This window comes from Pteronotus mesoamericanus, unplaced genomic scaffold (genome assembly GCF_021234165.1).
Source record: "Pteronotus mesoamericanus isolate MK-2021 breed Mesoamerican mustached bat unplaced genomic scaffold, CSHL_Meso_final contig_53, whole genome shotgun sequence".
NCBI lineage: Eukaryota > Metazoa > Chordata > Mammalia > Chiroptera > Mormoopidae > Pteronotus > Pteronotus mesoamericanus.
The window spans coordinates 6,586,914-6,656,752 of NW_026555195.1; the positions used below are offsets into that span (position 1 = coordinate 6,586,914).

A 69,839-nucleotide genomic window follows, 5' to 3' on the forward strand; every position below is an offset into this window, starting at 1 on the left:
CATGACTAGAGCAGAGACTGCGTCCACGAGCGTCTCCCACACCACCGGGCCCTGCACCTGCTTCAAACGCCTCACTCTCAGCTCCCGGCTGGTCAGAAGAAGGGGCTGGCTCCCCAGGGGTGACTGCTGAGGCTGCAGAGTCTGCGCCTCTTGCAGCCTACATGAGGTCTTGGATTCTCAGAGAGGTATTCTTCAGGGCACACAAAGTTTCCCACCCAAATACAAGTGAGCTCCCCTTCCCCAGAACCCCCAGTTCTGGGGCAAAGTCTTCTGCTGTATCGTTCGGGTCTCTACATCCCAGACCAGGTGGCGGAAGGAGTTTCCGCCTGGCTCCGTCCTCCCGGTTACGCCCAAAGATCTTTTCTCATTCTTCACCCTCCACTTAGTGTGAATGGCCCCAGATTGGACCATTCCATCCCCAATGCCACTTCATTTTCCAAATAAAATGCTAACTGAACAAAAGCATGTATGATATATTTATACTAGCTATCACATTCACACTGGTTCCAAGAAGCTGCAGCAAGAACAAGCAGGGTATTCAAGACTGAGTCCAGCATCGGCCACACAAAGCCATCTCAGGACACCTCCCTCTCACCGCACCCGCTCCGGGAGTGCTGGAGTCAGGATGGACACTGTAAGCCCCTAAGTCATCTTGACTCCCTCGTTTCCAATGCTGCTGAGCTGAATCCCTTCAGAGGAACTGGGGACCAACCCATAGCAACCCAGGGATGAATCAGCTCTCCATCCTCACTATATTAAGCACCTCTGCCAAAGCTTTGAAGCCATAGTGTCCCCTCCCAGTGACAAGAAATACTGTGGCTCCTGGTTTAAGGAGCTATTAGATCCAGTAGCTCCCCCACCACCTTCGGATCCCTTGGTTTTAAAATTTTCACACATATATATTTCCATCAGAAATACCCAAGCGACTCTAAACAGAGTGTCTCAAAGGAAGAGGCATAAAGGAAGGATGGGGATGGAGGGGCGTCAAGGCAAGAGCTAGTATCCCAGACCACCTGGGAAGGTGGCCCTGCTCCAAACATCTCTAAGCACAGGTACAAAAATAAAGCAAACTATGACTTCATATAGATATATAGATATATAGATAAGCTAGCTAGATAGACTTTATATAAGTTTTCTCTCTAAGTATATATGTGTGCTGGGGCGCCAGCCCCCGCCCCACTGGCCCGCCGTAGGCTCCGCCCTCCCATCCCCACTCCCCAGGTGTCTCACGTGCCTGACGCCTCCCACTCACGACTATTGCATCTGATCTTTGTGCCCACCCGCCCCCTTACAGAAGTTCCCGTCTCCTTAAAATAGAACAATTATATATATTTATATAATTTTATATACAATCTCCATAAAAAATACACTGAAGGTGGTACATTAACTTCACCATCCTACCAAAACAGAAGTTGCCTACCAGAGAAAGAGTCAACCAAAAAGAGGCCTGATGCTCCTCAGGTGAATTAGTGTCTCCTTACAAATCCCTCACACACACACACACACACACACACACACACACACAAACACGCACACGCACCCACCACACACCACAGCACACACACACCCCCACACATCACACCAAACACATACAACACACACCAGCACACACAAGACATACACCACATACTCTCTTACTGCCTGAGCCCAGGAAAGGAGCACAGCATAGAAGCTGGCTGGGGTCTAGAGACCAGACTGAGAACCTTGGAACTGCAGGGGGACAGGCGAGACTATCCTACGTCTCAGACCCAGCCAGGACTCTGTCTACTCACAACAGTCCTCTGATTGTTCACAGTAGGCAACAGAAATATGCATGCGTTGCTAGAGTGACTGACAATTTCCCATCCAAGGATTGAACACGTCCATGAGGAGGTCTTCTATCCTGCACTGGAAACAAGGTTCCATAGGTGCCCTGACCCAAAGGAAGCAAAGGGCCCTAAGCCCTCATGACCAATATGAGGAATTGGCATTTGCCCCTTCCATCCACATCCATGAAGACACCACACATGGCTAAAAAGCATGCTTGCGGTATTAGTAAGGCTGAAGATGCAAGTCCCCACCCCTCGCCCAACCTTTCTCCCCTCCCAGATTCCCTTCCCCACCCAACCATCTCCCCAGTGTAAACCATGCACAAGTTCAAGATCCCTGGAGCCGGCAATAGGCGGGGTAAGGAAGCAAAGGGAACCTAATTGGTGTGCACAGGCGGTGGAGGAAAAGAGCTTGCCCTAGATCCTAAACTAAACCCGGGAAACCCAGTGCCCGGGAGAGGTGGAGCCCATTTCTTGAAGGCCCAGAGAGCCATTTTTGTCACCATCTAGTGGGACAGGAAAGGCAGAGAGCTAAGGGACCAGGGACAGGAACTGAGAGTTTGTGCCACTCGAATTCCCCAATCTAGCGCTCCTGGCCAGTGGCACAAAGCCGCCAACTATGTCATCAGCTCTCTTCAGAAACCCTAAGACCACCACAGACCACCACAGAAGGGCAGATCCACATGATTTCAACTGCAGGTTGCTGTTCTACCAGTCAAGATACTCTGCTCTTCCTTCCCTAAGGCATGGCCCGCCATTAATTATATTTGCACTAATTCTTATTTTTTCCCTACCCAGAAACACTTGGGGTATGGAGGTGTCTTTAGATCAGACTCATCTACTAGGAATCATTCTATCAGCTTAAAATAAGGTCATGAAAACATTTCTACCCTCTCAACAACCCAATACACAAAACATCTGGTGAGGATTTTTATTTATTTTTTATTTTTTTGCTCATGAAAGACTTATTTGAAAGTACAGACAGGGAAGCCTGGAACTAAAACACCAGACCAGTGTGGGCTCACTACCAGTCAGAGGGAGAGGGGTACTAGACACCCCTAAGCAAGCAGCAAGTTGCCAGGAGTGCTTAAGTCCAATCTGGGTTTGATTCTTGGTTTATTGACTTCTTCTAAAGAAGAGATTTTGAATTCTGCCTTTTGGTCCAAAAGGAGGCAGAGGTGGAGAGATCAGCGGGGAGAGAGGCATGGCCGGGCTGATCTCAGGGTTACCTTCTTTCCCCAGCCAGGTCAACCAAACTGGTGACCTTGACCTATCCAAGAAAGGGAAACTGGGGGAAACCTCTAGCTATAAAGCCGCCGTGGAGCTTCACGGTCTGAAGGGGATCTCTGCTCAGGAAGGATGATAAATGCAAAAGCCAAGCCCCAATCCCTCTCTGCATCACCAGCAACAGTTTCCCAAGACCAGTTTTAGGTCAGGGGAGAGGAGGAAAACACCACGTGCCACCTCTGCTTATGAGAACACACACACGACACTCACAGAATGAGTCTTCCTTCTCCCTGGCCAGAGACGGCGGTGGCAGCCTGGGGCTCTCAGGACAAGTGTCCTACCGGGGGGCCTGAGGAGCCCCCAATAACAAAGAGATAAAGTTGAAAGACATCACAAAAAATACGTCCTTGTTTACTATGGGCACTTAGTGTTATAGGCTAATTCTAGAAGAAGCAAGGAGATCCAGCTAAGAAGCAAGGCATTTTCCAAGATCCAGCCTGGGCCTAGGAGCCAAGACCCCAACCCCGCAGTCTTTGCAGTAACAGTATCTCCCTCCCACAGCCGCCCCCAAGCGCCCTTCCCCGCCGCCCCCGCTCAGCCCGCCCCCGCCCCCAGGCAATCGTTCCTCTCCCTCTTCCTGGGATGACCTCCAGCTTGCATGCTGCACCCTTAGGGGCGGTGCAGTTACCATGCACCCCCAAGAGAGAAGTATGTCCCCTGGCTTCAGTCTCCCCCTCTGACCCCAGGATCCCCACTTTCTACTCCATGACTCACCAAACTTTCTATTCCTCTTCCAGCCTCACAGACACCTGGCAAAGGAACCTGACCTTCCCTCTCTGCCCCAGCTCTCCAGCTGCCCTTCCCGAAATACCCGCCCCATCAATTACCTGACTCGCGCCCCATCTGGACATTAGCACAACCCATGGGCCCCCTCCCCACAGCAACCAGCGCAGCCCCGTGGGTCCCCCAAGCCCCAGCCTGCTGAGCCTGCCTCCCTTTAGTCTGGAGACAGAGGAAGGCAAGGCTGGGCCTGGTGAGAATGCGCTCTCTTCCTGGGGGAGCCGCTCATCTACGCCTTCCACTCCTTCCTGCTGCTCCCCAGCAATCCCCGCGGTGCCCCCAAAGGTCCTTTACATGCACGAGAAGCAAGCCCAAGATTAACCATGAGTTCTTCTTTTCTTATGTTTCTCTGCCTAATAATAAAATGTACTTTATGTACAATTCTTCCCCAACCCACCCCAAGCCCCTACAAGGCTTTTTCTAACTAAATTGGAAGAAACAGTCCCAGTCCCCCACACCTCAGCCCCGGATTCTAATCCTGGGGAGCGGCAAGGTCACCCTGATACTCTGTGAAGCCTGTTTCTTCTACTGTTTTGGAAAAACAAAACAAAACCTAGTCAGAAAAGTTCCCATCTTAACCCTTCCCAGTTTCCTCTGCGTGAAAAGGGCACAGGAAAACAACAGAAATCAGTCAGTCCAACCCCAAATATTTTAGATCCCAAATCAAAAATAAAGACAGCGAGCATTTGAAAATATTGAAATATTATTCATTTCTCACCCCAATCCACCCCTGCTTAAGACTCCCCACAACCCCAGGAGCATGATCGGGGACACAGGCCGCTCTTCAAAGGGGCGCGCACACCCTGCCAGCCCTGTGCGGGGAAGCAGCCTTCCTGCTGAGAAAGGAGAGTCTCCGAAGGCCCCTCACAGCCCCCCTCTCTCAAGGGAAGCTGCTGGGGAGACAGAGTGGGGCCACGGTGGCAGTTCCCCAGCACAGGCTGGGCGGGGGCCGCAAACGCCCACCCACACGCTCAGCCCCACACCCGCCATGAAACCCACTCCCTGTTGAGGCACGGGACTCCTCTTCTCCATATTGCTCATTTTCTCCACCCCCCCCCGCCCCCACAATCGCAGCCTCAGATCCCCCTAAGTGCTCAAGCGCCTTCTAGAAGCATTGACCCTTCTCCTGGTCTACGAAATCACCTAAGGCTGAAGGAGCCAAAGTTCCCACTTAAGATGCAGGATGGAGCAGCAGACAAAAGATGGAAACACAGGAATAGATTTTCATTGGAGTTACTTCTACAGCAAGGCTACCAGGTCATAAAAGGGGAAGTTTGGAAGACGTCTGATCTCCCACACAGTGGAGCGTGAAAGTCCTAGGAAGCGTAATCGTGCTCATGGCAAGTGTTCGGCAGCAGAGCACAAAGGACATTTGGTCCCTAGAAATGGCTACACCCCCATCGTGCCCACGTTCACAGCCACACCCTCACGCGAGCACACGCCCAGCACTGAAGCAGGCGCCGGTGACACCTTAACTCTCCATCATGTGGAAAGAGGGGGCTGTATTCTGCTAGTTTCCCCTCACAGTTCTTAAAGAAAGAACTCAAATAGCTCCCAGGGGTGTAGGAAGGCTGCTGGCCTCCAAAGACACTGTCACAAGAAGGAAGCCCTCTTGGGAGGAGAAATGAGTCCGAGGCCAGGCAGAGAGGTTGGCCAGTGTCCTTCCCCAGCCTTGGGCACGCCCAGCCCAGCTGCCACCCAGTGGCCAGCAAGAAGCACTGCTCCAGCCATTTGGTCTGATGTGCTTGAGGTAAGGGGCGTGGCCAGAGGAAGAAAAGAAGGAAGGAGTCAGCGTCTTTGTCAGCACTGGCGGCAGCTCGCTGCGGGGTCCCCCCGGGAACGCACAGCCGAATCAGAGGCACCTTGGCCCAGAAGCTCTGGGCCCTGTATGACGTCCTTAAAAAGTAAAGCCTTCCACCTCGTCTCCTCCTTTCACAGCCTGCAGGGCGTAGAATTCCAAGCACAGGGCTTAGAGAGTTTGACCTAATTCATCCTGAAGACCCACGTCCCTGACGCCCCACATTCACATTTCGGCTGGGATCCGGCCCAGGGTGAGAAATGGCACGTCGTGAGAGTACAGACAGAGGCCACCAGCCGGCCCAGGGAGGCCCCCGCGCCCCAGGCGAGGTATTCAGTGAGTCACGGATCGGGGCTCGGCGGCGGAGGCTGTGCCGCCCCGGGAAAGAAGACAGTCACCCCACCTCGGCCCTCGCGTTTCACGGGAGCGTCTGCCCGGCGGGAAAGTGGACTTGGATGCCCAGAGGAGGGCGTTCGCCGGAGGGTCTGGCGCCTCCGTGAGGGCGCAGGCCCAGCCCCAGAGAGAGGAGGCGGTTGGCAAGATGAGGGCCAGAAGCTGCCCCTTTCCCCGGGTTTCGCCGCAACTCTGGCGCATTCGGAAAGGAGCTGTGGCTGTGTGACCTGTGCGGCAGAACCCCACCGGTGGCCCTGGCCCCCGCGCCCTAGACGAGAGGGAGGAAGCCCCAGGGTCTGTGTGACAGAGGAGAACTCATACCCAGAAGGGAGCTCCCAGCAAGGAGCGGCTTCCACCTGCCCTGGGTCACTGGGCAGAGCCCCTCGCAAAGGGGCCATGAGACTCGCAGATGCCCCCAGTGCTGCCCCTTGGCCAGTGTCTCAGCAGGTGACTGAGGAGAGGTAGATGTCCCCAAACCCACCAAGACAGCAGCACCGAGAAGGAAATACTTCAAGGAACCTGACAGCCCCCCTCAATCTCCTGGCCCAGCGAGGAGGGCAGGCTCCTGCCGAGAAGGGAAGAGAGGCCAGGTGCACCCCATCCGCCCTCAGGGCCTTCTGCCTGCGCTGGGGCAGCACCGTCGTCTTATTGGAAGAGAGATGCATCTTTAGTCATTTTAAGATGACCTCACAGAAGCTTCTGGGTGCTAATGCTTGGAACTAGGACAAGATTTTGGCAGAGAAAGGCTCAGAGCCCAGGCCGCTGCCTACCACCCTTTCCCCCTTCGTTCCCATGCCTCCGCCAGTTCCACTTAAAGAGAACCAGAAGAAGAGAGGGGGTCCAGAGCACCCCCGGAACCCGACCTCTGAGGCAGCCTGGCTTCGTCTGACCCCGTTCCGTGGGAGGCGGGGTCGGCAGGGTGGAGGAGGCACAGGGCAGGGAAGAGTCTGCAGGCAGCACGTGGAGATCATGGAAAGGAGGCGCCAGCAGGCTCCCCACAAGTGGCAATTAATCAATCTGAGAAATTAGCTCCCACAAAAGGAAAGGAAGAACCCAGTCAGCAGCCTCGGAGCAGCGCTCCAGGGGTGCCGAGCCAGAGGCGGCGCATAAATAGGGCAGCGGCAGCGGCAGCTTGGCGCTCGGCGCAGGCGGCCCTGGGACAGAGGGCCTGTGGCCCCAAGGCTCCGGCACCGGCCGGACCACAGGGACGATGGGCGAGCTGAACTTGCGCCTCAGGGCCTGCTTCTCGGCCCTGCTGCTAAGTGGCCTCTACTTCTGGGCCCTACTGTGGAGGAAGACGCCAGCCTGGCCCTTCGCCCACCACCCTTCCTTTACCCAGGAACCAAGAAATAGAGGCTTGTGTTTAGTTCTGTGGTAACGCACCGCCGAACCCCCAAAGCAAGCAGCTGGGAAGCATGACAAGCCCCCACTTCTGCTCTGGATGGGAGAAGGTAGTGAGTCAAATGGTGAATTCAGCTGAGAAGGCATGAATCCTGTTTCAGGAAGAATAACCCCTGAAACAGGCCTCCGGGCACAGGGCCAGCTCTCTGCCGGCCCTCCTCACAAAGCCCACGGGCCGGCTGCCCTCTTCCTCCTCGCTGACCACAGAAATAAACAGCACTTTGCTTCAATGTACATATATATACACATAGAGACACCCACAAACTACATACCTATGCATCTGTACCTATATCTATATATATGTAGAGTTTGGAAGGTGGGATGGAAGTCCAGTCCTCACCCAGCACTTAAAAGAACTGAAGCAGAAGCAGAGAGCACAAAGCCATCGCTTTCCTCTTCACGTCCACAGACCTTTGACGGGGTGAGAAAATCAATCTAGTGAATAGGAGAGCAATGCGGAGGGGACAGACACCTCCCAGTGCCCAGTTCACCTCCTGATCGCCACCCACAGCCGAAAGCTCTGCCCTGGGCCCATGTCCTGAAGAGGAGGCCGGCCGGCCAGGCTTGGAGGAGGCTCCGGCGCTGCCTGCGGTGTGGACGGGCGGAGCAAAGGTCTCAGCAGCCCCGGAACGACTGGCCCGGCCAGGCCAGGCCTCCGCGGAGGGGCAGCCGAGGCCCCGGCGCCCGTCCCCACACGTCCCTCCCTGGCCCGCAGCCCAGCATTCTCGCCCGGGGGACACGCAGAGTCGCATCATCACAGCAGAGTGGCATGGCCGGGGTCGTCGTGGTCTACGCTGTTGAGGATCGCCTTCTGGTCCTCCGGCAGCTGGCGATGGCACAAGTCTGAGAGGCGGGCAAAGGGGTCCGGGCGAGAATGTCTCTTCTTCTTTCGGAGGCAGACGGCTTCGTCGGGCCACAGAACCTGAGAGTGTGGAAGCTGCTGAGCCTGGGAGGCAGGACCGTCTAGGGAGGCGGAGCACGCGCCCAAGAGAGATGAAAAGAGAAGAAAGTGGGTGATGAGGAAGACCACAGCCTCACACACTCCCCTGTTCGTCGGCCAGGGCACTTGTTCTGGGCTTCTGGTCTCCCCCAGAGCGGCCACCTGCGTATGCGGGAGACCAGAGAGCAAAAGAGCCGCAGAAACGCCGCCTTCCTTACCCCCAGGGCCACCGGCACCCTGCGTCCGCTCCCCTGGTCCTCACAGGAGCCAGAAAGGCGGGGTGGATCTGGCCAATCAATAGGTAGATTTTATCTTTTATTTAATATTAAATGTATTTAACATTTTAAATAATATGTTTTCTTTTTATTAAAGAAATATGGCTTTTCTAGTGCCTCCTAACTACTCGGTGCTGGGCTTGGGACTTCACACATTTTTTTCACCCTCCACCCTTCCCTTCAAGCAATGGGGGATTTTACACAAAACCTCAGTCACGTGCAACAGAGCCAGGCCGGGCCCTTGCTCGATGTCCAGGGGCATTCCTCTGCCTCATAGCCCTTCTGGGGATAGAGACAATGTCCTTGCCTTCTAGAAAATTCCACTTTAATGCAGGGGTGAGGAGGATGGGACAAACTCTAAAAACTTCAAAAGTACAGAAATAAAATTTCAGGTATCGCCAAGTGCTACCAAAAATGATAAACTAGGATCATGAGATAACAAGTGACTGAGACCCGGCTACTCTCTGAAGGAGAGACACTGAGTCTTGAGTTACGAGCCTCCGAAGGCCTGAGGGCAAAGCGCTCCCAACAGGAGACACATCAAGTGCAGAAGCCGGGAGCGCGGAGCAAGGGCGACACACTCCAGAGAAGGCACTGCCCCGAACGCAGAGTGGGCAGAGCGACTGAGTCAGGAAAGACAGACGGGCATCCTAAGAAGTTCAAAATCTGTTCTGGTTTTGGGAACTTCAGTGGGAAGCTTCTGGAAGGCTCTCACCAGAAGCATGCATGTCTGTGTGTGTGTATGTGTGCATGTGTGTGCCCACACCCATGACCAAAGGAGAAAGTATGTTACTACATTTCCTAAAGATCACTTTGGTTGCTGTGTGCACAGCACACTGTAGAAGGAGCCAGGACGGAGCCAGGAGGATCCGTTAGGGAGCTCTGGCAACAGTCAAGGCGGGCAGTGAGCGTGAGTCAGGATTTACTTCGAGTGGGTGAGACAGGGGAAAAGCGGAGTCAGAGTCAGGACACATTTTCCAAGCTGAGCCAACAGGCCTTACCAGATGGACTGGGCGTGAGACGCCAGCACAAGAGAAGAGTCAAGGTGGAGGGGCCTGAGCAACTGGGCTGGAAGTGGTGCTATTTATGAAACTGGGAAAGAACTAAAAAGCAGATTTGGAAAGGATAATCAATAACTCTATTTTGGGCTTTATAAGGCCTTATAAAACATCCAAATGCATGGTTAGCAACTGGAAATATGAGACTAGAGTCTGTGGAAGAGATTTGGGCTAACGTCCCGTGTGGGAGTTGTTAACATAGAAGGGCGCAGGACCACTACAAGAGACCAAGAGAGAATACGGGAATCTGATGCGCCTTTTTTGCAAAAAAAAAAAAAAAGAGAGAGAGATAGATGAGAGATAGATAGATAGATAGATAAGAAAAGTCTTAGGCTGAAATGAGCTTACATAATTTGAAAACTCACATTTGGGCTCCAATTTCCCACCCAAACTCCAAAATTTTCATTTTCTTTTTCTCTGCCTCGGAATCCCATCTATGAACTAATAGGATCCTAGCACCACCCAAAGGCTGAGAACTGAGTGCTCACCCTCTCCCCAAGATTCACGGAACCCCTGCATATTATTTTTCCATAGCCCAGTCTCTAAAGAAATTCACTGTACAGTAGTTACTAAAGATCGGCAAAAAAGAAAAACTGCTCAGCAGTCTTCTCTGACAGCCTGCCTCGTTCCTAAAGCCATTGGTGCAATGCGAGTGTGGGGGAAATATGAAGGAATTTTCTACAGCTGAAAAAGGGCTGAATTGTTTTTACACCGCCTTAGAAGCTGCCTATTACTGATGGATAAACATTAGACATAATGCAGTAGAGGTATCCTCTTCACAAAATGAGATTTCACTCTCTCACAGAGAAAAATCTGGTCTACCCGCAGAAGCTAGGTCTACACCACAAAGTCCCCGAAGCACTGAGTACAACCCCATAATTCCCATGTGCAGCTAGAAGGCCTGAAATGATAGGGAGGAAATATATAAGGAAATCAGAGTGTTTCCAAGGTGTATTGTAAAATGGAAAAAACCAAGATACTATTTATGTTGTTTAAAAACACACTAAAACAATACAGTATCTTTTCTAAAGGCGTATCAACAGAAAGGTTCTTGAAGCCACTGAGAGGAGTGGTTCCCAGGTGGGAGGACACAGAACTGGAAGGACACTCAGAGATTTTAACCCTATCTTTCTTATTTTTTCCATGAAAATTGTATTTGTGTACTAATTGAAAATCAGTGTTATAGAAAAACAAAGAACAAGATAACCGATGGATTAAATTCTAATAAAAACCCAAGACTTGGATCCTAAACCAAACAATCCCATAATAATGGCGGGCAAGGTGGAAAGAGAGGAGCAAGACGCTTCCCGCCATTTACCAGATCGTTTCTTTGACTTCGAAGAGCCCTTGGATGACTTTTTGGGCTTCTTTATCCGTTGGTATTTCAGAGCCTCCAGCCTCTCAGGTGCAGCAGCATTCCCGGGTGCAGGTGGATGTGTTCTGGAAAGGGACAATTAGAGAGGCACGGGTCAGCTCCCAGAACAGGGAGCTTTTGAAGCAGGGCTGGAAGAAAGCCAAAGAGCTGGCCCGTAGAAGGACAGAGTACAGATCTGTGGAGTCCCAGGTGTCCACGAGGGTTCCTTGGCAGCTGTCTCTCTACTGTTCCTGGAAGGGAGAAAACCCAGTAGAAAGCTCCAGCAGCGGGAGGCCTACCTCAGATGGAAACGAATCTTTGAGCGCCAGGAGACCTAGGAAAGGGAGAGAGAGACTTTAACAGGAAGCCCCAACAAGAGGAACTCAAGCAGGGAGGAGGAAGGTCAGAGAAGGAAGCGGCTTCAATGTCTGAAGTTCTTAGAAACCATCACAATCAAGACCTTTAAGTGAAAAGGGCAGATTAAAGCAGGACATGAGCAACCCCAAGCCCAGCCCACTGCTCCGCCAGCATAGGCAAGGCCAGGGCCAAGCAAGGAACCTGGCTTCACAGGGCTCCTTCCTCTCCACCTACAGGATTCAGGCAGAATCCAGCAGCTAAGAGCAACAAATACTTGTCATCTACCAACACTGCAGCAGGTCTGGTTCCCTGACCCTCTGTGGATGGGGCTCAGGTCCCTTCAGTCATGGAAGACAATCAAAGAGAGTAGAAGCAGATTATGATGGTTAGAGTGTCCAAATCTGGCAGCCCTGCAAAGCCCATGTTATCTGGAGCAAACATCCAATGAATCCCTCTATTCCAAGATTCAACAAAGGAACCGAGGTTGTTGGGAGAGGAGACTGTGTATACGGGTCTCCCTTTCTCCCCCAGGCAAGTGGGTAGTGTCATTAGCCTGATGGATCAAATGCATGGTTAGAACAAAGTCAACAATTTAAGTGAAGCCTGTGCAGCCCAGGTGACAAAGGGGACCAGAGTGCTGAAAGGAAGGACTGCCTGTGACAATCTTTGCTTGATGGAGAGAATTTTTCAAGAGTCATGAAAGAAGAAAACCTTTTTCTGTTACCCATAGCATTCCTTCTCCAAGTAAGCCAAGCTTGGAGCCTGAGAAATAAAGGGGGAAGAGAGAGACAGGCCACCCTCGCTCTCCCGCCCCTGGCATTCACACTCAGGGAGGCCGAAACATTCTAGGGCCATGGCGCATCCCGCTCTGCCCCGATCCCCGCGGCTGCTGCTTCCAGCTCCATCACAACTGGTTTGGGGTAAATCCTGATTAAAAGGAGTAGGACAGATACCCTGTGAGGGGAAAAGAAGTCTCCAATGGTGAGCAAGCCATTCAAGGTATTTTAAAAAATGATAGAGAGATGGGAAGATCGTAGCTGCATCGCCCCAACATTGGATAACTTTGCAGGAATAAAGAAGATGAAACTTACAGGCTAATTGTAGATAAGCCTCTGGTCTCTGGGGTTTCCTGCATTAATAGGCCATGAAGCAACCTTCATCTTCTTTGATGGATGCCATCATTCTATAGCCCTTCAGTAAATAAAGTATGGAGAAGCTCCTCCCAAGCTCAGGTCCGAGACGACTTCTTGATTGTCCACAGCCCCCTGACAGCATGGAGCTAGGAAGCCCCAGCCCAAATGCGCATGAAGGCACACACAGTCCAACTCACCATTAGAAGCCAGGTCTTCCACCCCCAAACACCCACGCTGCCAGTTCCCCATTCCTTCCTCTTTCACAAGCTCCACAGCCTACCCAGAGCGATCCTACACAGCAGCAGCAGCAGCTGGAAGGGAATTTGGAAGGCAGGCAAAGGACGGAGACGGCTAGGGCATGAGGGGCATGACTTTCCAGTGCTGGCGGGATGTCCTCACCCCATCTCATCCTTGACTAAGGCTTCGTCATGCCGCCTAAAAGGAAAATCACAGACATGAATCTGCTGTGCAGCGTGTCCGCCTCCAGGTCCCAGCCAGCCTCCGCGGAGGGCCGTACACAGTGACACACAGGCTGAGGAAGTATATGACAACAAGCGGACCCCAGAAACCGCCTTAAAACACATCATCTACTAGGGCATGAGCGGAACGGGGACAGGTGACCCTAAAAATTCTGTGGCTTCTCCAAGCCAGGTGAAACTTCAGGGGTGTTTTTATTATTATAACCAACGAACGGTTACTATTATCATTTTTATCATACAGCATCGATTTTACCACTTACCATGCCAGGCAGTGATCTGCGTTCTCTACAGTAATTTTCCGTAACCCTTACAACAACCCTACGAGGTAAATAGTACACTGAGCCCATTTGCCAGACGGAGAAACTGAGGTGAGTAGCTTGTCCAATAATGCAGTTACTACGTGATAGAGCCGTGACTCTCAACACCAGGCTAACCTACTTTTCCAACCTCTTCCTAATAAAGCAGGTACAGAAGTTACATCAAAGGAAAAAACTGCATCCACACGTCACTTGAGAACTTGGCAGACTGCACTCGCTGCGAGTCACTGACATTCTCAGCTGTGTCCACAGAGCCGGGCCGAGACTCCCTGGGGAGAGGGGCTGGCTGTCAGGGAGGAACTCCCCAACCATCAGGATCCACGGAGAGAAGATAAGCCAATCTTCTCCCGCGAAACAGCCAAGCCCAGCCCTTCCAGGGCACCGTCCACCTGTTCTCAGGTTTGACTCAGCTCTCAGACACAGAAACACGGCAGAGGAAGGCTCCTGAAGGCGCCGAGACGCCCTCCCAAAGCAGAAAAGAAAACCGCAAGCAAGTGTCTGGAAAGACAGAAGGGAGGGAGGAGGGAAGGGAGAGAGAAAGGGGGGGCAGGAGGAGGGCAGAGCGGGGCAAATTCCACAGAAAGGACCCATGAAATGGGGTCCGGCAGACTTCGCCTGCAGCATGGTAAGCCCCTCGGAATCAAGCTGCCTCCCTTTTCGTGGAAGGGCGACCGTGACCCCTGTCAACATCAGGCTCACCGGGCACTTGCAGGGGGTAAGGCTTTTGGTGCTGGTGTCTCTCGGGAAGCCTGGGGCGAGCAGCTCCATCCACCCCTGGACCAGAGGTGGCAAGTGCCTGTCGGGGCAGAATGCAGCCCCGGGCTCTCCCGGAAGGTGAGATCCCAGTTCTCTTTCTCATCAGCTCCAGTTCTTCCCAAACCTACCGGAACTCTGCAAACTCTGGGGCGCTCCTTCTCCCAGAAGCAAGAGCATTACTGAAAGGCGAACGCCTGCAAGCCCAGGCACTTTGCGGGCACTTCCCTACCACCTTCCACGGAAGCTGCAGCGCAGCTGCTCCAGCAGCGTTTCCTTGCCATTCACAATTACCAAAAATGGCCTGGAATTTTACTTTCACACGTACTCTCTCTCCCCCGCATACAATTCACACAAAACTCAAATCATGGCCATTGAGCTGAGCTTCCCTTAGCTGCGTGGCTCTACGCTGACCTAGGGTCATGGAGGAAAGATACGACCTGGTTCAAAATGTAGGCAAACCACAGGACAGGAAAGTCAAAATCCAAAATCCATTAAGGGTATTTCCTGCCCTTAATACCTGAAGAGCTGATGTGATGACACATTCGCAGCGATGCCCCAGTCGACAGGCAGGAGCAATGATTTAAAGAACAATTTCCTCCTCGCCTTAATCGCCTAGAGCAGAGCCTGCTTGTCAGATTGTACACTGTGGCTGGCAGGTCAAGAAAATCACAGATGGACAAGGTGTAGCCAGGAAAAGCAGAAATCTACCCTCCACATATGAAAAGGAAGGCCAGGAGTCTGGGTGGCAGCTGCTACTCCGCTGTGACCACAGATGGTACCTTTCTGGTGGGGTCAGGACACAAACCAAGTGCCCGGCCTGAGAAGCCAGGAGCCGCTTGTTCCAAGTGGGGGCTCCTTCCTATGGCTCACCTAGCAAAGGGGAACCTGTCCACGCTCCCAGATCCACCTGCAGAATCTCCAAAGTCGGGATCAAAGGGAAAGGGGACTCAAGGGGCAGAGGAAAATGGGAGGCTACTGGTCTCAGACAGGGAGCTGAGAAAAGCGCTCCGCTCCCAGCCACTCTCAAAAGGACAGGCCCACACAATGCATCTCCCCGTTGTGAGAAGGGAGTTGGGAAGAGGAGAAGGGGTGGGGGAGAGGAGGAGAGAGGAAGGAGGAGAGGGAGGGAAACAACTGCAGGTGTGGGAGAAGGAACAGGAAGGAAACTGAAGGAAGTAGGAACAGAGCGAGAACGGACGTAGACGAGACATGTCACATGTCCAAGCAAGACCGAGTGAGACACATGCAAAGGCGCAGCGTGAAGACAGCGTCTGAAGAGGGGCCTGCGCCTCCCAATGGCCCAGCAGCGACCGCCCCCCGGAGGGCCTCAGCAAGCGGGAGGGCGAGCGGGGCGCCTGCTGCCCAGCGCCGGCAGGTCTGACTCCGAGGCTGTGGGAGGGCCTCCCTGTCCTAGGCTGGGGGTGCTGCCCGCCCCGCAGGGAACGACGCGCTCCCACGGTGGCCCCTGGTTTCTGGGTCTGCCAGAGCAGTGAGAGAACAACAGCTCCGCGCTCTCAGATCTGACGCCGTGGGGACAGCGGGGAGAGAGGGGCCGATGGCTGGGTGAGGGGGAGTGGTGGGGGCAAAGGCGAGTGGGGTCCGGGCACTTTCCAGGAGTGGCACGAGAGCTGTCCTGGAGCGGTCACACCTCTGGGGGGGGACAGGGCGTCATAACGGGGTGGCAGGGAGGGAAAGCAGGGGAGACGGAGGGCAGTCCAGCCTCTGTCACTCCGGAGCGCCCACCAGCAGCCCACGGGAGGCCCCTAGCACCGGTGAGCTCACAGAGACTCCCTGACCCCTGCATGGTCTCCCAGTGCTCCCGGCCGGAGGGGCGCCCCCAGCCAGCCTCACACCATCCCAGGGCCTGGGGACGCCTTTCTTATCGCTGCAAAAGACTTATAGTCCTGAGTTAGAGTGACCAGTCTCCCTGGACGTCTCCAGGTGGCACCAGGAGGCAGCTGCGTCTCGCCTACAGCAGCCAGAGGCACCAGAGGAGCCCCGCCCTCTCCCATCTGAGGGCTGCTGGTCCACATGTGCCCAGAAGCACCGCAATGACGTTCATGGCAAAAAGAAGCATCTTCCCAGCTACCGTGAGAGCGAGCGAGCCTCACGTAGCTCCAAAAGCCTTTAGAAGAGAGCTGATGCCCTTCTAAATGCCCGGTCCCTGAGAGCCTCACCCAGAGGAAGGTGGGAGGGGAGCCACCAGCCACCACATGGGCAGGACAGGAAGGAGCGCAGTGCTACTGCCCCAGGTGCGTCTGCCTCCGGCTAGCTCCACATCCTTCCCCCTGGGGAACCTGTCCTCTCCTCTCTGGACTCCTCCAAAGACTTTCCCCACAGCTGTGACTGAAGGGGGTTGGGAGTGGCTACTACAGGGACCCCAAGAGCAACGTGAGCCTAAGGGGAGGTCCACATCGCAGGCTCGTAACAGCCAAGGACAGGCTGCAGGATCAGGGACCTCGAGGAGTGGTGGCATTTCCCTGCCCTCGCCCTCAGAGGACCGCAGGAGACCTGGTCCTAAGGAAGACCCAGTGGGCCACTTCTCAACCCTGCACTGCTTGGCAGGACCAACTGTCAGCAAAGTCCCAAGAAGACAGTGAGGGGCCAGGCACCCCAGGAAGGTCTGAGTCCCTGCGGGGCGGGGGAGGAACAGGGTGCTACGCCTGAGGCTGCTGGGTAAACAGGGCAGAGAGGGGTGAGGTGTTCCTGGGTTCCAGTGTGGCCCCAGACAGATTTTCGGGGTACAGAGATGCAAAGCAGATCTTAGGCATTCTGGGACCCTCGGGGTGCATGCAGGGTCCCCAGGGACTTCTGTGGAAGCTCTGGGTGTGTCGGCAGCAGAATGGCGAGGAGTTTGAGTAAGGAAAACTGCGGGGAGGCTGTGGGAGAGAGCTCAGCACGTGGGCTGGGGCGAGAAGCTGCAGCTAGGCAGTGCCGAGCGCGGCCTGGCGTGGGGGGCCGTTGGAGCAGCATGACCGGGGGCACCCAGAAGCCTTGGGAATCGAGGAGCAGAGGCTGCCGCCCCCACGGAGGAGGTGAAGGGACATGGTCTCGAGTCCCCTGTAGAGGAAGCAATGGCCCTGCCAAAGCCCCGTCCGCCTGTCCACCCCCCCGCCCCACCCCGCCGCGGAGCTCCCTTACCTATTGAGCTGAGGAGAGGCTTGTCTCGACAACACTGCCCAGATAGCTGAGATCAATCAGAAACAAAGCAGTTACCAACACAGGCCTGGGGGAACCACCCACGCACACCCAGAGGGGAGGAGGGGAGCACAGGGACCAGAGAACCGACAGGCGAGGCCAGAGAATGGGGTGACGGGAAGGAGAGGAGAGAGACAGAGAACCAGACGCAACGATGGGACAAAGCAGATGAGAGCGCGGCAAAGCAGACGACAGGGCGGCGCCCACAGCATCTCCAGCACAGACACTGACTGGCGCGTCCGCCACGGCGCCCCTGCCTGGCGCGCTGGCCAGAGCTGTCCTCTGCCTCCCTGGGCGCACTCCCTTCGGCCCCCACCAGGAGCAGGGTGGGAGTGGGAGGTGAGGCTTGCACTTCCAGGTACCAGATGGGTGGGAGGGAATGGGGCAGGGGAAGGGCGCCAGGCTCCCTCCTCCTCAACCGCAGCCCGTCCTGCCTACCACCGGGCCAGCCCCCTCTGGAACTCTCTGCTCCCCTGCACAGGCGGCCACATCAAGAAGAGAGACCAAAGGACGGAACCAGAAAGGGGCGGGGGGGGGGGGGAGAAAGAGAGAAGGAGGGATGGAGGAAGGGCGGGAGGGAGGGAGGACGGGCAGGCCTGGGGGGCACTACCAAGACATTTCAGGCTCTTCTGAGCTCGTTGGGCCAACCCAAAGAAGATGAAGAAGGAAGAAAGACAGACGTGAGGAAGAAGGAAAAGGGGAGGAGGAGAAAGAAGGAGGGCAGGAGAAGAAAGACAAGAGAAAAAGAGGCACAGCCAGGCGTCCAGGCTGACTGGTACCTGGAATACCAGCTGCTACTGCTTAGAGTGTGCTCTCTCAGGCAGGCTGATCGCAGGAGCTTGTCTGTCTGTCTGTCTGTCTGCAGCTTCCTGCGAGGCACACCAGTTGGGGTAGGGTATGTGGCTGCAGGCACACGGTTCACAGCCTGCGACTGGGCTCCCAGCCTCCGGGATGTGCCCCCGGCGAGGCTGTGGGAGGGCCCGGGGCTCACTAGGCTGTTATGGGCAGGGTCTGGGAATAGGAGCGAGCCCCTGGCCTGATGGTCCAGAGCAGTCAGGCTTCGGGGTCCTGCTAAGCAAGGGGGAGCAGGGGCTAGGGAAGAAAAGGAGACTGGATGCAAGGCCTCCGGGCAAACCCCGGAACCACCCCCCGAGCCAGGTCACAGGGACCTGGTGAGCTCCCCGCTCCACGAGGAACTGGGGCGCCCACTCACGGGGACATGCCACGCCCCTCCCCGTGCCCACGTGTGCCCACCCCAGTCACCCTGGGGCCTCCTGAGAGCTCTGGGCCGGACGGAGATCCCTCATGCTCCTGGCAGGGTACCTGGACACGTAAGCCCCACCCCACCCCAGTGGCCACTCCCTGCTGATGCCAAGGCCAGAACTCCTCTCACGAAGGGATGCTGCAGCACGTCCAGACAAGCCCTGTCACTCTGGTTGATGGAGGGCGGAGGGCGGGGCAGGGAGACGACCAGGTAAAGGTGGGCGGAGAGACCGGCTCACACTCACCCTGAAGAAGAAATCTGTGGTGGGGGGGGCTCTGGTCTGAGCAGCTCCTCCCCCATCCTTCGAGGGGAAGGCGTCTGTCCAAACACATCCAGGTTGTCCGCAGGCCCTGCCGGGCCTGGAGGAGGGGAGGGGTAGCCCGTGGCCACAGTGGTGAAGCCCACAGAGGGCCGGTAGCTGGGGCTCCCGCTGCGGCTGCTCTGGGACGGGGAGCCCGTGGACGGCGTGGACTTGCAAGAGAAGCTGACGGCGGCCGGCGGCTGCAGGGCGATCTCCGACATCTCAGCCTGCTGCAGGAGGCCGGGGCGCGGCCGGGCCCGGGCGGCGAGCTCAGGGGAGCCAGTGCGGGAGCTGAGGGGGCTTTGGGTCAGAGGCGAGAGCCGGGAGGGCTGTAGCACCACTTGATGTAAACTGGGCTCGGTGCGCCTGGCCTGCCGGGGGCTCGGCCGGGGCCGGGGCTGGGGCTCGTACCACCGGGTGTCCAGGCCAAATGTGCTGGGGCCGCCGTGTCCCCCCGGCTCGGCGGGCTCGGGGTAAGGCAACACGGGTATGCCCATACCTTGGCTGGTATGTCTTAGCTGCCCTTGGCTCACCAGAGGTTGCATAGGTCTGTCCTGCCACTTGGTGGCGGGGGGCATGGGCACGGGGCCTCGGCCCGGCGTCTTGCCCGCCCAGCCCTTTGGCGCCTCCAGAGACAGCATGCCCGGGTAGGCCGAGGGCACCTGCAGGGAGGTGGGGGGCAGTCCTCGGGGGAGGCAGGCCTTGGGCTGCAGACTCTCGGCTACATCACAGGGGTGCAGCTGGTGCGGGAACATCATGGCCGGGGTTTCCAGACCCCCGAAGGGGAACTCTGGCCGGCCCCAGGGCTCAGGGGAGCGCCCGCCTGTGGGTGTCTGAGTCAAGGGCAGCGTGCTGTTGGAAGCGTTCTCTCCGTTTTCCTCAGGAATGGTGGGGTGGCCAAAAGGCCCTTCCGTGTGCAGGGGCGGGGAGGACATGACCGAACTCAGGGGGCTGCCCACTTCCGGCATGTAGAAAGGTGGCGGCTCCACTTCCCCGGGGCTGCTGCTGCTGAGGTACCCGTAGTACTGGCCGTGCTGGAAGGGCCGGGCGGCGGGCGGCCTGGCCTGGCCGGTGGCCTGGAGACGACCTTCCAGGCCGCCGGGGCCCTCCAGCCCGCGGGGCTGGAACCGAGGGCTGTATGCTGGTGGTGGCAGGTAGGACTCCTGGCTGGACGACAGAGGGGTCAGCTGGGACTTCAGGGCAGCCACAGATGTGGGCACAAGAGGGTCCTCGTTCTCCTCGTCCGACTGACGGAACTCGGGGTACATGTCCGTCTCCTCCGCAAAGGGAAAGCCCTCAATGCGCCTGCCCTTCACTGGGGGCTCCGTCTCAGAGGGACCCATCACGAAGCGTCCGTCGGGGCCTCTGCTGATGAGCTCGATGGGCGTGGTGGCCTCGGCCTCCGCCTCGGCCTTGGCCACGCTGTACTTCTTGCTGCTGATGGCCCTCTTGGTCTTCTTGTACAAGGACAGCTCCTTCTCCCGCGTGGGACTCAGCATTCTTTTGGCTGCTGGCTGGCCCTGGTCATCAGAGGATTCTGAGGGGGCCCGGAGCGTCCGGACACTCTCTGGACTCACCTTGCCAGAGGACAAGCTGTGGGAACAGGTGAGAGAGCAGGAGGGCTGAGGCCGGGGACACCCTGGCCCATTACTTCGCTTTGTTCTCTTAACAAACACCTCGGGATACAGGACTAAGGAAAAGGACCACCAATGGGCAGCCTAGTCTAGCATGAAACCCTTGGGCCAGCTCTCAATTGTCTAGGTGTGTGTTCAGAGGGAACACCCACGTTTCTAGTTCTTTCTATCCTGCCCTGCCCCATCATCTGCCTTGCTCCGTCTAGCCCTGCCTGCAACTCCCCCCTCAGGTGGCTCACGAAAAGCAAGCTCATTTAATATTAACGCAAAACACATGACGAAGGCACATCTGTGAGGATGACCCGAAAGTCACAGAAATACATTTTCAAGCTAAAGAGAAATGGGTTATCCACGACTTTGGATTGTCTACACCACGGCTCCTTCTGTGGAGCATAGGGTGGACCACTGAAAACCGCCGTGCCAACCAAGGGACAGCACACAGCCTAGAAGGGCTGTGATGCGGCTGAGCGGGGCACACCACCCGCTGTCTGCCCCGCTGTCTGCCCCGCTCTGCGCTAGCCGCGCGTCCCATTCCCCGGGCCCCGGCACTCACGGAGACTCCAGGCTCTTCCTGCAGTGAGTGATGGAGAGTGGAGGGTCTGGAAGGAAAAAGCGGGGAGAGCCTGCTGAGGCCCGAGCCAACAAACACATCCCAGCTGTCCACAGGGTCCGAAGCAGGGCCGCAGTGGGAGGCAGCCGCTTGCAAAGTCTGGCGCCTTTGGGTCCAGTTCAGCATCTGGTACCCACCCCCAGGCCCTGCCTTCGCCCCAGTTCTCATCCATGAGACTCTCCCCTCCACATCAAGTCCACTGGCTGATCTAGACCCCAGTTTCCCTCTTTTCAGGGGCACCATGCTAAACATGGGCTGTCTCTCCTGAGGGGAGCTTTAGAAAATGGGCCAGCTGGGGCGGCAGGTGGGGGCGACACCCACCTTTTTTGCGCTTGAGCTTACGCTTGCGCTGCTTGTTGACAAAGCAGGCGGCCAGGGTGCTGAAGAGGATGGCAGCTGCCAAGAAGCAGATGGTAGCTACGATTCCAGCCAGCACAGGGCGCGCCAACCCATCGTCGGTCAGGTCCGGCTGCGGGAAGATGTCTGCAGGGAGGGGCGGGGCGTCCGTGAGTCCTTTCCTCTCCCCGGGGCCCCCTCTGCTCTGACCCAGGCCCTGGGGCTTGTCCTGCCTCTGTAGTGCAGACAATGTAAGGCTGAGGCGCCGTACTCAACTCCAGCCCTGAACACGTGTGTACGGCAGAGGAGGGGGCGGGGGGAGAGGGGGCAGGTTACGCTGAGCAAGCAGTCACCACACAGCGAGTCCAGAAGAAACAGCATCTAATCCTGCTCCTTTGGGGATAATAATTTCAATATAATATAATCATTGCAATAATGATCTGGTGCTTTTTGCCTGGTGCTTTCTGCAAAACGTTCTCATGCACGTTATTGGATACTCTCACATTAACCCCATGAGGTAGGCAGAGAGCACGTTATTGTCCTCACTCTCTAAAGGAAAAATCTGTGCTTGGCTGAGTTTGAGCAACGTGCTTGAGCAGGTTCTGTGTATCGTGGCCGAAACTGCACTCAGTGTTTCTGACTTCCAGCCGGGGGCTTTCTGCCCTCCACCGTGCCGTCTGGATGCACGAGAGCTCAGGGCGGAGGCCTCCTGAGGGTGAAATACAGCCGCCAGGAGAGCGGCTGTGACTACACAGTTCAGCTCCACCCATTTCTACCCCCTCACACTGCAGGCGTTCAATGTCTACAGGGAAAATTGTCCCAGGTACGGAACGCTGGAGCCTGGAGCCGGCGGGGACGTGGTTAATGGGTCCAATTTCCTCATTTTACAGGTATATAACGGAGGCTGGAGGCTCGCTTTGTGCCTAGATCTGCGGTGCTTGTGAGTGACAGAGCCAAGGCTGTCCCTCAGTCTGCTGTACTATACTGCATGGGAGAGTTACATCAGTAAGTGCCATTCGTTAGGGTCATCGAAGGGGAAGTCTATATATTCTGATATATTTGGCCAGAATCCATGGCTATGTCAATAACAATGGATAAAAAGAAATCCAAATCATGCTGACTAGTTGAGTAGAAAAATGAACGCTACAGTCTTTGGAAATGGGGGCCTTAAATTCAGGGAATGCGTTGGTTGCTCACCCATGAGGAACCTCCCAACCATGTACGATTCCTTTCGGGAGCCAAACACAAAGCTACCGAATGAAGAACAGTTCACTGAAATGAGCCCCACAAAACTTTCTGGCTTTGGCTGCAGGCTCTGTTCCCTGTCCCTCCATCTCTGAGCCCATTCCCTGGAGGGAAGGCATGGCTGTCTAAGGAGGTACCTTTGTGCATTAAAAAAAAAAAAAAAGCCCCCTGGTGCCGAGAAGCCCCACTCCACTTCCCCCAAGTGCTCTTGTGCCTCTCCTGCCCTCGTGCACTCTGCCCAGCCTACCCGTGCCCCACCCCCTTGGCCGAGCTCCTCGCCAACGGGTCCCCAGGGAGCAGTGTCCATGGAAATGGCACCTTGGCTTTATCACTAAGCAAGCGCCTCTCCCCACACCAAGGGAACCAGTCCCTGGGGAGACAGGGACCCTGCTGTGCTTCCAAAACCATAGCTGGAGAAAGATGTGCAGAAGCGGGACCAGGGGCAAGAAAAAGAAAGAGAAATAGAAAATGCTAGGGAGTCGGCTTTATTGAGCCAGAAAAAAATCTCAGGAGAGGAAGGAGTGAAGGGAAGCAACACCAAATGGCAGTTTTCCAAAGAAAACCATCATAATTACAAAGCAGTCTCACAATAGGCGTTCTGTGGACACTTGCTGACTGTGGTCCCCACTCTGGCCGATTCCTCGCCCCACCCCTACTACATTCATCACCCCGCCCCCACGACAGAGGATCACACTGGAGGAAATAGATTTTACAGAAAAATAACTTCGACCAAGTTCTTTTTGACCACGATAACAAGAGGATTAGCTGGCTTCCTCTCCGTGGCTGTCCTGCAGAAACTGCCGTAAGTGCAGCTCTTGAGCTGGAGCAATCCCACCCACCCTGGGGGCAGAAGCCTGGGTCTGGCTGGGTGACTAAGAACTGCTGCAACTCCAGCAATTTCATCCAGAACTCTCCGCTGTTTCTCATTCAGGCTCTCTTCCCATATTAGCTATTTCCCAAAGGGCCTCCCATGTGGCCCGGGGCTTCCGTCCCTATAGTTGCAAAGGAAGCCCCACCCCCAAAGTACCTGTGCTGGAGACTCCGGCGATGTTGCTGGGCTCACTGATCAGATCCTGCATGACGGCCAAAACCCGGAACTCATACCAGGTGTCCTACAGCCCCAGGAACAATACCTGTCAGCCAAGGGACCTGAGACGGCCACTGACCGCCACGGACCCACCGCCACGGACCCACCGCCACGGACCCTGCAGTGGTGTGTCATGGAACTCGGCACCAAAGCCCTAGGTACTGGAATGTTCAACCACCAGCCCTCAAATTTAAAAAAGCCCTGACTTGCAGTCTCTGCCAACTGCCGTGCTGTAGCTGCCCTGACTATGGCTGGTTTCAAGCGAGGTCACCGAAAGGGGAGCTGGGGCTCTCAGGAGCCACCATGAGCCAGGTCCAGCAGGGAAGGAGTGCTCAGGGAAGGAAGACAGGAATAACGAAATGAGCTGCTCCCTCTCTCCAGCCAGACAGACATCAAAGTTTAGAGGAGATCAGCTGGAAAAAAATAAGGTATTCTCCAGGGCTCTGCACTGTTACAGGGCAAAGCTAGAAGATGTCCTCCTGGGAAATCCTCTGCCCATCGCCTTAGGCTCCGAGCCCAGAGCTGAGGGCGGCGTCTGGCTACACATCCCAGGCCCCGCCCTGCCCTGCCCCACCCAGGCTTCTGTCAGCGCTCGGAGCAACCCCTCCCATGACACCACTCCCCACTGCCCCGGTGGGTTCTCAACCTGTGGGACCCTGGCCGCAGAGCTGGGAGGACGCGTGGGCAGGGCCGGGGTTCACTAGGTCACGGCCACACCTCACACACCCGAGCTGGGGCATTCAATGTTGCCAGTGACTCTAGAGACTGTCCTGTCACTTCCAGACCTGGGGACGAAGCAGCGGGGAACAGCGAGATCCTCACCTGTGACAGATCCTTGGCGAAGAATTCCCCGTCGGTGCCTGGGATGGCATCGTCTAACATCTCCCAGCGCTCTCCGACGCGGAACTCCATGACGTAGCGGTCGATGGGGAAGCTGTGGTTGGCAGGTGGGAGCCAGGACAGGAGCACGCCCTGCTGGGTCCGGTTGGCTGTGAGGCACCGCGGCGGGGTAACCAGCACCAGGGGTTCTGGAGTTGTGACGGGGAATGCTGTGCAGGCAGAGAAAGAGGGAGGTGGCCAGGAGTGCTGAGGGCGCGTCCTCGCCGCCCGAGCTGTCGCCTGGCTCGGCATGGGTCCCTGGGCACCGCGGCCCCAGGCGATGGCCACACGGCACATGCCAGTGCACGCATCCTTTCGGGGCACGGGTGCCACAGAAAAGAGCCCCCCCTCGTGACCCAGAGGAGGCGGCCATGGCCAGTCGGCCCAAAGCTTCATGCTCCTGTCCTCAGAGTCCTTCCAAAAATCTCCCAGGGGGCAATCAAGTGCCTCAAAAAAACAAAAATAACAAACGGGAACTAAAGGAAGAAAGAATTAGGTGTAATTATCTTTTTAATAAAATAGTATCTTTACAAAAATACTGCAAAACATATCTTTCACTCTCTTCCCAAAAGAAGTAGGAGTGTCTTCCCGTGCACTGTTTACTCCTCCAATCCCTCCTCAGCCCAGGCAGAGAGCTGAGGCCCAGCGAGGGAGGTCCTGCTGCCCCCCTGGAGGCAGCAGAGCAGGCTGGAGTGAGCCCCCTGTTCCCAGCTACACTCTCGCGCTCCAGGTGGGACAATGCGCCACTGGGTCCAGGGAAGGAGAGTCAGTCACACGCTTGTCACTGACGGAGGTCAGGAGCCAGAGGGCAACCCTGGCAAAATTGGGGGGATCCCCAATCCCCCCTGTGAAGCCACAGGAGGGGGCACACATGTGGCCCACCCAGGATAAAATCCAGAGCCTCTTCCATCCGTCTAAGGGATGTGGCCCAAAATGCTCTGATGTGGGACCAGACAAGCCCCACAGAATGGCAGGACAGATCCGTCCTGGGAGAGCCGACCGCGGGGCAGACGCAGCACTCGGCCGGGGCCGCGCAGGCGGCAGGCCTGCGAGCGCCAGCTCCAGAGCGGCCCTGCCGTGGCCGCCCTCCCCAGCCCGGGGCTCCGGGAAATGCCCCCACCTAAAGTGTTCACAGTGGCCACCTCGCTGAAGGCGCTCGTCCCCAGCCTGTTCTGCGCCAGGACGCTGAACTGATACGCTGTCTCCGGCTCCAGGGCATCCACCAGCAGCCAGCTGGGTCCCGGGGGCACTGAGAGTGACAGCCAGTCATGCGGTCCGAACTGTGCCCGCTTCATCCTGGCCACAGAAAGAGAGGAGATCGAAGACGAGGGGGTGGGGTGGGTTACACTGGAGACACCAGAGGGCGTGCGAGGGCCTCGAGGCGGCGGCCGTCGGCGGACCCGGCTGTGCCAGGCTCCAGAAACAGGGAACGGCCAAGAAGGATGCCCTGCCCAATGCTGGGTGAGCCAGGTCACCAGCCACAGCGACTGCCTCCTCTTCCAAAAGGGACACTCAGGTGGAAGTCATGCTCAAAACCCTGGTCCAATTATATCTGGGGACAGGCATGCCCTGGTCACAACCTGAGAGTGGCTCTGCTTTGGGAGAGTGAGGACCCTGGACTCAAGGCAGGTGCCGTCATCAGGAAGTGAAGATGAGCCATGTGGCCAGGGCAGGACTGAGGAAGGAACCCAGGCGGCCTCAGCCGCCCCCTCCCAGGAGCAGCCAAAAGCAGGACCCAGAGCAGCCAAGAGGGCTCACTCAGCCCAGCCAGGTTTGCATCAGATGAGGTCGTCCCGGGTGTATGACAGAGATGACCCGGGGTTTCCCCGCCGTGGGAACCACGGTCCCTAAGGCCTTAAAGGTTAGCAATCACAATGAAGGGGGAGGCCACACGGTTTGTGGAGGGCACTGACACTTGTTCTACACAGCCCACCTAACTCGATCTGCCCATGAAGCCAGCCGTCTGCAGGTGCAGTGCCCGGCATCACCACTGGGAGGAGCCATCTTCCCGTGGACTGAGACACTACACAGCCCTCTCTCGGTCCTCAGCTACAGCTTAGGGGATGCCCCCCAGTTCACCCTTAGGTAAGGAACTCAATACCATGGAAGCCCAGGAGTTGAAGCTGAGGCAGCAGAAAGCACAGCAAAAAATTAAAAAAAAATTAAAATGTAAAAAATGTAAAAAGACCCAATGTCTCAGTCAGTGCATAGTCAGAGAATGAGGGAAGGAGACTTCCCCACCTCTCGACCCACCCTTCCCCGCCCAGGCACCAAAGCAGATGAGCAAAGTGTGAAAAGCAATACAGCTGAGCAGCAGTGTGGAGCAAGCCACGAGCAGCAAGGGGGAGCCTACCCACACCCAGGCCTCCCGCTGGGCGTCCCCAAAGGTGGCTCGGCCATGCCAGATGCGGCCCTAGCCAGGCAGCTGCCCAGCAGTGCCATGACTTTGCAGTGGTCACCCGCAGGGTCCGGAGCGCCCGCCTTGCCCCCACACTGCCCGGGACGGACTAGAGTGGGAGGATGCTCTGGTGGCAACCCCCACGCTCACCATGTCCAGCTTTCCTCTCCAGAAGCCAACATGCCTAGGGCAGCCAAGTCTTGGAAATACGCCCCATTCACCACGGAGGGAAAGAGAGCGGGCTCCCTCTCAGCTTCCCTTGCGGTGGAGAAGTGCATCGGGCCTCTCCCTGAGTCGCAGGAGACTTCCCCTGGAGTATGAGGCTTCCTCCCCCAGGCCCTGGCGGAGCCTGGCAGGGAACACCCGCCCAGATGAAACTGGTCTCCTCCTTCTCAGGGAGAAGTGCGGGCATGCCTCTTCCCCGCCCAGGAATGACCCCACAATCCAGGTGGCGGTTCTTGGCTCAAGATGTGTGCACAGGGAAACCCGAAGGCGATGCGGAGGGGCCAGCTGTGGCTTCTCTCTTCCTCTTTTCTGCACCTCAGCTCCCCAGCTTGATTCATGCAACTTTGGGATCTCTTTCTACCCCAAGGTTTGGGCAAAGGTGTCACATCGCTGCATCTGGCTAACTTATTAACAGAGATATAAACTCAGCAGAGACACACAGTCTTAGAGAGGAAGTGCGGGTGCTAAAGTGCAGGTGCTGAACCCCCGCCCAGGAAGGTGTGTGCCCCTTCACACTGGGCTTTGGAGCCACTGGGGAAGGGACAACGAAAATTAGCTTCTACACTTCTGGCTGGGCTGCTCCACATGCCCTTGAAGATGGGGAGTCTCTTCCAGACTCCAGAGGACAGGGAGAATGAACCAAGGACACCAAGGAGGCAGGGAGGTAAGCTGGGGGAAAGCAGCAGAGGGTGAGGGACAAGTCAGGCCGCAGCCCACATCGGCTCCCCAGACCTTCTGGGCCGGGAACACGGGAGCACCGCGTCCCACAGACACTCCCATCCCGCACAGGAACGCAGTCACGGTGTCAACACACCTCGTCACCTAGCGGTCTGGTGAAGGACCACGGCCTTCACACGACCTCCACCCGCCCCAGGGACAGAATGGAGTGGGGGTGGGGTGGGAGAAGCAGAGAGCAAAGCATGCGGGGCTGACTCACAGAGGTCCGTACCAAACTGAGAATGTCTGCTCAAATCCTCCATCATAGCCTGGCTCCCAGGACACGTTGGCAGTTGTCATGGAGACCTGGACCCGGACACTGCCTGGGGCATGGGGGCTGGTGCCTGGGGACCAAGTGGAGATCTCTCAAAGGCAAAGAACTGAGCCTCTTGGCTAGGCACCCGGAGCCAGGCTGCATCAGTAGCAACAGGCGGTGTCCCATGTGGAGTGGCTGGGGAGCAGGCGCTCTGGGGAGTGGGCACCCTGGCCTCCTGGGCAGGACAGGAGAAGGACACCCAGCCCAGCATGCAGTCTAGTCCATCCAGCAGGATAGGGCGCGAGCCCTAGGACCGTGGGCCAAACGCAACCCGGACCCCTCCGTCACCCCAGGACAGAGCCCTCGCCGCCAAGCACAGAAGCACCCTCCCTGAAAGTCACGGGCAAAGCCAGAAAGCCCCTCTCCTACAAATGCGCCAGCCTCCCAAGAAGGCCATGCTACCAGACACGGGCGCGAGGGCCACCCAGCACTGCAGCTAACACTCCGCCTGGAGCTCAGGGCCTGGGTCCACCGCTCCGCAGGGGTGTGGCGCTGGACGCGGTGTTTCGTCCCCACACGCCTCCCTCTCAATGAACATGCACTGGGGCAATAGTGGCTCCCGCCTCCCAAGTTGTAAATGACGAGGCACCACTTGGTACAGAGTCTGAAACTGGTGGTAAAGGCTCTGAAGTGTTGGCTGTTGCTACAACTGTAGCTGTCCACTCCCAGAGGTGCAGGCAAAATGGTACACACTGAGGTCTTGGGACACATGCCTCAGGCAGGCAAGTGGCAATAGAATGCCTGGGGGTGCCCCAGGAATGGGAACAGCAGTCCCCTCCTCTGGGCCAGGCCTGGCCAGCGAGCCTCAGTGCCACCACCGTCCCCGAGCCCCCATGCCAGGCCTTCCAGCCTCCCCGCTACATCCTGGACTCAGAGCTCCAAGCAGCTATTACTGGCCACGCAGGTGCCTCGTTTCTGTGTCAGGGGCTTGCTGGGTACATTTTGTCCCCCTCAGAAAAAGGCCCCCCCCAGAACAGGCCCCATGACACCTCCCTCACACAGCGTCCACAGAAGGCCAGGAGCACCCGTGGGAGGCTCCCGGTTCCAGCGGAAGGCCGCCCGCGGCCCTGGCCCCCGCCGGCCCACCTCCCGCCACCTCGGCCCCGTACCGATGACGGTCAGGTGGGTACTGGCAGTGATGCTGGCGACCACGTTGGTGGCAATGCACTCCCACTCCCCGTGGTCCTCTTTACTCAGGGCTCGGAACTGGAGACTTCCGCTGGGCAGGGCGTTGTGCTTGCTTCTGCTGGGCTTCCCTACCTTGGCCAAACAAGGGGGCAAGGAGGAGGCAGGACGGGGTACACAGGAGGAGCCGGGTCGGGCAGAAGAGAAGAGAAGCCACCAACACCTCAGGGGGCGGAGAAGGGGACGGGGAGGACGGTGCCTGAGCACTCGGCCTACACTCCTCCGTGACCCTCTTCCAGGGTGCCCAGCGGGACGTCACCCTGGCTCCCCGGCACCCGGACCATCAGAACAGGGGCGCTACTGGGCCCTTGCCCCCACCACGTTTCCTGGCGCTCCGGAACCCAGAGGTACCTTTCTCCACGTGATGACGGGGAAGGGGTCCCCTGCAGCCGCACAGGGGATGAGGAGCTCCCGGCCGGCCTCCTGCCTGTACTCCCAGCCCGGTAGCACCGTAAAATACGGGGGGTCCTAAGGAAAGCACCGCAGGGCCATGAGGGCGGGCCTTCCGGGCACCGCGCGCGGAGGCCGCCGGCCGTCTTGGGTCTCACCTTCAGGACAAGCCGCGCGGGCGCAGACTGGCCCATGGTCCCCAGGGTATTGTAAGGCACACAGGTGTACGTGCCAAGAGCCTCTTCTGTGGCCTCCTCGATCCTGATGGAGCCGTCCTCCATCAGGGTCCAACCGAGATTCTGCCGGGGCAGACAGCAGGGCGGGGGGCCGCGGTCAGGGGTGCACCCCGCCCCGGCGCGGGGTGTCCCAGGGCCCGGCCAGACTGCATGCCCCCACCGCAAGCAGCTCCGTGCTTTCCCAGAGTTTTCGGTGGGGAGGGGAAGGTTCCCGCCAGGGAACCAGACCCCCAGCGGCAGCATCTCAGTGTCGGGAGGGTGCATCTCACTGGGGCCCCACACGCGTCTCTCTAGCACCTTCTCAACCTGCAGGGGGCGGCCATCCTTGTTCCATTTGACCACGGTGGCTGGCGGCTCTGCGTCCACAGGGCAGCGGATATAGCCGTGGATTCCCACGGGCACGTAGATTACGGGGGGCATGTTGAGGACACGGGCTGGGTCTGCAGAGGGGTGGCGTGGGGTGGGAGAGAAGAAAGACGCAAGGGAAGAAGGGAGGAGCTCAGGCGGGGGGCCGGGCCACCAGGGCATCCCCAAAGTCCAGCCTTCCACACCCTCCACCCAGTCAGTAATCACTGACGGCCAGCGCAGTGCTAAGCGCCGGGCCCTTCGGCGGTGGAGGAGGACAAGCCCCGCCCTCCTGGGCACACAGCCCAGAGGCCACGCTGAGCCACCGCGGGCGCAGGCTGCAGGCTGCAGGCTTCTTTTGTGTGCCCAGCCCACAGTGTCCCTGAGCACTTCCCGTTTGAATGCTCAGAGGCACTCAAAGGCACGCGCGCTGGCCTGCCCGGGTCTGAAGCGCTCCTCAAAAGCCTCCACGCTGAACATCGCTGCTGGCAGGGGTTCTCCTGCCGGCTTCCCCCGCGGCACCCCCCAGACTCCCAACCTCAGAGTCGGCGCGGACCACACCCTCCGCCATCTGCTCTGTACCCCAAGTCCTTATCATCACGCCAGCTCCTCTCTCTCCGCACCCTAAGCCACAGGGGAGCGGCAGTCCTACGCATGAGGTGGGCAGGGGCATAAATCAGCACAGGTGGGTCTTCTCCTGTCCTTTCTGCTGGGTGCCCTGCCTCCCAGGCCTCAGATTCCCCTCTGTGCAGCTGGAATGCTGAATCAGCCTTGGCCACAGAACAGGGGACAGGTCCTGGGTCGCCAGAGCCACACATCCTCTCCTGTGGGTGAGTCATCACCTTTCGCTTCTCCGCGATTCCCCTAAGGGCTACCAGGAAGAAAGATCCAGAACTTCCAGGGAGGTGGTGAGGATGAATGAGCTGGGATCTTTTAAGCATTTGGAGCTCTTCAGAGAACAGCATTACATAAATACCAGGCCGAGTTATATATTTAGACATAGCTTCCTACTTTTGTATGGTAGAGGGTTTTTTTTTCCTCCAAGGTTTTCAAAGGGTTTGTGAATGGGAAATACTCTGAACACTGCTTTTTAGCAGAAATAAAGATCCTTGTCTCACCCACCTTAAAATCTCACCCCCCGGATTCTCTCTGAAGGCAGGAAGGAAGCGAAAAAGGACAAGTGGGAGAGGGTGACGGCTGGCGAGGCAGGGAAACCACGCCCGCCTCTCCGCGGAAAACTGCCCAGAGCTTCGAGGACGGTGCCCCTGGCTAGGTTCCCCACCCTTCTTGAAGACCACCGGCTGCGGTTCTCTCCCTCCACCGCTGCCACCTTCTTGCACAGGTGACAGACACCAGCCAGGACGCTGCTCCGGAAGGAGTCTTCCCTCCCCGTCGCTCTTCCGCGCCCAGCACCGTTCGGGGCACAGGGTAAGTCACTGACAAATGGCCTCTTGACTTGCTTTTTCCTACTGCAGGTCTGGGTGGGGCCGACCTGACCCCGCAGGTCCTGGGTCACACAGCTTTCCTGGGACCTCAGGGTTCTTAAGCATGTGGGACTCAGAGTAGAGCACGCCGAGAGTCCTTGCCGTTTGCTGACAGCAGAAGCGGAAAGGATGCTTTTGCCCCCAGCAGCAAAATCAAGGCGTAGAGAAGGAGTTCTGTGAGAAGGAGGAGTTCAGGTCCAGCCTGGCTCCGCCTCCACACCCATGCAAGGCGGACAGGGCAAACACCCAGCTCTGCAAAGCGGGGTCGGAGAGGCGCCTGCCTCCTGGGGTCCCCCGTGGCTCTCCTGCTTGTCCCCCGTTCAAATGCTGGCCACAGCCGCCGTCTCCAGGCTGGTACACTCCTCACCCTGCCACTGCGTGCCTTGAGGGGAGCGGCCCTCCTATACCAGCCTTCCGGTGATGGAGAGCTTGTCACCTAGAGCAACTACCTGGGGCCTTTGTTGCCTGAGTGACAGGGCCATCAGCAAATCGAAAGGAAGAAATTAATCCTCATTACTCATCCTTTTCTCTCTCTCACAATGACCAGCTTGCCAGAGGGTGGGGAAGCAATGGCTATGCTGAAGTATCCGAGATTAGCAAACTACAGTATTGTGCTTGCACAAAAGCTGTCCATTGTTGGGGCGGGAGGAGCAGCTTGTTCATCTGGAACTCTGGCCGCTCTGGTGGAGGGAAGGCGGAAGCCGAGGGGGAGCCAGGTGTTAGTGGAGTTGGATCAAGTCACCCCAGAGGAGGGCTCTGTCCCCCTCACCCCTTACACCATCCCATCCGGAGTGGGGGAAGGCGGAGAGCTGCCTGGAAATCTAACCCTACACAGGTTCAAGCTACACTCCCTCAGACACCTGTGAAAAGCCCCAGAGAGCCTCTCATTCAAGGCACAGACAGGTGCTGGCCAGCATTCAGTGCAAGCGCAGTTGTTCAGAAGGTCTGCCGATCCTTGAATCCCACCAAGGCCTGGCCGATGGCATGAGCTAGCTAGCACATGGCCCACGGGAGCCACAACAAGGGCTAGTTTCGCCTCAATTGACCAGCCCAGGTAGGGGAGTCTTCTCAGGCTGCCCCGGCTTCCTGTCTCTGTCACGGCTCCCCCCACACCCGCTGGAACGAGGCTGCCCTCCAGCCTCCAGCCTGGCTAGCGTGGTCGGAACCTGAGGAACCCCCACCACCGAGGCTCTCCCTTGCCCTTGCCCTTGCCCCTACTCACACTGCACAGTCAGGTAGGCCGAGGCCGACGGGGAGCGCCCCAAACTGTTGCTAGGGACACAGGTGTACTTCCCTGCGTCCTCGGGCTTCACCCGGAAGATGATCAGGGTCCCATCGATCAGGATCCTCACTCTCAGCTTCAGGTCGCTGTTGAGGAGGCAAGGAGACATGGAGGGGAAGGTGTTGGCGGGGGAGAGGAGCGGATCTTCCGTGGAACACCAGAGCAAGGTAGCACCTTGAGTCCTTCACCCCCACACCTGAGCAGAGACCCGGCACACCCTCACATTCCCAGGGCCCCTCCCAGGGCCCCTCTGGGCCGACACTGGTCCTCACAAGTGGGAACGCGGCCTGACCACCCCGTCTCCAAGTTCCCAGCGCCCCAGGGCAGCTGCAGCAGCCCCGCTCAGAGGCCTTGCCCCTGCGCGCCTGGCTGCGCCCCGCCCCCCACCCCGTGACAGGTCAGGGCAGGGTGCTCACTTCTGAAAGTAGACATTCTCATCCTGCCAGTACCAGGTGTAAGTGAGGTTGCCGGGATACGCCTCCGCCCGGCAGGTAAGCAGAGCATCCTGGGATATGTTGACCGTGATGTTCTCGGGAGGGGACACTATGAAGGGTGGCCCTGGGGACGCAGGAAACAAACATGACCTCCCCTGGAGGGGCAGGGAGAACGAGGGCCTCCCAGGAAGCTCTGAGATGCCTCAGGAAGGGCACTCTGAACCCTGGGGGCAGAGGGAGGGCAGCAGTGGCCCCAGAGTCAGCAGCACAACCCCAGGTGGTTGTCATGGAGACGCTTCCAGCCACTGTCAGGGCTCCAGTTCTTACTCCCCCTACGGGTCCCAGAGATGCAGGCGGTGCTGGATGTGGCCACAGTGTGCCCACCTCCTTGAGCCAGCTGTAGACACCTTGGTACATACCTGCCCCCTGCCCCCATGCTCAACCCCTCTATAAATTCTGGCTCCCCAAACCAGTCATCAACAGTCCCAACACACACGCGTGTGCGCACGCTCAGGTGCACAGTGCGGCCAGCCCGTCCTGCTCTCCAGCAGAGCCCTGCGTAGGAGGCACCCGGGAGGGTGAAAGGCCCCCTTTCAGGGCAAGGCCCAGTATTTCCTCCAGAGCAGTGAGAGGCCTGTGCTTCCTATGAAGCAGAGGCAAGAGGGCAGCGCAGGGAGAGGGGCAGCGGAGGGCAGAGCGAAGGGAGGGTGGAGATGCAGCAGCCCCTGGCACGAGCTTTCCAGGCAGGCTGCGGCGGCCACCTGGCTGGCTCCCTCCGGACAGGGGCCAGCTCCCCTCCAAACCGCTGCCGCTCCGCGCCCCAAGTCAGAAGACAGCGGGAAAGGCACGCGCCACCCTCAGCAGTTGGGGCAGCCCCGGCAGCCACCGCCAGGCTCGCCAGCTCCCCCAGCAGGCAGGGGTGGGAGGCGGAGCAGGCGGGTGGGCTCGGTGGAGACGAGACAGGCAGGGCAGACGGCACCGCAGGTGCTGATCGTGCGGCCCCCAGCTCTGCCCAAATGTCCTCAGGGCTGTTTATATGCCACCTGGACAGACACAGAAACCAGAACCCCCCAGCATGGGGCCTCTTGCCATCAGTGTTGCAACCACAGCAGGCCGCTGTGGGCGCTCCAGCCGTGGGAACATGGTATCTGGGGGAGCCCTGGCTGGCGCCCGCTTGGGCTGCCCATTTCCCCTGCCACCAGCTGGGCCACGCACAGTCTGGGAAAACCCCCCGCAGCTCTGCCGGCCCGGGGGTCCCTGAAAAAGGGCCAGGACGCCAAGGAGTCAGAGGAACCACTGTTACCTTGGACAAGCAGGTGGGTGGTGTGGACAGCCTCCCCTTGGATGCTGTACGCACGACAGGTGTAGGCACCTCTGTCCTCCCGGCTGACCGATGTCACCGTCAGGCTCCCGTCGCTCACCTGGGCCAAGGAGAGACGGAGCTCAGCACCCACCCCCAGGCCCAGCCAGCACCGTCCTCAGGAGGTTCATGCACCTGGGGGATCCGGAGGCAGGCGCCTCCTTCCCCACCTCCCTCCAACCACAGCCACCAGCCAGTCTGCCCGCTGTTTCCTCTTCCTCTGTGCCTTTGCACAGTGTCACTGGTCACATGCAAACAGCCTCGGTGAGGGAGAAGAGGCAAAGGAAGGCAGAAGGGAGTGCAGTGGCCCCGACAAAGAACCACACTTACCTGGTATTTCCCACTAGCACCTAGAAGTGTCCCCTCCTTGAGCCAGGTGACAATAGGCTTGGGGTTCCCAAAGGCTGTGCAGGTCATGGTAACACTGCCACCCTCCTTGGCCTCGATGTACTGGGGGGGTGTTTCTGTAAAGGTGGGGGGAGCTGCAAAGAGACCCCAAAGACTCAGGGTGGGCTTTGCGGGTTGCTGCCCGGCTTGCAGCGCCCGCCCGCACCAGGCACCACGCCCGTGTGATCAGCACAGTCCTCTTAGGCCCATGCATGACCCTCTTTGAGGCGCAAGGATGAGGGAAGGAAGGTGGAGTTAGGTAAGAAACTCCTCCCATGAACCTTACACAGGGAGAGCACACCTGGAATTCAAAGTCAGTCTGGCTGTGTCCAAATTCTACACTTTATCCGTTGTAATTGGCAAATTCCCACTAGACGCATGTTTGTTGTGCATCTACGAGGAAGCACTGAGCTCAGCAATGAGACAAGGGTACAAACAAGACAGCTCCCCCCTGGCTTTCACAGCGCCCGCATCTGCCATCAGCCCCACGGCCTGTTCCATCCTCCTGCCGTCTTTTTCCTTGTGATCGTCCGTGACACCCCTACTTCCTTAACCCAGCCCGGCAGGACCCTCACGTCCGGGACATTTGCCATCTGCCTCCACCTAGGTTCTCCATCTTCATCCCTGAAAGACAGGCCGCTCCCTGTTTGCTTCTCCTCTAGTTATGCTGGGTTGTCCCCCTGCACCGCCTCCTGCATTGGAGGTTTAACTAAAATTCCATCCTCTTGAATAATCAGGTTTTAAGAAACATGGTCTCATGTCCTCTGAGCTGTCTGTAGGGGAAATACAGTCAGTCTTGACGGCTTGGACCATCAGGTCTTCTGTCTTCTGGAGGGGCCCCACTTCTGGACACTGCCCTGCGGGTCCACAATGCATTCTGAGCTCATCTCAAGGCATCCGAAGCTCAGGACCAAATTCACCATGCCAGCCTGGCACTTGCTGTGCCCCCCAGGGCAAGTTATTCAGCCTTTCTGGGCTTTACCTAAACCTCCCACCCTCCAGAACTGATGTGAGAAATGAATGAGCTAAAGTGTGTAAAAAGGGCCTGGTAAAATGTAAACATGCAGCATGTTGGTTATTTTGCCAGTGCTGTCGTCACTGTCATCTCCCCAGGAGCTTCCAAAACATCATGAGACGCTTTCCAAAGCGTCTCTCCTCTCCAGGCAGCCCTGACCCGAGACCCAGTCAGAGCGTCTTAGCACTCAGACACCTGGCCCCTCTGCCAGCCTCAACGGCCAGATTTTGCCCTCCACTGTGCCTTAACCGCACTGCCTTCTTTGTCTTTCGCAAACAGGCCAAGATCATCCAACCTCGGGGCCTTTGCATTTGCTGTCCTCTCTGCTTGGAGCTCTATACAAAGATCTCCATCCTTCAGTTCATGCAGGTCTTTGCTAAGATGCCCTCTCTGCCTTACCTGGTCAGCCAATCTGAATCTGAGATGGCACTTCTAGCATTATCTACCCCCTCAGACTGTTTGATGTCTTTAAAGCACTTCTCACCAACTCTCCTTAAGAGCAGAGGTCTTTTCCACAAATCCCACTGCATGCGCAGCTTTTAGCATAGTTCCTGGCACGTAGCAGAGCACTCAACAAACATTTGTGGAATGGATCAATGAATGAACGATGAAGGAATGAATGAATGATGAATGAATGATGAATGAATGACGAATGAATGAAGGTGTACACACATGCACACACCCACAGGCCAACACAAATGCAAACACATAAAACTCCTAAGGAGCATGAATGTGGCAAGACCATTTTCTTCCATAACCTTCCAAGCCCTTAGCTCAGCGTGGGCACACAGGGTCACTGAGAGAGTGAATATTGAATGGGTTAAGAAGCACGCTCCGTCACACACAACAGGCATCCTCAGGGTAGCCAGTTCTCATCCAGTGTCTAACACGCCAAAACTAATGGTCAAAATCACCCACATCCCTACAAAGCGATCCTGTAACCCTAACTTCCGGGCCCCTCCTCCCACCCGGAAATGCGCACTCCCCTCCGACGGAGCCGTCCTGGCCGCGCCCGCCCTCCGCAACACAGTCAGCCCAGCCACCGCCTCTCCTACCTCGGGCATCAAGCTTAAAAGAAAAGATAATAAATTAAATTATGTCCTGAAGTGACAAATTAATTGCCAATTACATAATTACTTTATTATTTAGGTGCTAATCAAGAAAATGCTTTGAACATGTTCAAGTTTTCAGGAAAATAATGGTTTGACTCTGGATTATTTACTGAATTAGGGGTTAGCTTGCCAGCTGCATTTCCCGTCTTAATTCTTTTTCACAAGTGCCCTATAATTAATAGTGCACGTTAGAGATAGGCTGGCCTCTCCGCCGCGGGATTCACCACCCTAAAGTGAGGCTTGCTGGGGCTTTCCAGGTATTTTATATGTGATAAAGAAATAATCTGATCTGTTTCCACACAGCTGATCTTCAAGAAAACATGCCAGGAGAATGGGACAATTTGTAGTTCTAATGTTTCACTGGCCTTTCACTTTCCAAAGGTGATCCCAGTCAGAAAGTGCCTGACATTGAACGGGCGAGCTTGGAAGCAATGGACGTTAGTGCTCCAGACTCTTTCCTTCAGTAACGAGAACACTGACGCCGGAAGGAAGCTCCGAACTTGGGGGGAAGGGAAGGGAGAACAAAGGGCGACAGGTCCTGCTCTCACCTGGCAAGGTGGCTGCGCTGCTCTCCCTGTCTGGGAGGCAGGCTCCTTGGGAAAGGCAAAGTACTCCGTTTGGAGCCCTGGGTCTAAAACCTGAAACAGGTGGTGCACCTTAGCTTTTCTGCCTCACCTGTCCACATAAACAACCTCAGTTATTTCAACTTGCCTGCGTTCCCTGACGGACTGGCTTTCCTTCCTCTGGGCTTCCAGGCCTGCTGTTCCCTCCTCCGCCTGGAATACTCTTCCCCACCGCCCAGCCCTGCCCCTGGCTGACTCCTCCTCCCCGGTCAGAGCAGCTCCCCTCCCCTGCGACCCCAAAGCTCACAGGGCCACTGACTCTGGACTTGACCGCCCACTGCTGTACCCCAGAGCCGGCCACAGAATGGATATTGAAGAATGTGTTTTCAGTGGCTAATTATTGGTGGCTTTGCAAGGACTTTGAGATTGTGACAGTCCTCTTCATCTTCCAGCCTGAAGTACCATCCTGTGCTACCAGATCCCTGTGGATACACTTTAATCCAACGTCATTTTTTCTCTTGACGAGGAAGAGGGCCAGCATCTTACACATAAATACCCACACACAATGAACATTTCAGGCTCAGGGCAAGACGCTGCCTCACCCTTAATCCTCACAACAGCTTTGCAAACAGGCATTGTTTCTGGTAACGGAGAAAACCGAAGCTCAGAGAGGGGAATCCCAGGATCCTAGAGCGAACACGCCGATTCATGACATGGATTCAGGGTCTTATTCCATGCCAGTTCCACTCCAAGCAATCAGGAATCCCCAAAGAATCAACTCCCACTCGCACGCACTAAGACAGAGACGTACTAGAACACACACTTCCACACTCCAGTCTGCTTCCTGTCACGTGGGCGTCTGCTGAATGCCTAGCGTCTCAAGTTGCTGAAAGGAACACTAGCAGGATGACGCGAGAGGAACAGGAGGAGGCGCTCTGAGATGCCAGCGCCGTTTAGGAAAGGGCACCAGGGAGAAAGAAAGCAACGTGGGGACTTTTGGCTCAGTGTTCAGTCAGTGAAGCTTTTAGCAGCAGATTTACCTTCCTAATTATGTTTTGCTTGGGCTAATATTAAGACGAGTTTTCATTCCCGGCACACACAACAGCTGGCATCAAAAGGAGGTGACTCAAAGCTTGCCGGGTGCCGGGGACAGCTCACCCAAGATTTAAAATGAGCCTCTCATCAGTCCCTCGGGACTGGCTGACGCGAGCTGACTGCATCTAATGGGCCGAGCCGCCTAGGCCAATACCGACTGAGGACTGCATCTCTGAGTTTGCTTTTCCCAGAGGTCAGTGCTTTGGCTAAAAGTCTGTGCCTCCAGGACCCCGGATGGGTTCTCAAGCCAAAAGGGAGTGGCCTGACGCATGCCCTGGGAGGGACGATCCAGCCCTGCAAGGCAGGGCATACAGAGCCGTCCTTCAGGGCAGATCAATACTGAGAGCCGTGTCCCAGGCAGGAGCGACACCCATTTCTCTCTCCCAAGCACAGCATCCACAGCCGCAGACTTCAAAGCCAGACGGACCCAAGCTGCGTGTGCACTTCCTAAGCATACGCGCTGCAGAAACCTCAATAACGAGCTTAGTGTCTGCAACACCGTGGCGGCTGAATACATCTTGCCATAAACTGGATGAAGAAGAATAAGGGTGTAGCCAGGAAAACAAAATGAAAACCACCTGCTCCGCCCACCAATGGGAATCACTCTCCTTCAAATTTCCTCCACCGTTCCAGCTTCTCCTGGCTTCTCGAGAGGCGCCTCTCCCAAGCCAGGACACCCAGTGACACCAGGGGGACTGTCCATCAGGGGAGACCCAGGCCCCCAACCTGGGCCAGCACCAGAACCAGCACGCACCCTGGGACTTTCACACGGGGCTCCCTTGCCCGAACACTTGAAAAACATCACGCACAGCACAACGCATTTAACCTGAGCTATAAGTAACTGAGAGCCATTAAAACTGTTACTCTTACCAGGATTCTTCCAATTGATCAGACAGTATGCCCACTACAGGCAGGGACTGAGTCTGGGTTTGCTCAGCATTGCCCTCCCGTCACCCGGTGCGGGGCATGGCGCGCGTGTTACACAAGTGAATACACTTAACAAGGAACCGAAATGCCGCCCTAAAAAGTGAATACACTTAACAAGGAACCGAAATGCCGCCCCGGTGGGACTCTGGGAACCCCAGAGCATGGGGTGGCTTGTCCTGGGCTAGCTGGTCTCTCCAAGGCTGGGAACTGGTGCAGCAATTGTTGCTTTGGCCTCTGCGAGGCTTGGACCCTCCACCTTTTAAGAACCATACCCCTGCCTCCCGGCAGGGAGCGCTGAAGCCACCACGTGCAGCAGGCCCCACCTCATGCTCAGGGAGCTGCTCTCCCCAAGCACCTGCCGGCCTCAGGGGCCCCAGGGGGCTGCTCAGGGGGCGCAGGAGGGCGGCCCAGCTTTCTGAGGCTCCTCTCTGCAGCAGGGATGTGGAGCAGGGAAGGGGGGCCGTCCAAAAAGGGGCTTCCCCTAGAGCAGGCCCTCAGAAAGCAGGCTTCCCTGGCTGCTTCCCCTGCCCTGGAGGAGGCAGCCGGTACTCACCGTTGATGGTGAGGTGGACCCAGCTTCCGTTGTGGAAGGTGTCATACTGCTGGTCCAGCATGAGCACTTTGCACTCATACCAGCCCTGGTCCTCAGAGCGCACCTGCTCCAGCCGCAGCGATGCTTTATCATGAAGACTTGCTCGGCCTGGGGGACAGAATGGATGGGATCCCCAGTGCCACAGCCAACAGTGCAACAGCACGCCCCCAAACCGCCCCCCCCGCCGCTGAAGGCAGACGCCCATCGTTGCCCACAGACCATTTCCCATGGCAGGGCCCCGGAATAACAGCTGGCACCAACCTCTGGCTGCAGGTGGCAAAGCAAAAAGGCAAAGCAAAAAGCCTTGGCCGCGGAGCCACAGGCCCGCCCCAGCGCTCGGCCTCAGCCGGCCCCATCCCAGCTGCGACTGCAGCTCTGTGTCTGGCGCTGAGAGGAGCCTCAGTTCCTTAGAATACTCCCCTTTTTGTGGCACTCTCTTGGGACAAAGGAAAGAGCTGCAGAGCTAGTGGAAAGAGGGAGGGTGAGGGGGGACGGAGGGAGGGAGAGAAGGAAGTTGGGGGACTAGGGTAACCCCCAGAGCACTCCCACGCCCGCGGAGCAACGCCTCTATTCCAGCTGGGCCCACAGCCCACGCCCCACACCCCACACCCCTTCTGTCTGGCAGAGGGAAGGCAGGTCAGGGGGCCAAGGGGCCAGGATCTGCCCCCAGCCCTGGAACTGTGCCAGAGCCCAGCGCCCCCCGGAGGCAAGGCCACGAGGCCCCTAAGCCCAAGGGTGAGGAAAGGCCTGGCCAGCAGAGCAAAGACCCCTGGCCAGTCTCCTTAACTCCACCATGACCACTCAGGAGATCCGCTTTGTCTCACAAAAATGCTTGTCTCACAGCATGAGAAAGTATGATCTGCAGCAGGAGCCAAGCAGAATGGGGAGGGGCCCCCCTTCCTCCATGACAAGGGAGGACGTGCAGGCACGCGCAGGGTCCTCCCGCCCCTCAGCCACCACCTCAGCCCCCACTCCAATGTCACAGGCTCCTCTGCTCTCCTCCTTGCCTCTCCACTGGTAATCTGCCTATAAAGCAGACTATCCAAACCACCCAGGTCAAAAAGAGCAAAGGAGACATAGGCGCAGGAGGGAGCACGCGAGAGAGAGACATGAAGTTTTTCTGAGAAATGCAACCCAGTGAAGATAAAAGCACTGCCCTGCCAGCTTCCTCTCTCCCTTTAAAACCCAGCACACAGGCATACACACTCACACAGGCACACACTCACATGCTCGCACATGCGCATGCACAACTCACACATGCACATGCATGTACTCACAGGCTCACACATGTGCACATGCCCATGCACTCACATGTCCTCGCATGCACTTGCACTCTTACATATGCACACTAACATGTTTACACACATGTACACATTCACAGAAACAGGCACGTGCATCCACATGGTCGCATGCACACCCACATATACACTCATGTGTTCATGCATTCACATGTGCCCACACATGTGTGTGCGCTCACATGCTTGCATATGCACGTGCGCTCATGTGTTCACATGTGCACGTGTGTGCGCGCACTCGCATACTCACATGCACACATGCACATTCGTGCTCACACACGCACACCCCCCACATCCCCCTCCCGTGAACAGGCACTGGCACCGATCACAGTGAGGCCGCAGCTGCAGGGGTGACTGCGGCAGAGGAGGCAGCGCGCAGGCAGCGCCTCAGGCGGACACACGCTCACACTCAGAGAGGGAGTGAGGTCCCACTTCAGAGCCAGAGGGAGGTGTCGGGCAGGCAGGCAGAGCGGAGCCCACAGCTGCTGCAGCCGTACAGCCAGCCCCAGCGGCCCTGACTCAGCATCCGCCTGCACAGAGCTGTCCTGGGCCCCGCCGGGCTCTCCCCCGCGGTGGGCTTTCGAGGCTGCCCTGTGTCCTGCCCCTGCCTCTGCCCCCGCAGACCTTGCGCTTACTGGTTTGGGAGGGCTTCGTGTCTGCATCACTCCCTTGTCCCTTTCCCCCCACGAGTTAATTAAAACCTTCCAGAGTCCCAAGGATGGGAAGAAAGAGTCAGAGCTGTGGAGCAGGGAGGGAACAGAGCAGTCAGGGAAGCAGGCGAGGCGATGGAGGTGAAGGCGGGGGGAAGCCTGGCCGCTGAGCACCAGGACCCTGCAGGGGAGGGGCGGCGCTGCCAAGGCCAAGGATGGGGGCACCGCGGCCCGACCTTACCTGCATACTCAGGATCCACGTGGGGCGGGTAGTAGCCAAACTTGATGAAGATGGGGATGGGCACCCCGAACTTGAACCACTCCACGACATAGGGCGGGGGCTGTCCTGTCACCGGGTGGATCACGTCGCATCGCAGAACCACGCTCTCGCCAGCTCTCGCTGTCACAAACTCGGGCTCCTCTCGCAGGCCGTGGGCAACTAATGGGACGGCAAAGTTGGGGTGCAGGAAAGGAGGTGACAAGGAGACCCTGCCCTGGCAGCCCCAGAGGCAGCCCCTTGCCCATGTTCAATGACATCTGCTCCCCTCCCAAGGCCGCTATCCCCCAGCCCTGCTCCTAAAGACGAGCTGCTCACCAACTCCCCAGAGGGTCCCCAGTGCCCCCTCTCCATCCCCCAGGCCCCCAGCCATGACCCCACAGGGCGGGAGCAGAGGGGAAGACGAGCAGAGGGAAGCACTCTCTTCAGTTCTGCAGGCCAGCCCTTCCCTGGCCAACCCTAAGGAACAGAGCCACTGCCCTTCCCTGTGACCCCCACCAAGACGTCCAGGGGTCTGGACGCTGAGAAGATGCAGGGACTCAGCAGACCTGTGGCCAGGGCTGCTGGGGCCGAGGGTAAACTCAGGCTACCTTCTTCCCCCAGGACACCTCCCACCAGAGCCCGGTGGGAGCTCCCTGCCCCTACCCACCCTCCTCCCACACCCCACCCCCACTCAGTCTGATGTTGGCAGCACAACACAGTGCTCCCTACAGGAGCAGGGAATCCCTACCAAGCTGAGCAGACGCTGCTAGGGGCAACACTGGAGAGAAAAACCCTGTCAGGCCCTCCTCCACTCCCCCTGCTGGACCTGCAGCCGAGGGGGGCGGAGGGGGGCGGCGGGGCCTCCAGCCCTCCAGTGTCCAAGCCCCAAACCTGTCAGGCTGCGGAGCCCCAGATTCCACCATTAGGACGACTAGACGCTGGGACAGAGGAGGGGCCCTGGGGCCCACCCCTCCCCCAGCAAGGGGAAGCCGCCATTCCTTGGGCAGAAGACAAAGCACACAGCTGGACAGGGTACAACCCGTCCTCCAGGCAGGGGAAGGGACATGGTGAGAAGACCCCCACCCCCAAGCTGGAGGTGAACCCAGACCCTGCTCCCCACAACACCGCAGCATGCTCCTGGGCCCTGAACGCTAGAGCCCCTAACGGGGCTGCGCAACCCCCACCTGCTGCCTGACACTCCCGACCCCAGGCCTCTGTGCCCACAGAGCCACCTCGTCCAGCTGACTTCCCAGTCGAGGGGACAGCTGAGAAACCCTCTCCCTCCTGCCTTCCCTCGCACTACCCAGCACAGGCTGGGCTAGACCAGGCTTCCCCGTCCCCACCCGCTTCCCCTCCCGCCCTGCAGGCAGCACCATGGACAGCAGCTCCTCCTTGAGGCTGGAACCGGGGCGCCGCGGCCCTCCCACCAGCCCAGGGAGGATGCCCGGAGCAGAGCCTCCCAGTCCACTGCCCTGGGTCTGCTTCTTGCTGCGTCTCTCACCCCTGTGTGCTCCTGCCTGTCTCCTTCCCTCGTCTTTGTCTCTCCTTCCTGCTCGGTCTCTCTGCTCCCTTTCTTGCTCCTTCCCCCTGTCTCTCTCTCTCTGTCTCTGTGATTCTGTCTACTTTCCTGTCTCCTTGTTTCTGTCTCCTATCAGAGAGTGTGTGTGTGTATGTGTTGGGGGGTGAGGTACATGGACTTCTGTTCACAACTGGGCAAGGGGAAGGAGTTTGCCTGCTTTTTTGCTGTGTGAACCTCCATGTCTTGCTTGTGTGTTTCTGTGTTTCCTCTCTCTGTGTGTCTGTCTGTACGTTGTCTATGTGTCTCTCTGTGTCTCTCCTTCTGTTCCTTGCCCCCTCCCCCTCCCCCTCCCCGGCTTCTCCCCTGCAAGTTGCAGAAGGAGGAGGAGGCAAGACCTTCCAGAAGCTGATTGGCTACCGGTGACATCACTGTTTTCTAGAGAAAGAGCTAAGATCACAGAGTATTTTTGGAGCAGAGTGTTGCACTCACCTGCCTGAGGCCCCAGCAGGTTCCCCAAGCCCCCCACCCCCAACTCTGCTTCAGACTAAGTTTGAATCGCAGCCCCTCAGGGAAAGCACGGAGAGGGCCCTGCTGCAGGTCCTCCCCCACGGCCCCGGGGGGCACCTGCATGGTGACAGAGCCCGCCTCCCAGCCTCTGGGAGCACACAGGCTGATCCCGGGCCCCCGGAGGAATGGGAAAACAGTGGGGACCCTGAGCGAGCAGGCGCAGCCAAGGGCACATGCATGTGTGTGCACACGTACATGGGTAGCTCCAGGCAAAAGGACATGTGGATGTGTGTGGATGTGTGTAGACGTGCGTCTGCAGAGGGGATGAGAAGAGGAAATACAGCAGGCTGGGAGAAGAGGAGGGAGTTATTCCCCTGAACCAGGTTACCTGGTGCAGGGCTCTTCTCAAGGCTTTGGCACTAGAGCTTGGGGCAGCAGCAACAGAGGCCATGCACTGCCAGGCAGGTGGCTGTCCGCCTCTACCAGTGACCTGGGCTCTGGAGCTCTCTGGCTGCTGGGCTGGAGGACTCTGGGGTCAAGCCCAGGAGCTGGGTGGGCTCTGGGCTCTGACATGGGTTCCCACAGCGCCAGCTACTCGCTTGCACCTCCTGCTGCCTCGTTCTCGCTGCATGGCAATGAGGCAGCCTGGTTCACACCTCCCCCAGCCCAGGAGCAGGCCGCAGGTCTCCCCCACCGCCCCCTCCAGCCCCTGGGTCTCACCCCCCAGCCAGGCAGCCACATCCTGAATCTGTTCTCAAGGACCCTGTCCACTAGGGACAAGCAGCTGAAAAGGGACACAGCAAGCTAAACGTCCCAGGGATGAGAAAAAAGCAAAAGAGACGGAATTCCCCAAGAGGAAGGCCTCCAAACTCAGTCCCGCCCCCCTGGTTTTCTGGATCCTAAACTATGTATCAGTGGTTTTCATCTCTCACCACACACACACACACACACACACACACACATGCACACGCACGCACGCGCGCGTGCACACATTCTCTCCCTCACCCACCAACACTTTTCCATCAGCCTGATCCTTTCTGAGCCAAAGCATATCTAATAAAGCACTTTCTACAGAAAGCCTCACCACACAGACACACACAAATGTGAACAGTCTAGCAACGAGGACGGAAGAGGGGCTGAATGGAGAAGGGAGAGAGGAACTCCCACCCAGGAGGACACGAACCCCAAATCGAAAGTGACAGAGATTTCAGAAACAAGAAAGGAGAGACACAGGGGCTGGTACAGCGCAAACCAGACACAGGCAGAGAGAGAGACTCACAGGCACAGAGGACTTGGCTACTAGGACCCAGACACAGGCCTTCCCAGGACCCAGAACCAGGAGGGGACGGAGCTGAGGCTGCTCCTTCAGGGAACAGGTGGGCTTCTCTCCTGCAGAGCCGACTGGAGCACCTGCCCACTGGTTCTCAAGGGAGCAGGAAGGAGAAGGGGAGGGAGAAAGGGAGGGGGGGTGAGAGCGAGGGAAGGGGGGGGAGGGGAGAAAAGGATGGATGTGACCTGAGGTGGGGAGAAGCTGCAAGAAGGGGAGAGACCCCCAAACCCCTTCCCCATCACAGAAGCCTGAGCAGCCCACGGGAGCAGCTGCCGCCTCCGAAGGGAAGCTGGCAACTGCAGGTGCAAGGACAACAGGAGGCTGTGAGGTGCCCTGGAGTTCACACCCCCGGTTTAGAGACGGCAGGACACAGCAGTGCCGTGAGCCCAGCCCACTTTGGAGCTGTTTTACCCCAGTAGGAAAAAGAGAGCAGGGGGGTGAAGGAGGAGGACGGGGTGGCCCCTGAGGTCTGGCTGACCTTTGGAAAGCCCACAGGGTACAAATCTCCCGCCCCCTGGGCCAGGTGGTGCACAGCAGGGAACCGAATCCAGGGCTGCCACTGGATTCCCTGTGAGCACAGAACCACGGGGCATCCAGGGCCTGGCACAGCCCGTGCCTGACATTCACAACCTGGAGCTCTTCCACCAGGGCAGAGCCGCTGAAAACAGGAGGCACTCAAAATACCAGAGAAGGTGCAGGTGCCGGGAGAGCCGAGCCGTGGCTTCCGCCACACACCTACCATATGCCAGGCTCTGCTGGGCATGTAACACGGAGCTCGCTGCGTGCCCACGAGGCCCACCTGACAGAAGGACTACCATCTCCTTCTCACAGATGAGCCAACTGGGAGCTCCTTGGTTCAGCCAGGTCGCTCGGGTATGCAGGAGAGGCAGCCCGCGCCTCCTCCTTCTTGCACGCATTTACGCCATCCTGCAGACCACAGGCCTGGCACGGAGGCCTCTCCCCTACTGTGCCCAAGAAACCACGCCCCCCTCCCCACTGCACCATCCCCACAGCCGGCCCTGCACAGGGTCTCACGGCCAGACTCCCGCAGCCCAGGATCAGAGAAGGATGCCAGGGCGGGCGCCTCGGGCGGCAGCTGGCCGGCGGGCTGCGCTGGCGCTGCTGTGCCGGAGCCCGGCGGCCTCGGCTGGGTCTGGCGGCCCCGGAGGTAAGAGAAGACAGTGAGCTAGCACCGGCCGGCAGGGCCCCTGAGTGCAGGTCCCTTCTGGAGCCTCCGCTTCTTCCTCCTTCTTCTCCGCCTCTGGGCACCAGACTCCCAAACGACAGGCCTGTTGTCTAATAATACAAGCGACAGCCACTGCCACCTCCATCTGCCAGCCTAAAAATAATCTGTGCTGAGTCCAAAAAAGGCACAGCCCCTGATAGTACCCCAATCATTTCTCCCTGACAAGCCAGGAGGCTCCAGGAGTTTCCAGGGAGCCGGCAACTCGGGCTCCCCGGGAGGCACACCCAGAGGGATGGCGTGAGAGGGAGGCGGGAGACAGATCCCTGCTGCCTGAGGCAAAGCCAAGAACATGGTGAAAGTGTGAGATGGAGAAGGTGCCTGTGTTCAACCATCAGACAATGCCCTGTTCCTTCCAGAGGCAGGTGGGCTAGAGGCCATCTGGGTATCACCCTGCCTCCAGTGAAGACCGCACACCCGTGCTGGCAGGTCCAAAGCGACGTCCCCACCTTCTGTGGTCTCCCCCTCAGAGACCCGGCTTCAAACCTCTCAGGGTGGGAAGTCAGAGGTCAGGGAAGCCCAGACTGGCCAAGCAGGAAGGTTTCCCATCTTCCCACCAGCAAGGTACCGGGCAGAGGGCAGCAAGGCCAGGTCTTCTTCCCCCTGGGGTACCTCTCCCCGCTGCCCCTCTCTGGGGGGGGGGGGTGTTCTCCCCATTGCTACCCACACAAGGCAGCAATGGCAGCAATGCGATTACAACCTCAATTTGCTCTTGGCTACTAGATTATCTTTCCAAGAGCCCTTTCTTCCCTAAGATCCCCTGACAGGAAGCAGCCAGTAATTCAACCTCCGCTCTGCTCCGGTAATAATGGCTCCTCAGCAGGAAGGCAAAGCCGCATCCCACCTCAGGCCCTCCCCTCCCCCAACCCACCCCAGGGGCAGCCGCGGGAGAGGTGAGGCGGGAGAGGCGCAGCCGAGTACACACATGGGCTCCAGGGCTGGTGGGCGGGCTTCACCAGGTGAGGACACAGTGGGCTCTGCCTGCCATGGGGTCACAATCCTCAGGGGAGATGCCAGGCAGACATGGTAAGTAGGAAACCGAAGCCCCATATTTGCTCACAGTGAAGCGTCCCCTGCTCTGAAGCTGGAAATTGAGGGCAGTGGTTCACCTCGCAGTTTGTGAGGACGAGCCGGGCTGCAAGCTGCTGCCACAGGCTGTGCTGGTGGGTGCCTGTGACCAGGAAGGAGGTAAAGGGGATGGGGGGCAGGGGACAGAAGGACAGGCCTAGAGCGAACTACTGCAGTCCCCTCTTCTCAGGAGGACAGTCGGGCTGGCTGGAACCTCCCCCAAAGCTCTGACCACATGGAATTTTCTCCCTGCTCACCAGTCTGCTGCTTATTCACGCAAGAGAAAACAGAAAGCAGGAGTTCCCTAAGAAAATAGGTCAGCTGCGGGGGGCAGAGTGAACTGGCACCCGTGGGCAATGTCCTGAGGGCCAGGCTGCAAGCTGCCTCTTGACCATCCAGCACCCTTTCCCCTCTTCCCTGGGACCCAGCCTCCTGTGCCCTGGGTTGCGCTGAATAACGGGCAACGGGTGTCAGAGCCACTGGAGTAGGACAGACCTGCCGTCAGCCTTCCCTGGAGCTCTGCCAGGGCTTGTCCCCCATGTAGGCTTCCTCCCAGGGGTCTCAGACACCCTTAAATCTAGAGCCTGGGCTGAGCGCCCAACTTTGGAAACTCCTGGGCTGCCGAAACTCAGGCGCAGAGCCGGGGACAAGGAAAGCAAGGCATCTGCTCTGCGCCTGGTCCTGCTGCCGCCCACAGCACTTGGAGCGGAGCACCTCCCCACCGCGTGCCCGCAGACAGACGGCCCCTGTCCTGCTGCGCTCCACACAGGTGCGCATTAACACATGCAACACACAGAGCATGCACGCCCACATGCACACAGAGACACACACATGCACACATATATGCAGACATGCACACACCTCCAGGCAGCTTGCGCCAATTACAGCTCTTCTCACAATTCAGAGCCACTCTTCCCACAAGCTGCTTAACCCATCCGAGGGAGGAGACTGAAGAGAATGGCTCCGAAACCCTGGGCCTCATCCTGAGGAGGCCCCAGGATGGGGGAAGTGGGGATGAGAGGTCAGTGAAGAAGTGTGGAAAATCTCAGGCCTAGCCCCCTTGGCCTCCCGGCCCTCACTCCCTGGGCAAGGTACAGGGGAAGGTGCCCAGCACACCAGCGAAAGGAACAGCCCAGGGAGAAGAGAACGCAGCAGGCCAGGCCCTGGCAGCCACACCCTGGCTGGGCGGGCAGAGGGGAGAGAGAGAACGCAGGCACTGGGGAGAAGGCAGAGGAAGAGGGAAGAGGCAGCGGCAGGGAGATGCAGGGCTTTTGCATCTCCCCAGCTGGGCAGCCTCTGCTACTTGGGTAACCAGATCCCAGCTTTCTGTCTCAGGGCCATAAACATGAAACCACCCAGCTCTGCGACCTGACAGCTCCAAGTCCAGCAGATGTCGGGCCTCAGGCCAGGAGCTGAAAGCTGATTCTCCCCACTGCCCGCCCACCATGCCCCTTCCGACACATCCCCTCCTCAGCTTCTCCCAGGCCGCAGGCTGCCAACACAACTCTGCCTCTAGCGTGTGAGCTGGGGAGGGGCACGCACCGCCTGGCCACTTCCTGGGCTGACTCCTTCCCGGCTGATGGGCTGCCCACGAGGTCTTGCTTGCAACCCCAGGACTAAACGTCTCCCTCTCATCTTCATTACCAAAAGGAGAACAAAGGGTCAAGGCCAGGCAGAGAATAGAGGGCACTGGTCCAGCTACCAGCAGGATCTGAGTCAGAACTCCACTTTATTTGGGGACACTGTAGTCAGGTATAATCCAACCACAGCATCTGCGGTAGACCGGAGGAAGGAGCCTTGGGAATCAGGCCCCGAGTCAGCTAAGCATGGCCCTGGGTCCTCCCCCAAGCTTGCTCAGCAAGTCTGAGATGCTGAGACTCCAATCACCATCTCCCAGGCTCCGGATAGCTCTCCGGTCTCTCTCCTCTCCATATTCTCCCCAATCTCTCCACCGACTTCAGGAGCTCATCCCTACCTCTGCCCCAACCCGACAGTGGTTAAGGGGCTGTCCCCCTTCACCCCTGTGCTGGAGCAGCCCCTGCTTCCGGCAGACCCTAAGCACTGCATCTCAAAGTCCCGCCCCCTCAGGAATCTCCCCGGAAGTCACCTCTGCCAGTCAGAGAACAGCTGAGCTCTCACACACAGGCAGCATTTGAACGCTGCCGTTTCTCCTGTGAGCAGGCGCCTGCCATACAGGAGCCCCCTTCTCCCTCCCTGCAGAGGCGCTGAGGCTACGACCTGCTGCGTCCTTCCCCCAAGCCTCTGGCCACTGACAAAATCCCGGCTTTGCAGACTTTTCAAAGGTTTTTCAAGCAGCCCAGAAGCCTGCATGCCCTCCACACTTCTCCCTGGGCTGCAGGGGGTTAAGAGGTTCTCCCCAGACAAGGTCAGCCCATGAAAGGGCACTCGGTTCCTAACAGAGGCAGCCTTCTGACCCTCCCCCGAGGACTCTCCTGTTCCCAATGCCCTGAATGGCCCAAGGGAAAGAAACTGAGGAGAAGCCTGGAACCCCAGAGATAATGAACTAATAATAAAATGTTAACATTTATTGAGCACTTACTATTTAACAAGGAGTCACTCATTAAAAATAACATTAACATTTATTGAGCACTTACTATATAACAGGTAGTCACTCATTTCTTAGCACTAATGTTTACAAAAAATCCTACAAGTTCATCCTGTTAACCCCATTTTCCAAGAGGCAAATGACTCTTAGGGAGCTTGAACAATTTGTCCAAGGTCACAAGGCCAGCAATTTGACTCCAGGTCATTCGACTCTAGTCCTAGGTCCTTAACCACTACACATAGACCCTCTTTAGGTTAAAAAGACCCCAACACCAGTAAGGGGTGCATGTCAAGCTATCCCACACAGAAGGCCCTCTTTACGCCCAGAAAGAAGTCATAATCTTCATGCCCAACAACATGCAATATTAGGAAGTCCTTCTTTCTCTCTGGCCATGTTGTGTGTTGCTGTAATAATAAACCCATTTTCCTTTATTCTGGGCTCGAACTTGCAAAAACTCCATTCCCCCTCACCGTGACTTCTCAGCTTTGGAGCCTGTTTCAGAGCCTCCCTTCAGTGTCTCTTTTTTATTCAAAGAACCCAGCACATCCTTCTGTGCTTTCAGAGAGAGTCCCGGAGCAGAGACACACCAAACACTGGAGGGGAGGACGGGGGCACTGGGGGACGTGACCCACCTAACGCCCAGCCCCATGCTGCAGGCTCCTTGCAGCCTCCCTGGCCTCAGTTTTCCCACCTGACAAATGGAGTTTTAAAACCATCCAGGTCAACATACCATTTAACAAAATCGCCCTTCCCTTAGCCCTCCTCTGGGTCTGTTTTCAGACGCCCCCACTCCCACCCCTACCCCCAAATAGCATGAGAGGCATTCCATTCCGGAAACTTTCTCAAATCACTTCCCCCTCCCCCTCCACAGCCCCAGACGAGGTGAGGAGAGGAGGCTCTAAGAGGTGCCTCCTGCCCACACCTTCTGCCCTAGCGCCGTTGAGAGTGGGTTCTCTCCTTGGCGGGTCCTCCCTGCTGACTTCCATCCAAGACCGGTTCTCTCCCGCAGCCATCTCCTCCAGGCTTTGTGAACTTGTCCGCTGCTGGGTCGTGTCCGAGCGCCGAGAACCGTGAGCTCAGAGTCCTGGCACCCTCCAGGCTGCGCTCCTACTTCCATACAAGGGCCGAGAGCTGGGGGTGCCACCCAGCGGCTTGTAGGTCGCTTTGCCCGTCTCCAGAGCAAAAGCCCGCGCGTTCACGCGCGCATCACCCAACTCGCGGTTTCCCTCTAGCCTCTTCCCCATCTCAGACGAGGAAAATAAAAGAAAGAGAAAAACCTCCCTGCGCTGTGAGGTGCAGCAGTGAGGACCCCCTCCCCCGCTACCCTTGCCCCCAGCCAGCTCTGCCTTGCAGCCTGGGAGGGCAGCCTGGAGTCGGCCCGGCTGCGGCGCGCTCCCAGGGAACTTTTACCTGGCCGGGCCCAGGTGCGACTCAGACAGGCACTGGCGCCTGACAGGGCCAGCCAAAAGCGGGCACTCCTTGGAGCCCACCTAGGGATCCTCGTTCTTCTCCTCTCTCGGGTCTCTGTGCGCCCCTAGCCCTGAAAGGATGATTCGACCTCTGGCTGCCAGTATTTGTGGTCAGAAGGGGCGCGAGCTGGAGCGATGGGCGCCCCCAGGGCCGAAAACTCTGTCCCTTAGCCGTGTGTGCAGTCCCAAGGCTCTGGGTCGCGCCTCCCTGCAAGGGCCCGCCCGCGGAGCGGTGGCGCGAGAGTGCTGCAGCCTGCCAGAACACCCGCAAACTCCCCGGCTTCCAGAGTTAGGAAAGCCGCCGACTCCCCAACGCTCGAAGAGACCGCTGCTCCCGCTAAGGGCACCGGTCTCGGAACGCCGGTGTGAAGACCTGGAGCCGAATGTGGGCGAAATCGACCCCGATCCCAAGATGTCTTTTCCCATGTGCCCGGCAGCCCGTGAACTGGGACCTCTTTTCGCCTGACCCTCCGGCCCGCGGCCCCCGGCCCTCCCCAGCAGTGCCCCGGGGCGCGCCTGGCCGGAGCCCGAGCCTCGCCCGCGGGAAAGGCGCGGCGCTCAGGGGGGCCAGGGAGCCTGAGGCTGGGAGGAAGGGGCTGAGAACAACGGAAGGGGACAGAGCAGGAACGCTGCACTTCAACTCACCTTGAGCCGCAAGACCTCGGGTGCTGATCACACTTGCTATCAAAGTGGCCACATACCAAATCATAGTACTACCGCGCGCCAGCCAAGAACCTCATCCTATCGCAAAGTGCTCCTGCGCCGCACACTTCTCGCCCGAGCGCTTGCTCACGCCCGCTCGACCCGCCTACGCCCCGCGCCGATGTTCCTGCAGCCCGGGCGGCCCGCTCCCCATCCCTCCGCGGCTCCGCTTGGCTCGGCGCGCAGGCTCCCCGGGCCCGGCGCAGCGGCACCTGCACTACCAGCCCAGGCAGAGCGCAGCCTGAGCCACGGTGAAGCCTAGCGGGCCGGGCCTCCGGCTCCGCCCCCATCCCCCGCCCATTGGTCACCGCCCACAAGCCTCGGGGACGATTGGCTCCGGGGCCTGTCCGTCACAGCTCGGAGGCGAGCCCATTTCAAGGTGCGTTGAAGTGTAGCCAGCACAGAGCCGCAGAATCATGCGCATTGCCAGAGACAAGGCGTTGTAGCGGCTCTGCTCTGTTCTCTCCTCTGCTCACACTGCATGGCAAGTTTCTGGTAAAATAAATGGTAGCTCTTCTGGCTTGATAATAGGACCCTGGGAGTCTCAATTACCCGTGACAATTCTGAGGGGACGTCGCCCCCGCCCACCCAGGGAACCCAACATCCGGTTTCCATCCAGCTAAAAGCAATTCCCGGGAGGATGATGCTGATTCGGTGATGGGGAAACCCAGGAACGGGCAGCTTGGGAAAGCTCGGGAACGTCCTTCGCTGGAGATCTTTTCAAAGAGGTCATGCGCAACCTCCCCCACCCCCAATCCCTGCCACACACGGACACGCTTCCCTCAGCAATGCACCCCTCCTACCCGAACGTGATGTTAAGTTAAGCTCCATCCAGCCTGAAGGCAGGGGAATGACTAAAATGACCTCTGAGAGTCGCTAAGATTTAGAATGAGTCATTGGTTCAGCTGCGGGAGTGTCACGGACCCGCCTCTGGAACACAGACTGCCACCCCCAGTGCAGGTCAGCGTTGGCTCATCATTACCGAATCTCAACTTCGAGCAATAAAAGTTATCCCCCCCCCCTTCTTGTAAAAAAGGCTGCTTCCTCATGCACAAGTTTCCTCCCCTCCCCACCTAACTGGGGCCTAGCCCCCTGTGAGCAACAGGAAGCAAAGATGGATTTGGGGAGCAGGTTAGTAGTATGGAACGGAGATACAGAGAAAGGGGGAGGTGGGCCTCTTGTTCCCACAGAAGCAGACAGATGAACAGGGAAGGTCTTCATACTTCCCAATCTCTCTACTGTAACCACTCCTCATCCCCTCCCCCAACAGAGTTGTATTTGCAGAAGAAATAAATGAGTGTCATGGAAACTACAAACAATCGCCAGCATTCTGAGGCTGCAGTGAAGACGGCTGTTCTTTGAGGAGCGCAAGCCGTGGCGGGAGTGGTACAGCCCGCTGGGGTGGGCTGTTGGCCAAAGAAGGGAGACAGAGGGGCGGCAAAGGGGAGCATAGGAAGCTCGGCTTCTGGAAACACTTTATAGCCACAAACCACTGGCTCTAGGACATGAAGCTCTCAGCAGAACAAGTAGGAGATCTGCTTCTGTGGACGAACACGCATGCATACACACACATACAACATACATTGAAAGTGGCCTTCAATACTGGACAGACAGGTCTCCCTGAAACCTGAGACTTCTTAGCTCACTGCCAGCCGGGAGACGGAAAGCAGGGATCCCCCGCAGAGCAGCGAAGACATTGGCAAAGGTTTAGCATCTGGATGTAATCTAAAGAACCAGAACCCTTGAATAACCTCCTACTTGACCCACCCACTCCAGTCATGCAAACACACTCAAGGTGCACAACTTTGCGGACATCTCTCACTGAGCCATCGCTTTAGGTTCTCTTTCTCTGCAAAGATTCCTTTCTTGGGGACATGAAATAAATGAATTGGGAGCTCTAGGACCCCATTGGTTGGCTAATTCCCAGCTAGCATGCCCAAGAACAAGTCCATCCTCAACATACACATTCAGATGCCTTCCCAGGGTCCTAGCACTATAAAACCTGCTGAGATCCATTTGCAGAGCTGGTAATAGTAGGATTCTTCTCCTTCCAAAACCTCTAAGCAGCTAACTGGCCTAGAGAGAAATTCTGGATTCCTAAGGGCTAGCCCCAGTTCAAGACCCTTTTTAGATGCAAACAAAGCAGAGGAGTGAGAAGCATCTGTGCTCAGAGAAACATGCTCCCAGGGGCCTGCAGAGTAAGGAAAAGGACAGAGCCACTCTTGCCATCATCGTGGTTGCACTTGCTGGCCATCTACTTTGTCCTGCTCAGTGTGCTGGTCTCTACTAGGGAATTAAAACTGGCAGATTGGAGGGAGAAAAGACACATAAAGAGCTTAAGAGCATGAGTTGGATTGGGAAAGGGTTCAAAGGAACGATCTAAAAACAAGATCAAATTTCTTCTGGATAAATCTGTTGAACATGGAGTGGAACAAAGGAGTAAAGGCAAAGAGGAAAGAGAAAGTTCAGATTCAAAGGGGAACGTTAGCATTATAACCAGACACATCTCAGTTTGGTTTCATATTAGCTCAATAGAGACATGCAGTATCAGGTCACAGTGAAGACTAAGACCAATTAAGTCTCTGCCTCTTGACAGATAGCTAACCTCAGGACCCAGAAAGGCTGACAGCCCCTCCCCCGCATGGCTACATCCAGTGGAGGATGGAAGGTGAGTGTAGATCCCAGCTGTCCAAGAGGGACATGAGGGAAGAAAGTAAACCATTCCCACGAGCAGCTTATACTGTACCTGACTGGTCATCCATGTCACTAGTAAACACAGTGTATGTATATCAGGTATGGGAGTATATGTCATCCTTTCTACTTTTTGGAAATACAAAATGCTAGTCTTATCAGTTACTCTATGAAAAACCGCATGCATCTACCTACCCACAATTGCCTAGAAGCCCTTGGAAAACAAGCGAGACAGGTGGCTGACAGAGCCTCAGATCTAAGAGAAAAGGAGACTCTCCTTACTCCTTCCTCAGATCCACTGAGCAAGGAGGATTCAAAAACAGTGGTTCTCTCATGTGTCACCCCGTCCCCTCCTCTGTGGCTCCAGACCTCTTTGTAGAGTCTAGTTAGGACAGTTGTTGGCACAGTAGCTCATGAGGGAGAGACGCAGCACTAAGAGAAACGATTTACCCAAAATGAACACCAAAGAGCATGCTGAGTGTTTATATAATTAGGAAACTGTATCACTTATCTTGCCATATAAAAAAATAACAAAATGAAGTGACTTCAAACAACAAGTCATTAATTTGCTCACAGATCTACAACGTGGGCAGGGCTTGGTGGAGACAGCTCATCTCAACTTCATGTGACATCTGACTGACTGGAGGATGGGAGTCAGGCTTTCAAGATGGCTCACTCACATGGCTAGCAAGTGGCTGCTGGCTCTTAGTCAGGGCGGCAGGCGAAGAACTGCAGTTGCTCTCCGTGTGGGCGTCTCCACAGGCTGCTTGGGCTTCCTCATAGTGTGGCGGCCAGGTCCCAAGAACTGGGATCCCTTTGGGTCCTAGCCTCGGAAGATGCAGTTCCTCATTTCTTCCAAAGGAAAAGCCCGGCCCCAATTCCAAGGCAGAGAATGCCGATCCCTACCTCACAACAGGACAGTCTCCACATCCCATTGTACAAAGAGCTGATGGGATGGGAGGCTGCGTTGTAGCCATTTGGGAATGGCACAGTCTTCAAAATTTAACAAAAACGAACTATAGAAGAAATTCCTAAAAAGAAAAGGTTTGCAAACAAACCCTTTCTAGATCTTAGAATTTTTCACTTTAATTCAAGCTCCTACCACCAGTCCCAGGCACACTGAGATGTAAGCTTGACCCTTATAAAATTCTAGCCTATTTGTGAAGTAAATCATTTCACCTTGTTTTCCTTGATGTGCCAGAGACCAGTCAGCATGTTTTAAAAGAACTTGGGAGGAAAGAAGAAAATAAACAAAGGAAATTGGATTTCAGAAATATAAATATCTAATCTTAAGATCTGACACAGGAAAAGTAGAGAAAAGCTTTGCAAGATTCTCAAACCTCCTTAGCATAAGAATTTTTCATTTAGGCTCAAAATGCTCACAGAACTTCGCAGGCATCTTGCTTTGCTTCCTTCTCTCCCAGAGCCCTGCTGTTCTTTTCGGCAGGTGGCCTCAGTTCCTAAGCTGTCTTTCTGGACTTGAGTAGCTATTTTAACAGTCCACTTTGCTCTTCTCCAAAAATAAATTCCTGAAGACTTCTTCTTATTAAACCTCAAACTTCATTATGATTCAAATTTCCCAGAATATCCAGTGTGCTACTCAGTTGCAATTCCCCTAAAGGCCACATCCTTGGCGCGGGGGTAGCGACTGGCCCAGAGACAGAGCCAGTCCTCCCAGCCACCAGAGGATCACCGACTTTAGCCTTCCTTCTTGGCTTTCCGGCCAGGTCTGCTGAACAATCTCAAAGAAGACACGTTTCGTGATTCTGTGGCTTTATCTAAGAATGCAGAAAAGAGCTTCTATGCTTTGCGTCACATTTTCCCACAGAAGTTGGGAGCCCTGATGTCGGCCCTCCGATGTGTGAAGGTCCCCACAGGAACATGCCACCATCAGTCTTGAGGAAGCCATCACTCTGCCCCGGGCTGAATCGGAGAAAATGTGATTTGCTGGACTCATGGGCAACTTGGGCCCACCTGAATGTGCCCTCACCTGCCCAGCGTTAAAGGCCCCAGCAGTGAGTTGCCAGAACAGATGGGCGGCAGTAGCCCCCAGTTACGCACTCTGGTATTCAAGAGTCTAAAAGACAGCTAGGAGTCAGGGTTCTGCTGACTCATCGAGGCTCTGGCCCTAGCCAGTAGGGGGCCTGGGTCATTCTTTCGTCTGCATTACACTTTCTCCTTCTACAGAAGGGACAGTAGGTGGTAGTAGGAATGAAGGTCTGCAGGGGAGAAGGATCTGAAGGTTCTTATGTGCTGTTTCTCTGTCACAGACTGTCCAACAGTCTCAAGTAATAGTTTAATTCTGTGTCCCTGTTACATTACATAGAAGGATAATTGAACCTGGCCTTATTCCAGAGTTCAAAGACTCTTGAATTGTCAGGGATTCTAGTATAGTATAGGAGCTCCTGCAGAGGCACATGAAGTCATGGATTGGAGTCACTGGCATCACTGAAATTGGCCAAAGGTTGACGTGAGCAGAGGAAGAGGAAGATACAGGGGGTCAGCCAAAGAACAAGTCATGCTAGAACTCAAGAAGCAGAAAGATCAGGGACCTGGGCTCAAGAAGCATCAGGAGGAAGAATTCTCTAATTAACAAGCAGCCACTGAATACCAGTTTGCAGTCAGCACTGTGCGAGGCCTTGAGGAGAACGCAAAATTGACAAGCCACAACCTCTGTCACTCAGAAGCTTAGCATCCAGCTGGATAGGTAAGGCTGGCGCCTGGACCAACATAATAAACTCTGTCAACATGAAACCTGGACAAAGACCATGGCCTGGGCTTGAATTGCCATAGAACCTTAAGAAGGTAGAGATAGCAGAGGTAGGTGAGAGGTGAGTGAAGAAGGTGAGATACGAGCTAAATCTTAACTAAAAGAAAAGAAAAGACTGAATGGGCAAAACAAGGCACTGCAGTCAAGAGGAACTGCTGGTTTGCAGCCCCCTGAGGGCACAGAGCTGGTCTATCTCATTCGCTGCTGTGTGATGCCCCTGGTACCTACCCGGTAGTGGGTGTTCGGTGGAGATTCCTGGGGAGCGAACGTGCGGAAGTGGAAGTCGGTGACATGGCTGGCAGGTCCATGCACAGGGAAAAGGGCTTTCACGTTTAGAGCAAAGATGGTATTAGGGCGAAAGGAGGAAATGGGGCAACTAGGAAAGGTGAGAAGGAGGAGTAAGCAAACAGGAGTAACACAAGGGAGTGCTGGGTTAATTAGAGAAGTAAGGAGGGAGGAGGTGGGAACAGGCCTGGGCCTAAGATAAAGCTAAGGAGAACGCATCTCCCTTGGCGCAAATAAAACCAAGGGGTAAAGAAGTGGGGGATGGGTGAGACAAAAAGCCCAAGCAATGGTACAAGAGGGGGCTGTGCTTCTGCTTTGGGCCCACAGATGGTTAGGCTGTGGGAGGGGGAGGGGAACAAGCTCGGGAGCCACAGCTGGAGGGCCTTAAGGGGGTCTATTTCTGGCACACATTCGACCCCCAGACCTCTCATTCTTGGACCCTCCACACTTAGTTCTCACCCCGCACACAAAAGGGCCTTGTGTCCGAGTGCTAGGGGATGCCAAACGCATCTTTATTCAATCGTCCTCCGACCCCCGCCCCAAAGCCTTGGCATGAGCAGCGTACCAGGTGCAGGAAATGGGAGCATGGGGCTGAGGACAGACCGGAGCCAGAGGTCAGCTGGAAGTGCCAGCCCCTCCCCATCTCCAGTCTCCGTGCTCCCTGCTGCCTCCTCTCTGACTCTTGCCCTTAACAGCTTCCACCCTCACCGCCTGCCCCTTTGTCCCTGTCCCTATGCTTCTTTCACTGTCCCCTCTATCACAAGACCTCACGTCTCAGTTCGTTCTCCTTCTCTTTCTCTCTGTTCCGCTCCTTGTTGGGTTACAGAGTAGTATGGAGGGCCCAGAGAAAAAACTGGGCTTATTCTTGCAGAAAGCATTCATGACAGAGAGTACCGCAGCGACAACTTACAACTTTCCGTGGCTTTGGACACAAGGGAAATATGGCATAGAGGACAGATTACTGGACTCAAAGTCAGAAAACCTGAGTCCCACACCTGCCTCGCCCCACCAGCACTGAATACTTAAGCAAGTTGTAAATTCCCTAAGCCTCGTTGGATATTCCATAAATGTCTGACCATTTAGACACCAGCTGCCATTCACAAATACGTCATGAGCCATGCACTTTGCTAAATGCAGGATGACCAGTGCAAGCATGGTTCTCGTCTTCACAGAACTTACAGCTACCGACCAATAGGGTTGTTGAGAAGAAGAGCGAGCTCAGGGGTTGTTAGCACAGTGGCCAGTCCATAGAAAGTGTCCAAGAGGTACTGTGCCCCGCAGGTATACCAGAAGCCTGGCGAGGAGAGCCGTCTGGCCTCTACATCCCCCATGAGGCATGACAGCTACAGCACTGGTTCAAATCAGAGGAGGGTGCAGACCCACTAGCCTTGCTTGCAGCCCAATGCCAGCATCTAGGCAGGTAGAAACCAGGGAACGGCAGGAGATAGTGAAGAATCATTAGGTGATAGGATAGCCCAACCTGGGAAGGCCCAGCTGCATGGGAGATCCTGGTGTGTGCTTGTAGGGTGCGTGTCCCTGGGGTAGGATGGGAGAAATACAAAAACAGTGATGGGAGCTATTTGGGAGGGAGGAGGATTCATCCAGAGCCCCGACTTCTGGGGGCTTAGAAGCCACGCTCCCTCCCCTTCCCTTTCTAGGAAGCCAACGTGGGGAAGCCTGTGGCCTGGGGGTGGTCACAGCTGCCAGGGAAGCCCAGGGCGGGAGGGCTTTGTGGGTGGAGGCCAGTCAAGGCACTGAAAAGAGGGTCTCATAGGGGACCCCGGACAATGAGCTGATAGAGGAGGAACATGGGGAGAAGGGGGTGGGGGCAGGCTGCTGCCACGGCTGCTCTCCTGGCAACCTCCCAAGGTTAACCGAGGGGCACCGAGAAGCCTCTGAGACATCCCAGCTCGAGGGAGGCTGATTTGAAAAGAGCATTTGCTGTGGGGAGAAGGGGCCTTTCTCTGCCTAGGCTGCTGTGCCTTTGTGGAGGGTCTTTAGGGCTTGAGCTCCATGAAAGAGCGTGGGGTGGGGGGCAGCATGCATGGTTCTCCATTCACCGTCCAGGCAAGCGGCCCACACTTGGCAGACAGCGCGGGCGCCCGTGGCTTGTTCAGCTGCCTTTGGGCCCTGAGGCAATGGTAACGGGGGATCTCTGTCCATAGAATTCCAGAGTCTGACTGTATTCCAGGAGCTGTGGGCACTTAGAGGACAGCGCAAAGGGACCTAAGGGGAGAAGGCTGAGTTTCAACTAAAAATGAGACAGCGCCTTTGCAGGGAAGGGTCAGGAGCTGACAGTGCAGGAGAAACGCACCGCGCTCTGAGCCCTGTGTCTAGGCGGGAGGGCTGGGCACAACCAAAATGCCAAGGCTTTTGTCACACGGTGTGTCGATACAACTGAAACCCACACCTCTCCACAAACACACACATAAGCAACACATGGGACACACACCTATTATAGGAGCCACACGCACCTAAGCAAAATCACACATGTATCCGCAGGCCACTCCCGTCCGCGCACTCACAGGCAGACCTATGCCAATAGCCACACAAACGTCACATCTGCATCTCTACAAAGTTCACATCCTCTTAAGCTGCTTGTATGGGCACATGTGCACCATATCTTCACATTTCACAAGGTTACATGCACTAGTTCATGTACACATGGGACCTCCTGCTTTCCCATACGAGGACTGACAACTTGTATGTGCCTGGAACGTTCTTCTCTTCTTGTCTAAGTCCGATCCCAAGGAAACTCGTTTACGTGAAATCCACCTTCTCAAACTCACCTGGAGCCCAGCATCCAGGGTGCCCAAGTCTTCACCATAATTTTTGTCTCCGGAGTGGCCAGCTACCCACCCCCACACCTGTCCCAGGCACTAGGTAGCAGCCACCAGCAGGTGGCGCCAGCAGGAACCTCATGTAACCAAGATCGGTATTGAGAACCAATCCACATTTCTGGGAGGAAAACAGTCAGACCCGTCCTAAGCCCTTCTTACTGTGTCCAGGGCTGCACCCAATGAGTGGATCCACCAGGAGCACCAGGCCACAGGAAGCCACTCCCAAGGAGGGGGAGGGAGAGGACAAAGGATTGGGAGCTCCAGAGAAGGTGGGAAGATGAAGATTAAGGATAGAAGAGAGGAAGGAGGAGCAGGAGCCAGCTCCTGTGTGGACTTTCAGAGGTTTGGGCATGTGGGTGCTCATGTGTTCGTGTTTGCACACACAGTAGGGTGCTGTGCTGTAATGCTGGTGGGCTACTTGTGTGTCAGTGGATATGGAAGAAGAAGGTGTTGAACAGGCTCGAGGCTGTGGGGGGAGAGTGTGTGTGCGTGTGCGTGTGCGCGCGCGCCCGCTGCATGCACCATGACTCAGGGAGGGGCAAAGATGAAACCAAGCAAAGGGCTCCTCGTGACTACAATGCCACCATCGTCACACACAGCACGGTTGTTAGCCCCCTCCCACACACTCGCCACACCGTGCACACTCCAGGGACACACGCCACACTCAGACCACCCACGCAGACAGGTGCCGTGCTGCCACTTACAGACCTGACCACCCACACGCTTTCACACATCTATACGGGCCCCACGCAGAGCCATGGGAATACATATAGATGCAGGCGAAACACACCGGCGCCTGGACACACGTCGGCTCCACACACGTACACACGTGTGTGCACATGCACATTCTGGCCTGTATCTGTAACTTCTCAGTGCCCTCCATACCCAGGAAAGGGGGAGACAACTCTCCTGTCCTGTACAGCATCCTAATTCCTGAGCCTCTAGAGGTCCAAGAGAGAAGTATGAAATCCTCGTTTGGGAGCTGCGGGAAGGCAGAGAACAGCCACTCGCCACACCCTGTGCTGGAGTGTGAGTGGTGGAGGTAGCTCCCTGCCCCAATGGTCCTGCTGACGTCCCAGCATGTGGACAGTGCCTCAGCAGAGGGGACCTGAAGCCTCACAGCGGTTCTCAGAGGTTCGGGACACTGGAGCGCCCTTCTCGGCGTGCAGAAGAGAAACTTGAGTTAGACACATTCAAGTCCCAGCTCCTTCAACTTTGGAGTCTTGGAAACAGAAGATAAAAATGCGTGCTTCTTGGGGCTGTTGTTGGAATCAAATGACCTGAAGACCATAAAGCTTTGAGCCGGTGCCCGGCACACACAGGAGGAGAGTCTCTACAGAGGTAACAGCTACTCTGGTTTCCGCCCCCATGGACTTCTGGACAAGCAGGTGAATAGCTTGTGCACAGCATCCCATTTGCTTGGTAAGATGGCATTTCCACATGGTGGGGCTATGAGCTGGGTGATCTGAGTTCAAGCCCCAGCCTTGCTCAACTTGAGCTCTAAGACCTGAGTAGATCACTTAGCCCATTTGAGTTTTAGTTTCCCCTTTTGTTGGCTTAGAATAATAAAACAGTAACACTGACTGAGCTTCCCACATGCCACACCGTTATAAGCACTTTCTAAAGATTAAATCACTGAATTCCCGTGACAGTAAATGGAACGATCTGTTATTGTCCCCATTTTAAAAGAGAAGAAATGAAAGCACCTGCTGAAGATCCCACCAATGCGAGGGGCAGAGGCAGGAATGAAACCCAGGCAGCCTGCCCCCAGAACTCGTGTTCTTAACTGTGACGCTACACTGCCTCCTTCGCGGTGTGTCATGTGCATCAGATGACATCAGGGGTATAAAGGGAGTTTGACGATTGCAAAGCATTATACAAGTTTGAGGGTATGTTGTTCTGCATCCCAGCCTGGCTCATGCTATGAGTAATTGCACACGAAGTGAGAAGCAAGATGAATACAGGAAACAGGGTGGGGATGGCTGCCATCTGGGACTGACACATCACACCGAGAAGGGAGGAGCGGGGGGCGGGGGGAGGGCAAAGGGACAAGCAGCCGCCAGCGGCCTTGCATGGATCTCTCTCAGTCAATCCGTTACTGGCTTGGGAGTCAAGCAATTGTGTAGAACATGCAGATTATCGTTTTCAAGTCACCCTGAAATGTTTCTCCTAATTCTAACTACTGTCTTTTCCCGCTGAGTACCCTCCATCACCATCCCTACACCACAGCCTCTAGTGTCTCCTCTCCGAAGTCCTGCTTCATGGCGTATTCGAGACTCCCTGTTATGGGAAACCCCCTGTTGGAGTCCAGAGCATCTGGGGACAGTTCTCAGAAGTAGAGTCAAGTCAAGAGGCCCCCACGGATCAGCGCAGGTCCCCCACTGTCTCAAAAAGGACAGGACGTGGAGACCGAGAGCTCCATTTGCAGGAAAAGGAGACCTCTGGGCGCTCCCCTTGGTCCCCAACCTGACTCCTTCTAACATGACCTCCTGCTTCCTGGAGAAGATTCGCCAGTTCTCAGAAAGAAATCATTCCATGTACATGAGGAAAAGCCCCACGTTTTTGGAAGCCTCATGCCCCTTGTCCTTGGCAGTGCTGTGAAGAAGGCGCCCAAGTACTCCCAGCTCTCTCTTGGGCCCTTGCTCCTTTCCCATCCTATCATGTCCCCTGACAACTTGATCTGGACCCCCTACTGCCGAAAAATGCTGCAATAGCTTCTTCTCTGTATTTCAAGGAATGGTATTCTTAAGGAGTCCCTGCTAAATGTGAGGGGGCTGAAAACACACTAACAGAGTCCCAGTGAACCCCAGAATAGCATGGGTTTCAAAAAATTGCCATTCTACCCTCCCTTCTTTATCCATGGTTTGGAGATTCCCTCACTCTGTCCCGCAGCTCTGAACCTACCGCAGGCAGAGAGGATGTCCCTCCCTCGCGTTTCCTCTTAGGTGTCTCTTGCCCTGAACTGGAGCTAGTTGCTTCCCGAGATCCTCCCTTTCTTTTTCTTTCACTCCCTAAAGCGACACATCTCTAAACATGGGTCCTGACCACCTGCTTTAGAATCACCTGGACCATTTGATGAGATCTCAGATTCTGGGCCTCACCTCAGACCCACCCCAGATGAATCAGAACCTCTGGGGGTAGGGCCTGAGAGTCTGCACTCTACAAAGCCTCTTGTGGCTTAGGCTGACTGCGGTTTGAGAAACTACTACCCCAGGGTAAGCAACAGCAAGCCTCCAAAGCCATCTGGGACAATTCCTCCCCCATTAACCTTGACCCGAGGTGAGTAAAGGCCTCCGTATTCATGCACGCTCTGCCTCGCTGGAGACTCACTGGTACAGGAGAAGCCCTGTTACAGCCCCAAGCTGGGCCTAGACTGTGAACCCAGCCCTACCACTAACTCACTGTGGGATCTTTGGCAGGTCGCCTGCCATGTTGCCTCCATTTCTTGGCTTCTCCTATTGGGCATGATACTTGTTCTTTCACCTCATAATTATGTTGTAAGGTTCAAATGAGAAAAGTGAAAACTTGTTGAGAAGCTCGAAGTCTTGAACAAATGACATGTGTTTTTATTATTATGTAAGAGACAGGTGGGCGTAGCAGAGTATCTGTCAACGCCCAGGCACACGCTGCAGATCAGCAAGGGAGAAGCCACAAAGTGGCCTCCGGTCCCGCCACTGGACGGGCTCGCTTCTCAGAGCCCAGCCTGAGCCCGGTGGGGAGAGGGGCGGAACTGGCTTCGTGTGTTCCAAGGAGGAATCCCCGGGCCCATTTGAATGAGCCTCCTCTGCAGGCGTCCCCTCTTTGCCTCGCCCAGTCTGCCCTAGGCCACCAGCCCCATCAAGGGCAGCGGGCCCAGCCCTCTGCATCAGCTCCTCTCCCTCTAATTACTCTTCACACACTCTGGCGCCAGGCCCGCCAACCAAATTACAATTGATTCTTCACTCCTCCTGGATCAATGACATTGACCCAAAACAGGGAGCACGAATCTAAATTGACCCTCTAGGAAACTAATGGCCCCAGGCAAAGCCCAGCAGAGAGACCTGCCCCCCTAAACTTCGCATGTACCTGCACACCCACGCTCACACACACACGTGCTTGAGAAGACATGTGGATGAGTGTGTGCCCAACATGCTCTGGGCCACACATAGATATTTGCAAGTGGACACATAAATGGTTTGATGGACATACCTGGAGAGTCTCCTATATGTCTTGCACATGGTACACAAAACAACACACTCACACGTGGACCACGTACATGTGCTATTGACTAGAAGAGGGCGTTCAGAACCACAGAAATCGTGCCTTGGCCGAGTGATGAGCAGAACTCCAGTTCCTTGCCAGCCCCCTCCTACCACCCTCCAAGCAGCACACGCAGGAGCACGCACCGCCTGTGAGTCAGGGTGTGACGAGCCCGACAGGCCTCTGACACCCACCTCGAGCACAAGTTCTTCTGCCAGTTGTGTAGGACTCTGGCTCCCACTCCTCTGGGGTGTGCCATGCCTGCTAATCCCTTCTGGGGTGTTGGAGGAGTGCCCGGCCCCTTCTATACCAGGCAGAACCCATTATAACTCAGCTGGGCTTGCTCCATACCTCCATCCTCCGAGGCGCTGGGAGCACATCTGCACCTGAGGCCCCAAACAATAGGAAACGAGGCGCCAAAACGCACAGCAGCCAATGCAGTGTGACAGCCACCAGCCCACTTTCATCCAACACAGATATGGGGACACGGAGAGACGTCAAGCGTAGAAGAGGGCAGGAGGGGACTGCCCACTCAGTGCAGCCCAAGCAGATGGCCCAGGTCCCAGGCTGCCCACCCACTACTTCAAGATCAAGTTCTTCTTCTCCCCATCACCCAATCCAGGCCGCTGGCCCCTGCCAAGTCCATCTCTGGGTCAAGTCACAGAAACACAAACCAACCAGAAACAGTAGGGCCCTTAGCCATTACTTTCAGGTCACCGCCTCCCCATTCGCTCGGGGCCCACGTCTCCTTGATGACGTTTTCAACGAGGGACTGTCCATCACACTAAACATGTTCCCTGGGACACGGTGGGGGATAGAAAGCACTCATCAAGCAGCCAGCCCTCTGGCTAAACAGCTCTAAAATCCTGCCAGAGCCTTCATCCCCTTATCGTCCACCAGTGGGCATGAAGAAGGAAGCTGTTTCATCATAAACGTTCGGTTGTGGCGCGGAAGCTCCTCACAGGAAGGAGCCCTGTTTTAGAGTTCCACTCACAGTTCTCGGTACGGGACTCTGTTCAGAGGCGGATGACTGGGACCTGGGGGTAATCTGACCCTCAAAAGGATGTGCAGGTGATTTTGACCTTTCGTATGCAAGAGAAGATCTTGAAAATGTCCAAGATAGCTTTCAGCCTGTGGCAGAAGGCTGGTTTGATTGGGGAAAGTTCTCCCTTGGGTTTCTCTGGGTTCGGCTTCCCTCGAGATACAGTGAGTTCGCAGGATTACCACAGAGGATGATACACACGCCTCGGGTCCGAGGAGGACATGTCCGGTGCTGTGTGAGCCTGTGCACAGCCCCAGGCCTTGGCTCCAGCCTTACAAGCTGCGCCTCAGCACGTAGAGGGGAGTCCCTGAACTCAGCCTCCCCGTGCTCAGTTTGAAGCTCCTCTGTGTGATCTGGTGGCACACCGCCCTCTCACAGAGCGTCCCCAGCACCTCTCTTAAGGGGCTGAGGACCACCAACTTTGCTCCCCGGGGCTCCCCACACCACACTAGCCATCACTGCTTGGACTGAGGGATATCTCCTGTCTTTTATCATTCACTCGCTGGCAGAATAATAGAGGATCAATCTGAGAGAGAAAAGAAGCCTGTGGGAGGTCCCTGTGGCTGACTCAGTCACCCACCATGTCACCTCCCACCACCTCCCCATTCCCATGGAAAGGTTAGAAACCAGTTACCAAACCTTCTTACAGCTGTGTTTCTGGCTGTGAACTAGAGTCCTTTCGTGCCAGGCCCTTGTACAGCGTTGGGAAGACTAACAGGAGTTGGAGGTGCTCTCCCTGCACACTTGGCTGTTGATGGTCTTCAGGGTCATCCTAGTCCTGCAGAAGTTTCCAGTGTCCATTATTCATTCTCTAAGTTTCAGAAACGGTAGCAGCGGCCTCTTCATTTGACTGTCTAATCCTTGGATTCTACCGTCTAGGCTCCCATCTCCAGGTCTCCGGAGGCTCGTCTGGGGCTCGCGGTTGCTCCAGCCGCCATGGCCTGGCCCCAGCGGCAGCGTCCCCGGCACTGCCTCATTGTAAGAGCCGTTCTAGTAGCTCAATGTGGAGTCGGCTTCTCCTGCCCTTCTGACAGCAGTGTCAGCCCCTACCTTTCTGTATGAACTTCCGTTCTGCTCGAAATCTCGAGAGCGAAGACATCTTCCTTCACTGAACATTGACAAACAAGGTGAATCTGGATTAAGGCCAGTTTGACAGATATTTAATGAGTAAAAACCATTGACCCTGGCACTGTGCCCATGGAGACACATAGGCACCTAAACACGTCAACAGGAGAGCAAGGTCCTGGCATGACGGAGATAGGAAGTACAAAGGGGAGCAGAGGTTTCGGATTCCACTCCCCAGCCAAGCTACAGGGACACAGGCCTGGGGAAGGCAGGCCTTTGAAGTCCGAGAGATGGCCTCGGGTCCAGGCTTCAGTGCTTTCCAGGGGATGAACTTGGACAAGTCGCCCACCCTCTATCTCAGGTGCAGCCTCGTTGCTTTATGCTGCGACTCTTCCCCTCCATTGTGCTCTTCGTCATTCGCTCTTCGAGAGGCAGGGAGAGCGCCCTCTCCCCGGGTCTTCCTGGGCCTCTTCGGCGCCCCCTCCAGTGCGTTTGTCCTGTGCTAACCTCTCATAACCCGTTCCACATGGTTTATCCAAAACGTTCGGCAGACTGAATTAACCTGATTCCCATTCTGACGGTTCTCCTTTCACGTGCACACACGTACACGTAAGCGCCTATGCACAGATACACACATGCACGCACACACTTCTGGAATAAACTGTTTGCTTGTGGTCGGGTTCCCTAGATGTAGAAGGTGAGATGGGGATACCGGCACAAGGGACTCCTGGAGGGACAGTTCTCAGGAGGAACCTGCGAGAAGCTGAGGGAAGCAGGATGGGCAGGGGAAGAAGCCAAGGAAGCACGGGGCTCCATCCGAGTCTAACTTCAGCCCACTCCCCCCCAGAGCCGAAGAGTGAACTCAAAGGGCGCTGCGGAGCTGGTCCTCCTTGTGAAGAGTGAACTCAAAGGGGGCTGGCCTTTGTAAGCTGGTTGGTCAGTCATGGCTGCAGGTAGCCCCAGGTCGGGGCATAACCGCCCAAGCATTTCCCTATGGGGAAGGGTGCAGGTGTGAGCCAAGAATGGTCAATGCAGCTATGGTGGCGGTAGCAGCCCAACACAGGGGTCCGGGAGAAGCACTCACGGTCAAAAGTGTTAAATGGAAAATGTGCCCCAGGTTTCCTACAGAATAAGAACTGCACAGCTGGGGTCAAAGGAAAGATGAGGGTTCCTAATCAATCTGCCTTCCTGCCTCATCAGACAAGCTGGATGGAGCTGGGTGAAGCAGATTCCCACCAACGTAGCAAATGGTCACAACAAAGAATTGGCTATGCTTGCAGGTAGTTGGAAATTAATCATGAGCTTGTTAATTAAGAACATAAAGCTGCAGGGTGTGTTTTTTATTGTATGCCACAAACGGCTGGTGTTTCTGTTGCAGTGAATTCTGAGCTGTGTGGTAGGACTTTTGAGCCACCGAAGGGCACAAAGGTGGAAGACGTCCAGGGCTGCGCTCCTGCCACTCTGCCTGAAATGCCTTCCAGGGCTGCGTCACCTCAGCATCTTCCCAGGAGCTAAACGGATGGTCTGGCCTGCCCTCTTCTGACAG

General features: G+C 56.5%; 1 protein-coding gene across 4 annotated transcripts; it reads right to left on the bottom strand.

Annotated features, from left to right (window-relative positions):
* Window positions 1-7,668: 7,668 nt before the first annotated feature.
* Window positions 7,669-53,449, bottom strand: IGSF9B (immunoglobulin superfamily member 9B). Of its 4 annotated transcripts, none has more exons than XM_054579421.1 (20): window positions 53,305-53,449; window positions 42,940-43,137; window positions 40,715-40,861; window positions 35,393-35,544; window positions 35,006-35,123; window positions 33,685-33,826; window positions 33,209-33,354; window positions 30,455-30,597; window positions 30,080-30,220; window positions 29,883-29,999; window positions 29,456-29,606; window positions 28,263-28,374; window positions 25,811-25,986; window positions 24,634-24,860; window positions 23,752-23,836; window positions 21,465-21,626; window positions 21,087-21,132; window positions 18,843-20,492; window positions 11,059-11,180; window positions 7,669-8,430 (listed from the first exon to the last, which is right to left on the bottom strand). In XM_054579421.1, exons 1-20 carry the CDS (start codon window positions 53,366-53,368, stop codon window positions 8,222-8,224), a joined length of 4,308 nt encoding a protein of 1,435 aa, XP_054435396.1. In that variant the 5' UTR covers window positions 53,369-53,449; the 3' UTR covers window positions 7,669-8,221. The 4 variants fall into 4 exon arrangements, with proteins under 4 accessions (XP_054435396.1, XP_054435393.1, XP_054435394.1 ...); XM_054579418.1 differs by lacking the exon at window positions 7,669-8,430 and adding an exon at window positions 17,278-17,323 and having other exon boundaries at window positions 28,251-28,374; XM_054579419.1 differs by lacking the exons at window positions 7,669-8,430; window positions 11,059-11,180 and adding exons at window positions 11,362-11,428; window positions 17,278-17,323 and having other exon boundaries at window positions 28,251-28,374.
* Window positions 53,450-69,839: the final 16,390 nt, after the last annotated feature.

Coding starts and splice junctions, on each gene's coding strand:
- IGSF9B (XM_054579421.1), bottom strand. CDS start 53,368: ATGATTTGGTATGTGGCCACTTTGATAGCAAGTGTGATCAGCACCCGA. Junction 35,545..40,714: donor GGTCCACCTCACCATCAACG/GTGAGTACCGGC, acceptor GTCTCTTTGCAG/CTCCCCCCACCTTTACAGAA. Junction 20,493..21,086: donor AGGAAGAGCCTGGAGTCTCC/GTGAGTGCCGGG, acceptor CTGTTCCCACAG/CTTGTCCTCTGGCAAGGTGA.